The sequence below is a fragment of the Amia ocellicauda genome, chromosome 14 (assembly GCF_036373705.1).
Source record: "Amia ocellicauda isolate fAmiCal2 chromosome 14, fAmiCal2.hap1, whole genome shotgun sequence".
Lineage (NCBI taxonomy): Eukaryota > Metazoa > Chordata > Actinopteri > Amiiformes > Amiidae > Amia > Amia ocellicauda.
The window spans coordinates 23798173-23867207 of NC_089863.1; the positions used below are offsets into that span (position 1 = coordinate 23798173).

A 69035-nucleotide genomic window follows, 5' to 3' on the forward strand; every position below is an offset into this window, starting at 1 on the left:
CGCCCGGGCGGGTCGGGTGGTCAATCGGCCGTGTTGCGGTGACGATGATGGGACCCGACAGGACGGTCTGTGGGAGCGTATCGGCGTTTGCCTCCTGTCCCATTACCGGCCTGTCGATATGGGAAACGCACAGGCAGCGATGAGCCAGCCTGGGGGAGGTCACAGGGAAGGTTAACGATGTTAACGATGTTAAAAACTGCCCCCCATTGTCTCCCTCTGAGAGGACAGAAGCACGAGGGATGAAGGACACAGAGAGAGAGAGGGGCTGAGGAGAGAAAGAGGGAGGGAAGGAGGTACAGCACACCGCAGGTGTGTAATCACGTGACTAAAGGCTCACACATAGAAGGCAACCCAAAAGTTATTTTATATAATATTTTATTGATTCATAAGACATATCAGTTTTATAACATGTCTGTGTTTGTGTTTCTATGTTCCTGTCTGTCTGTGTATCTGTGTGTGACTGTGTGTGTCTGTGTGTCTTTCTGTGTGTCTGTGTGCCTGTCTGTCTGTCTGAATGTGAACATCCCTGTGCTTGTCCGTGTGTCTTCTTCGGGGGGCCTGGGAAGCAAACAAAGAGACAGCCACTTCAGTACCAGTCCACACAAAAAGAGAAGAGGGACGCACACACACATACTCACACATACATACACACACACACACACACTAAAACACACACAGACTCACACACACAAACTCACACTCACACACACAGACACACACAGACCCACACTGAGGGGGAGAGAGAGAGAGAGAGAGAGAGAGAGAGAGAGAGAGAGAGAGAGAGAGAGAGAGAGGGAGGGAGAAGGAGAGAGAAGGAGAGAGAAAAGGGGAGGAAGAGAGTGAGAGGGAGAGAGCGGGAGAGATAAGGAAAGAGAGAGAGGGGGAGGAGGGAGTTAACTAATTGTGGTGTCAGAATGTCCCCAAACCAGAAAAACAGGAAGAGCTTCATACACACTGAATAGCAGGAAGCTGGATCACACTCACTTACAGACACACACACACTCACAGACACAACATCATTTACACAGACCACTCACACATATAACGCATATTAACACATGTAGTCAGGCACAGACAGAAGCACAGCAACACACACAAACAGACACATCCAGCTCTGTGTCTCACCGGTGGGGGGGGGGTCACTGCTTGCCCTCCTGTTTTGGGGGCTCCTCTTGTTTTGAATTGGCTTTGGGGGGCTCTGCCTTGGGGGGCTCTTCCTTCTTGGGCTCTTCCTTTGGGGGCTCTGCCTTGGGGGGCTCTTCCTTCTTGGGCTCTTCCTTTGGGGGCTCTGCCTTGGGGGGCTCTTCCTTCTTGGGCTCCTCCTTCTTGGGCTCTTCCTTCGGGGGCTCTGCCTTCGGGGGTTCTACCTTGGGGGGCTCTGCTATGGGGGGCAGGCCGCACATCTTCCTGAAACAGACAGAGCAAAGAACAGAAGCCCATCAGCATGGGAGCAAAGACAGCGCAACGCAGCGCAGCACAACACAGCACAGCACAACACAGCACAACACAGCGCAGCACAGCGCAGCACAACACAGCACAGCACAGCGCAGCGCAGCACAACACAGCGCAGCGCAGCACAACACAGCACAACACAGCGCAGCACAACACAGCACAGCACAGCACAACACAGCACAGCACAGCGCAGCGCAGCACAACACAGCGCAGCGCAGCACAACACAGCACAACACAGCGCAGCACAACACAGCACAGCACAGCACAACACAGCACAGCACAGCACAGCGCAGCACAACACAGCACAGCGCAGCACAACACAGCACAACACAACACAGCACAGCACAACACAGCACAACACAGCACAACACAGCACAGCACAGCACAGCGCAGCGCAGCACAACACAGCACAACACAGCACAGCGCAGCACAACACAGCGCAGCACAGCGCAGCACAACACAGCACAACACAGCGCAGCACAGCACAACACAGCACAGCACAGCACAGCACAGCGCAGCACAACACAGCACAGCGCAGCACAACACAGCACAACACAGCGCAGCGCAGCGCAGCACAGCACAGCACAACACAGCACAACACAGCACAGCACAGCACAACACAGCACAGCACAGCACAGCACAGCGCAGCACAACACAGCACAGCGCAGCACAGCACAGCACAGCACAGCGCAGCACAACACAGCACAGCGCAGCACAGCACAGCACAGCACAACACAGCACAACACAGCACAGCGCAGCACAACACAGCACAACACAACACAGCACAGCGCAGCGCAGCACAGCACAGCACAGCACAACACAGCACAACACAGCACAACACAGCGCAGCGCAGCACAACACAGCACAACACAGCGCAGCGCAGCACAACACAGCACAACACAGCACAACACAACACAGCACAGCGCAGCGCAGCACAGCACAGCACAGCACAACACAGCACAACACAGCACAACACAGCACAACACAGCACAGCACATGTAGGGTCCTTACCTGCCCTCTGGTGAATTCTGGTCCACAAAGTCACACACTTTGCTCTTGAGCGCCACCTGCTGTTTCAGGTTATTGATGTCTACAGTCCAACGATCCCTCTCCTGGTCCATCTGACCTGGGGGTCCGAGCCAGGGGTCACAGGGGTCACTGAAGCTGCGTGTCTGACATCTACACTAGTACAGTGACTGACTGTCTGACTGACTTATACACTGACTGATTCACTGATACACTGATACACTGTGAGTGTGAGCGAGCTAGCAACTGAGTGTGACTGACTGTGTGAGTGTCTGAGAGTGAGCAGGTGAGTGAGTGTGTGACTGAGTGAGTGTCTGAGAGTGAGCAGGTGAGTGAGTCTAACCTTTGCTATTCTGCAGCTCTGTCTGTGCAGCTTTGAAGTTCTCATCCAGCTGGTTCTGTGAAGCAATGAGAGAGAGAGGGAGAGAGTGAGAATGAGAGAGGGAGACAGATAGTACCAGTGGCGTATGTTTGGTTTGGGGGGAGGGGGGTTGGTTGCATAGTTGTCAATCGGGGATTGCTGTCACTATTGGGGGGGCACTTCCCCTACACCTGTGAAGCCGGGCATACATTACTGGGGGGCCAATTCAACATTCTCTCAACATTGGAAACATGCATCCACTAAACCTGCGCCTGTGGCTAGTACGCTTGTCCCCTCTCCTCTCTCTCCCCCTTTCTCTCTCTCTTCTCCCCCACCTTTTAATTCACCCCCCCACTTTCTCAGCCACTTCCTGTGCCCCTGTACTTCCTACTCTCACCCCTCCACCCCCCTGCCAACTCATCCTGGCAGGCCTGTGACCACTTCCTGTGACCACTTCCTGTGTCCCTGTACTTCCTGCTCTCACCCCTCCACCCCCCCACCACCCACCTTCTCGGTCTCGCAGGCCTGTGAGCTTTCCCTGTGGCTCTGCAGCTGCTGCTCGGCCATGTCCAGCACCCCCTGCAGATCGGCCTGTTCCTGGTGGGCTTTGCCCTCCGCGGCGATGTACAGCGTCAGCTCATCCCGGAACTGGCCGGCCACCTCCTCCGTCATGCGCAGCTTTGTCTCCAGGAACTCCACCTTGATGCGCAGCTCCTTGGCCCGCTGTTCCCGCAGGTACAGCGACCCCAGCATTATGGCGGCGGACAGGCAGGACGAGGCCAGCATGATCCCAGTAACCTTCATGGTGTGTATGCGTGAGTCTCTGTCAGTGTGTGTGTCTCTGTCTGTCCTCCAGTGTGTGTCTGTGCACCTGACTCTACGTCTACCTGGCGTCCTGTCTTCCTGTCCCGTCCCCCAACTTCCTCCTCTGTACTGGTGTCACAAACTCCCTCTGTCAGTCTCACAGTCTCTCTGTCTCTGTCTCTGTCTCTGTCAGTCTCTAGTCGTTTGTCTGTAAGAAAGAAAAACAACGAAAAACGAACCCACGATCCTTGTGTCACTCCACTACCGCTCGCCTCCCTGCATGCCTGCCTCTGTGGTTCCTCTCTCTGTTACTACTGTCTGTCTGTCTGTCTCACGGTCTCTAGTGAGAGATAGTCAATATCGTTGGCACACCTCCGGCTGAAGAGGGAGGGAGCGAGGGAGGGAGGTGTATACTTGCAGTACTGGCAGCCCAGCCCAGCTCTTATTACCCCCCCCCTCTCTCTCTCTCTCTCTCGCACCTCCCTGCATTTGTATCCTTCTTTCTCTCTCTCCCTGGTAGAAATTGTGTCTTCACTTGGGGACAGCGGACAGCAAATATTGCGATATATTTCAGACAAGAACGTGAACTGGATGGTAGTGCCCAGCATTTGACTCAGCACAATGCAAAGTACTGCCACATACAGCGCAATGCAACACAACACATTGCAACACGGAGCTGGGGGTGGAGAACAATAGTCTTGGAATACCAAAGACGAGCACCAGCCTAGTGAGTCATGAACAAACCAAATCAAACCAAACCAATACCATACAGCACTCTCCCAGTTACCCAGCACTGCGTCGGCTCGCTGGCACACTGAAGTGGGCGCTGTGTGACACAAGATTGTGTGGCAGCAGCCCTTACACCCCCCCCAAGGAAACACACTCCAGGGCTCCAAACCACGCCTCAGTCGAGCTGGACACACACCCAGTACGGTTGTGCATCCTTCTTGCCAACAATGAAGGGAGAGCCGACACTTCAAATGCCTGCCATTGTTGACTGAGCCGCCTGGCTGAACTGGATAGTCCACTGCCTGTTGGACCGGCCTGCACCGCTCGGGGGGTTGGTGTTCCTGGAAAGGCCGGGGGCAGGCCAGTGAGGGACACAAAAAACAAACACACACACAACACAGTGGCTATACAAAATCACTATGCTGTCAGTTGCAGAAGAGGAAAATGCTCAGGGGGTCTGACAAACACTCTCAAACACACACATACACACCCAAACACACACTCATACACACAAACAGACACACACTGAAACACACACTCACACCTTCTCAAACACACACACACACTCACAAACACACACTCAAACGCACATTCACACACAAACACACACACTCAAACACACACTCACATACATTCTCAAATGCACACTGACACACACAAACGCACACACTCAAACGCACACGCATACACACAAACACTCCCACAGACAGACACTCTCGCAAACAATCTCACAAACACACACTCTCGCACACACCTTCCCAACCGTGATCTCACACACCCTGCCCTGCCTCCTGACACATTCACCTGGAGGTTCGCTCGCCCTGTTAGGCCTGTTCTGCGCACAATACTGTGACACCAGGGGCTCGCACACAAACACAGCAACACAGACACACGCTGGTGCACAAAACACACACGCAAAAAGACATTTCTCTCTCTGTCTCTACATCTATGGCAATCCTCGAACCCCCCCGTCTCCCACTGCCGGTGCATTGTATGATACACAACAGTAATTGCATTGATCTTCTAGCACGGCTTTGCCAAAATAAACAAAACAAACAAAAAAAACACACACAATGCGGCGTGTGTTTACTCAGTTAAGCCGGCTATGATGTCAATTGTCAAACAGAGAGAAACGAGAGAGGGGGAAGTGACAGAGAGAGAGGTGGAGACACTCGACAGGTGTTTTGCCCACAAGGCTTCGACATCTCTCCTCCTCCTCCTCTCCCCTCCCTCCCGCTCTCTTTCCCTGTCACACAGGAACTTCAAGCTCCCGGTCTCTTCCTCAAGCCCAAGAACTTGGAGAGAGAGAAACAGAGAAGGGCAGAGAGAGAGAGAGAGAGAGGGAGAGAAGGTAGGTGAATGCAACAGCGAGAGAGGAACAGATAGATGAAGAGAGGAGGACAGGGGAGGAGACCGTCAATAGCAGGTGAGAGAGAGAGAGAGCAGAGGGACAGAGGGGAGAGGCTGAGACACTTGCGAGAGACACTGAGAGACGAGAGTGAGAGAAAGAGCAAGAGAAACTGACAAAGACAGCCTGCTCACCACCAACCGTCCCTTGCCCTCTCTAGTCCCGTCTTCCTCCTCCTCCTCCTCTCCCTCTTCCCCCTGGCCATGAGGGCCCAGGGCGTGCTGCTGCTCGGGGTGGTGGGCATCTCCATGTGGCTGGTCTTCCTGCTCTACTCACAGGAGCTGGAGCTCCGGGAGAGGCGCAGCCGCGCGGACGAGCTGGACGAGAGGATGATCACGGCCGAGGACGAGATCGCGCAGAACAAGCAGAGGATCCAGGACACCCAGGCCAAGGAGCTCGGCGCTAAGGCCATGGCCGAAGAGCTGAGGGCCAGCCAGCAGAGCAGTATCGCCAACGGCCAGCAGGAGGTGGCCAAGCTGCAGGCCTGCCAGATACAGCAGGTACCAGTCCGATCGGTTCTGTCTGTCATCTGTCCCATCCTGTCTGTATGTGATGGTTTTGGGTGGTGATGTGAACCCCTGGAGTTCTGTTTACTATGGGTAATCAGTGCTATTGTTAAGCTCCATCGATAATCTGAATTGTCAGTCATCTTTGACCCCTTGGACATAATATTGTTGTAATTATACTGGGGCCCAGACTGAAGCCAGCCCTGTGTGGACTATAGTATTTTGTATAGTATAGTGTAGAATAGGAGCCCAAACCAGAGCTAGCACTGTATGGACTATAGTATAGTACAGTAATAATATAGGGCCCAAACTAGAGCCAGCGCTGTGTGGAATATAGTATAGTAGAGTATAGTACAGTATAGTACAGTATAGTATAGTATAGGGCCCAGACTGGAGCCAGCGCTGTGTGGACTATAGTATAGTATAGTATAGTATGGGGGATGGGGGGGCAGTGGGAGTGGAGTGTGATGCCTCTATATTCCTCTCCTAAAATTCCAGTTTTTCTAATTCCACTTTTTCAGAAAGATATAGAGGGGAAGAAGAAAGCGGCCCTGGAGGAGCTACAGAAGTTGAAGGGTGAGTGCCTATCGAGTTCATCAATCAATCAATCAATACATACATAAATCAATATAATACGTTCAAAGCTCAAGCGAGTGCAGTTTTGGGCGCGATGCTCTGTGACCAGGGCCGGGTCCCTCCCTGTGCGTCTCTCCCTGCGCAGTCCAACAAGAGCAGCAGTGGAAGACAGCGGAGCAAGCGATCAATGCACTGAAGCAGCAGGTGGAGGAGAAGAACAAGATCTGTCCATACGTGGACAAGACGAAAGAGGAGGCCAAGTAAGAGCTTGATTTCTCCCTCTCTCTCTCTGTCCCCCCATCTCGCTCTCTCCTTCTTTCTCTCTCCTCATCTCTATCTTTCCCCCCAGGACAGTCCTCTCTTCCCATCTCTCTTTCGCCCCCCATCTCTCTCCCTCTCCCCATCTCTCGCCCTCGTATCCCTCTGTTCCCCCATCTCTCTCCCTCTCTTCCCATCTCTCCCTCTTTCCCTCTCTCCCTCTCCCCATCTCTATCTTTTCCCCCAGGACAGCCCTCTCTCCCCATCTTGCTCCCTCTTTCTCTCTCCCCATCTCTCGCCCTCTCCTCATCTCTCTGTTGCCCCATCTGTCTCCCTCTCTTCCCATCTTTCTCTCTCCCTCTCCCCATCTCTCTCTGTTCCCCCATCTCTCTCTCTCCTTCTTTCTCTCTCCTCATCTCTATCTTTTCCCCCAGGACAGCCCTCTCTTCCCATCTTTCTCTCTCTCCCCCCATCTTTCTCTTTCCCCAATCTCTCTCCCTCTCCCCATCTCGGTCTTTTTCCCCAGGACAGCCCTCTCTTCCCATCTTTCTCTCTCTACCCATCTCTGTATCTGACCTTCTCTCCATCCCCCCCTCCTTTTCTATCTTTCACTCTCCCTCCCTCTCTATTTGTCTATATTCCCCACAGCGGATCTGGGACAACAATTCTGTTTCATTTATTTTTTAAGCTGAAATATTTCCATACTATTGCATAGCTAATGCATACAGCTAATTGGTGATGAACTCAAACCAATCCCAATGTCTACTACAGCTCTTAAAGGGCCAGTGCGCTTATTTGTGATTTTTCTTTTTGACCTTACAGGAAAATCTGTGGCTAGCCTGGAAGCCCCAGACAGGAGCAACGGAACAGCCCCCCCACCCCGAGAGGAGGCGTCTCCCCATCCAACTCAATGGACACATAAACACACTCACAACACGCCATACATGCGTACACAATATGCTGCCAGGAACACAAAGGACAAGACGGCTTGTCAATAATCAGTACGTTAAATTTTAAAGTGTTCACCGATACAATTTTTTTTTTGGGGGGGGGGGGTTACAAAGTGCAGTTAAGTTAAAAAATGTGTTAGAAAACACCCAATTCATATCAGGGCAACTGCAGTGCACAGTGAGATGGACTGTGTGAACGGAGCTCGACTGTCCTGTCCGTCCAGCCTGAGCTGTACTGACGCTGAGATGGCCACCATTTTTTAATGTCATGTTTATAACTTATTCGATGTTGGTTTGGGGTGTTAATGTGAAACCGCGCGTCTCTGTGGTCGTGTCAATCTCTGTAATGATTAATCGATATGTGGATACATAGATTAATAAATGATAACAGAAAGCTGCTACAGTATTGTTTGGTTATTGGTTTATTGTCTGCCCCTGGGGTTTGTGGGTAGTGAGCCCCAGGCAGCAAATCAGCCCGTACTGTCCTTTGATATTGACGTGAGTGGCTGCTCCTTTGAGGGTCATACTGGGGGGGTCAGGGTTAAGGTTAGAGTAAGAGAGATGATGTGGGAGAGAGTTGGAGAGAGAGAGAGAGAGAGAGAGTGTGAGTGTGTATGTGTGTCTAAGAAACCCTTCGATAATGTTGAGAAACTGGTTAATCTTTGGATCAGTGCCACGACCAGTGCAAAAGGATCAAGGATCTGTCTGCTGATTTGTCTGTTTGTTATTCACCGCGCCCAGCACCATGGACACCCACCCCGTCCGCCAGAGTCACACTGTGCGTTTACCTTTAAACACAGGGCGCCTGAGAGATAGATCCTGCTCTTCCAGCTGCTCGGGTCTGGGCACATTCACTGGGCTACGGCTTCTGCTCCTACAAACTGCGGCAGACTCTACAGGGACGCACATAGCTGACACACACGTGCCCGGCTGAGAGGCAGGGAGGGGGAGGCTGAGGGTGTGAAGGAGAGGAGGTCGGAAGGTGAGATGAAACAGTCTTTGTAGACGTGGCTTCTGTTCGGGCAGGCCAGCGCGAGGAGGCGGCGGTGGCGAGAGGCTGTCAGACCAGAGGCCCCCGTGTTCTGGGGCGGCACAGACACGGACAGCGCCCTCACAGGCCGGCACACTCCTGACGCTGGAGCGACCGGGCTCTTTCGCCCCTTTTTTAAACTGGATTTTTTATTTAAAAAAGTTATATAGAACAACAATTGTGATTAAAATAACACACTCTCGCACACAAACTGGTTTGCAGAGGAATGTGTATTCTTATTTCAGACGATTCTGAGCTTCTGTACACTGGAGAGTTCAACAGTAGCTATTGGTATTAGTAACAGTACAGTAGTAACAGCAGAGTCAGGAACAGTACAGTAGTAACAGTAGAGTACAGTCAGGAACAGTACAGTAGTCCGGTATAATACAGTAGTAACAGTAGAGTCAGGTACAGTACAGTAGTAACAGTACAGTAGAGTCAGGTACAGTACAGTCAGGTACAGTAGTAACAGTAGAGTCAGGAACAGTACAGTTGTAACAGTAGAGTAGAATCAGCAACAGTACAGTAGTAACAGTAGAGAGTCAGGAACAGTACAGTCAGGAACAGTACAGTCAGCAACAGTACAGTAGTAACAGTAGAGTCAGGAACAGTACAGTCAGGTACAGTACAGTAGTAACAATAGAGTCAGGAATAGTACAGTAGTAACAGTAGAGTCAGGAACAGTACAGTAGTAACAGTAGAGTCAGGTACAGTACAGTCAGGTACAGTACAGTAGTAACAGTAGAGTCAGGTACAGTACAGTAGTAACAGTAGTCAGGTACAGTACAGTCAGGTACAGTACAGTAGTAACAGTAGAGTCAAGTACAGTACAGTAGTAACAGTAGAGTCAGGAACAGTACAGTCAGGAACAGTACAGTAGTAACAGTAGAGTCAGGTACAGTACAGTAGTAACAGTAGAGTCAGGAATAGTACAGTTGTAACAGTAGAGTCAGGAACAGTACAGTTGTAACAGTAGAGTCAGGTACAGTACAGTCAGGTACAGTACAGTAGTAACAGTAGAGTCAGGAACAGTACAGTCAGGAACAGTACAGTAGTAACAGTAGAGTCAGGAACAGTACAGTCAGGAACAGTACAGTAGTAACAGTAGAGTCAGGTACAGTACAGTAGTAACAGTACAGTCAGGAACAGTACAGTAGTAACAGTAGAGTCAGGAACAGTACAGTCAGGAACAGTAGAGTCAGGAACAGTACAGTCAGGAACAGTACAGTAGTAACAGTAGAGTCAGGAATAGTACAGTAGTAACAGTAGAGTCAGGAACAGTACAGTCAGGAACAGTACAGTCAGGAATAGTACAGTAGTAACAGTAGAGTCAGGAACAGTACAGTCAGGAACAGTACAGTAGTAACAGTAGAGTCAGGTACAGTACAGTCAGGTACAGTACAGTAGTAACAGTAGAGTCAGGTACAGTACAGTAGTAACAGTAGAGTCAGGAACAGTACAGTCAGGAACAGTACAGTAGTAACAGTAGAGTCAGGAACAGTACAGTCAGGAACAGTACAGTAGTAACAGTAGAGTCAGGTACAGTACAGTCAGGTACAGTACAGTAGTAACAGTAGAGTCAGGAACAGTACAGTCAGGAACAGTACAGTAGTAACAGTAGAGTCAGGAACAGTACAGTCAGGAACAGTACAGTAGTAACAGTACAGTCAGGAACAGTAGAGTCAGGAACAGTACAGTAGTAACAGTAGAGTCAGGTACAGTACAGTAGTAACAGTAGAGTCAGGTACAGTACAGTCAGGTACAGTACAGTAGTAACAGTAGAGTCAGGTACAGTAAAGTAGTAACAGTAGAGTCAGGAACAGTACAGTAGTAACAGTAGAGTCAGGAATAGTACAGTTGTAACAGTAGAGTCAGGAACAGTACAGTTGTAACAGTAGAGTCAGGTACAGTACAGTAGTAACAGTAGAGTCAGGAACAGTACAGTAGTAACAGTAGAGTCAGGTACAGTACAGTAGTAACAGTAGAGTCAGGAATAGTACAGTAGTAACAGTAGAGTCAGGAATAGTACAGTTGTAACAGTAGAGTCAGGTACAGTACAGTAGTAACAGTAGAGTCAGGAACAGTACAGTAGTAACAGTAGAGTAGAGTCAGGAACAGTACAGTAGTAACAGTAGAGTCAGGAATAGTACAGTTGTAACAGTAGAGTCAGGAACAGTACAGTAGTAACAGTAGAGAGTCGGGAACAGTACAGTCAGGTACAGTACAGTAGTAACAGTAGAGTCAGGAACAGTACAGTAGTGTCAGTAACAGTACAGTATCAGGAACAGTACAGTAGTATTAGTACAGTACAGTGTCAGTAACAGTAGTCAGGAACAGTACAGTAGTGTCAGTAACAGTACAGTATCAGGAACAGTACAGTAGTATTAGTACAGTACAGTGTCAGTAACAGTAGTCAGGAACAGTACAGTAGTGTCAGTAACAGTACAGTATCAGGAACAGTACAGTAGTATTAGTAACAGTACAGTAGTCAGGAACAGTACAGTAGTATCAGTAACAGTACAGTGTCAGTAACAGTAGTCAGGAACAGTACAGTAGTATTAGTACAGTACAGTGTCAGTAACAGTAGTCAGGAACAGTACAGTAGTATCAGTAACAGTACAGTAGTCAGGAACAGTACAGTAGTATCAGTAACAGTACAGTGTCAGTAACAGTACAGTAGTATCAGTAACAGTACAGTGTCAGTAACAGTAGTCAGGAACAGTACAGTAGTATCAGTAACAGTACAGTAGTCAGGAACAGTACAGTAGTATTAGTACAGTACAGTGTCAGTAACAGTAGTCAGGAACAGTACAGTAGTATCAGTAACAATACAGTAGTCAGGAACAGTACAGTAGTATCAGTAACAGTACAGTACAGTGTCAGTAGTAGAGTGGCACAACCCATTTTGCAGTGTGGCTGTTATTGCAGGAACTGTAAACCGGACCTATCCCTGACCACAAGAACCCCTGCAGTGTTGTTCCAGGAACTGCTGCCGCACAGCCGGCTGCACCGGTGCGGTGTCGTGACCGCAGGAGAGTGGCGGCAGCAGCAGCGGGGCAGTGTCCACACTGGGGCACCGCTCACGTCTATATCCTCTGCAGGTAGAAGGCTTTTCCCAGGGTGTGCAGCTCCTGTGTGAACTGCTGCTGCTCCCGGGACAACAGCTCCTGCAGGGCAGCGCGCCGCACCTGGGGGAGGAGGGGACACACGATGACATCACCCTGCTTCCCTTCCTGCTCCATTGACAGTTTTCAAATGTTGTGCAAATGTCTCCCCCTGCTGCCCAGGCTCTGCACCACACTACAACACTACACTACACTACACCGGACTACAGCCCTGTCTGCCTGCAGCCTAATTCAGCCCTACTCAACAGAACATTTTACACGAACCCCCACCCTGCCACACTTAATTAACTACAACACAGTAAAAGGGGGGAGTCTCTTCTGCTGTAGAGCTGGCAGAAATTATTGACCAATCACAATTTAAAAAAAGAAAGCAAAATCCCAAAGAAGAAATACATTCCCTGGTTAGTGTTGATTAGGGGTGCACATGCAGGTCAGAACGACCCGACGGCTGCATTCGGGTTGTGTAGAGAGCAATATTACCAGCGATTCATTACAATTCTGTAAGGTATGTGAATGAGGGTTGCGTTGTGGTCCGGGGGGGTTAGGGTCAGAGGCTAGGGTTGGGGCTACGTTTCCAATGAAGAAACTGAACCGGGGCTGGGTTTGAGATTCTGGGATTGGCAGGGGTCGGGGTCCAGGCTGGCCTTACAAAGTAGGGCGGGTAACCAACTTCCTGCCCTTCCCTCTCTCCCTCTCCCTCACTCCCAAATCCCTCCCTCTCCCTCCCTCCCAAATCTCTCCCTCTCCCTCCCTCACTCCCAAATCCCTCCCTCTCTCTCTCTCCCTCTCACCTGGGTCAGGGCGCAGCGGGCCAGTCGAAGCTCGGTCTGCTCTGCACGCTGCAGGAGGCGCTGTGTCTGGGCTGAGCCCGCCTGAGTCGACCTATGGAACTCAGCCTGCCGAGACACTGCCTTCACACTGCACAGGGAGGGGGGGGAGAGCAACAACAAGATGTAAGAGAGACAGAAGACAGAAGGAAAATCCAGCCAACAAATCACAAAGAGCATTGTAAAGAAAGACAGAGAGAGAGAGGCAGACAGAGGACACAGGCAGGCAAGCAGACAGAGAGGAGGCTGTGAGTCAGAGGAAAGGAGGAAGAAAAGATGAGGAGGTGGAAGAACAAGAGGGTAGAAAGAGAGGGAGACAAAGACATACAGGTGGAGAGAAAGAGAGACAACAGCTACCTGTCCAGCTGTGCCTTTCGATCTTTCATATCCTCTTCTTTCTGCGCACAAAAAATAAACCAAAAATGCATCAAAACAAAAATGACAGAATTTTTAAGAAACTATTGTGTGAGTGTATGTGTGTGCATGCATGTGTGCGTCTGTGCGTGCGTGCGTGATTGTATGCGTGTCTGTGTGAGCGTGCGTGTGTCTGTGTGTGCGTGTGCGTGCGTGTGTGTGCGTGTGTGCTGGAGTGATGGCGGGATGGATTATTAAAATGACTGCTTATTAAAATGTCACTTGCTTTTCTGTGACAATCACATATTGTATAACATAACGTATATACTACTTTGACTATAACTACTATTATTATTACTACTACTATTACTATTATAACAAATATTGTTATTCTTTACTTGCTGCTTTGGTTACCTGTGTTGCTGTTTCTGCTTTATACCACTACTACTAGTAGTAGTGTTTAGGACTGCTCTCACTACTGGCACTACACTACAACTACTACTACTACTACTACTACTACTACTGGATACTTTTTTTACTTGCCCACTACTGAGTTACAAGCAGTTACTACTCTTGCTTAGCAGAATCATATATACTACAGCAATAGTAAACTAGTAGTAATAGTAAATACACTAGTGCCACTGCCCCGCATGCCTGCAGTGTATGGGAACTCACCTTCACCTTACTGCGCTCCTGACGCAGCCGGGTATTCGCGATGCCCCGTCTGGCCACTTCCTCTGCGGTTAAAAAGCTCATAATGAGATGTATAGTTAATTATAAGCAGTTATGGGTTAATTGTTCGTGTTTCGGCGCTTTAAGCGATGACGTCAGTGCTGACGGGTTTAAATGTAACCAGCTCCCGCGTTCGACGGGTTGCCGTAGCAACCGGACCACACTCGGCCGAGCGGGGATCGGCTTCTGTTGCATCCGGGCACTCGCACTCACAGCCCGCTCATAACCCGCGGCAGTGGGCTCGTCCAACCGCGCAGCCGCTGAGGATTCAGCTTTGAATTCGAATTAAAATGCACGCTTCTGATTGGACATCGGCTACATTAGTTGCTTTGCAATACCATTGATTGACCTTAATACCAGCCAACCAGTATTCCCCACTATTTTGTAGTTTGCATTTTGAACTCATCAGCCCACACAATTGGAAAGTTAGTTAGTGGTCAGTGGTCCCTTTGTGGTATATATAAAATTATATAATATATATAACTAAATTGAGAAATGAGAAATCGACCCCAAACGAAAAGATAAGAAGAAAAACAATACATTTATTTTTTTTAACTTGTATTGTATGGTTTAATGTCATATACTGCAAAGTTACTACGTTTGTGTTACTTTTTTATGTTATAATGTTATTGTGTTATATAGTTGACTAACATAATATTTCATCCAATATTGAATTTATTGTCCATGTGACCGTAAATTACACTCATGGGAGGCTGGCCTTGTTTTGGGCTTGTTTGTACATCTGAGGATGCTTCTTTCCTCCTACAAATCTGGCAGCCCTGCTCACAATACAGCACAGTACACACACAAGCGACTGGACTGTCACAACTTCCCAGGCTGACTGTATTTTTGTATGTGTCAGTAATATAGAGTGTAGGTTAGTCTGAGCAGTAGTGTTATTTAGTAGTGTAGTGGTTTTAGTAAATCCCAGGATACACCGATGACGAAGCAACAAGTTTATTCCATAAAACATAAATACAGGTTAACCCAGAGCTCTCCTCTCACAGGAAGTGAAGAAAAGAACTGAGGATGTGAGTTGGAGAAGCCTTTATGTATCTTCAGATAGACAATGGGTTGCAGTCGTATCTATCAGAAGTGATTGCATCTCATTCAAATACAGTTTTACAAAATCGTTTAGCACATACATAATAATGAACACATGCCTGAGTTTGTTGCTGATGTTGAAGTGTTTGATGAGCTGGTCTGCATTCTTCAGGCAGCAGATGTTTATCAAATACATTGTTTTAAGTCCTTAACCAAATACCTGTGGCCCAAAACACACAACCTTTATACTGTTTAACTGTTTCAGCTGATTGAATATCCTAGAACAGTGTTTCAAAAACCAGTCCTGGGGGACCCCCTACTCTGCAGTTTTTTTTCCAACCGAGATCTAAATTACATAATTGAACCCTTAATTAAACTAATAATTCCCTGAATCAAAGCCTTTTAATTATTTAAACAGTAGGGGTTTTAAGTTAAGTATAAAATTGTATTAGGAAAATATGAAGGAACCTACTTTTTACCAGTTTCACAATTGCAAGATTCAAATGTAATAAAATGAGTTAAATTGAGGGTTCAATGGAATAAACAATAGTAACAATTTTAGCAACAATGAAAAAAAAAATCCTTCTCAGTAACCCGATTAGATTCCCTGCCAAAATGGCGACTGTTTTGATCCAGCAGCTAAAGCTGCTGGGATTGTGACGTCATCTGAGTGGCACGAGACAAACGGCGGCGGGTCACCGGTGCGTGCAGCCAAGAAAAGGTATTTATTTATGTGTTTATTTACCACTGTATGTACCCTAACATTATTTATTTGGATATATTGTTAGATATTTTGCTGTGATTAGACCGAATATCATATAGTGTTTATGTATGGTAATTTATTTTAATCGCACTAAAAGATAGTAGAAATTTCGAAACCTGCAGGTAAGCAGTACTGTGAATCAGAGATTTGTGGATGTTTTTTCTGAAAAAAAAAAAATCCATTGCATTCAATGTAAGGTCTGAACTTTTTTTAAAAAAAACTTCATGGATTAATTTTTAGTATTGATTGAACACCGTATCGTTTGGGTTCGTTTCAAAAACGAACGCTTGTAAAATATGATTTCATACTATTTCATTGTGACTCAAAGTTATCCGCATAATTTCTGTTTTGTTTGTTTGTTTGTTTGTTTGTTTTTAGAGTTAAAAAGACTACAATGGTGACCTTTGACTCCTCACAGTCGAAACGAACGCGTAGAGTCACTGCGCCAGCTCTAGCCAATCAGAGGGCTGTGTTGGTCGAGTTGTCGCGTAGAGGGGCGTGGTCAGAGCAAAGATGGCTGCGCCCATGGGCGAGCGTGACTCTGCTATACAAAAACAAGAAACGCTCTGGTTATACGTGTATCATACATATCATCTCGCTGGTTAATGAAGGAGTACAGACTCTCACAGCAGTGCGGTGGAGTAAAGTAGTGGAAAGCGCCTGAAATGGATAGAATTGGATGGAGGTGGCCGGACATTAGCTGAAGTGGTATGTAAACACAATAATGCAATGAAGACCGCCTTGCTATGCTTGATTCTTCAGAAACTGAAGTGAATATCTCTGCGTGTGTTTTGAGTTGGGTGCTTACAAAGATCTAGAAAAGGTTTCTTGCTCTCCACTTGTGTGGTGTGGTGGATTGTGAGGATACTCTAGAGGAATTATCCCTCAATTCTGATGTTAACTGATTTAAATTGAGCACTATCCGTCTGAAACAGATTAAAGTAGCGCGTTATTAATATGTAGTTATTTGCAGACTTCCAGAACATAAGAGTATTATAATAGTGCAATACAGTATACAATTACGAGTTCAAAACTGCATACAAAACATACAGTTAATACAAGTCCTACATCCTAGATTGTGAGCTAATAATTGCAGACAAGATGTAAAGTCGTAGTCAAGAGTGAAAGGGATTAACGAATGTGTTTATTATAATGCTCACTGACTCAACCTTAACCGTGCTGATAGGATTGAAACATTTTGAATGGGATAAACTTAAGACCCATACACTGTAAACTTATTTGTATTAATATAGTTAATTATACAATTGATGACACTTTGAATTTGTTCAAAGTTGGACTTGTTTTCAGCAAGTTCTGCCATACACTTATTGCATTATACAGACATGCTCAAATGTCAAAAAACACAGAATGCACAATTTCATCTGAAATTACTTGAAACTGACAAACGTAATTGGCATCCACCATTGTTTATTACATATTTAATAGAAATCAGACTTTGCTTTTGTTTTTCAACATAATATTGTAAATAATAAAACCAATGAAAATGGCATGGACAAAAATGATGGGACCTTTAACCTAATATTTTTTTGCACAACCTTTAGAGGCAATCACTGCAATCAAACGTTTCCTGTAGCTCTCGATGAGACTTCTGCGCCTGTTAACAGGTAGTTTGGCCCACTATTCCTGAGCAAACTGCTCCAGCTGTCTCAGGTTTGATGGGTAGCTTCTCCAGACTGCGAGTTTCTGCTTTTTCCATAGATGTTCAATAGGATTCAGATCAGGACTCATAGAAGGCCACTTCAGAACAGTCCAATGTCTTGTTCTTATCCATTCTTGGGTGCTGTTAGCTGTGTGTTTTGGGTCATTATCCTGTTGGAGGACCCATGACCTGCGACAGAGAGCTTTCCGACACTGTGCAGTACGTTTCACTCCAGAATGCCTCGATAGTCTTGAGATTTCATTGTGCCCTGCACAAATTCAAGGCACCCTGTGCCACACGCAACAAAGCAGCCCCAAAACATAACCGAGCCTCCTCCATGTTTCACTGTAGGTATGGTGTTCTTTTCTTTGAAAGCTTCACTTTTTCATATGCGAACATAGAGCGGATGTGACTTGCCAAAAAGCTCCAGTTTTGACTCATCTGTCCAAGGGACATTCTCCCAGAGGGATTGTGGCTTGTCAATATGCACTTTAGCAAATTCCCATCTGGCTTCTTTGTTTTTCTTTGAAAAGTGGAGTCCTCCTGGGAGGCCACATTCAGTCAAAAAGCGACGGATGGTGCGATCAGGAATTGACATACCTTCACCTTGGAGTTCAGCTCTTTGGCAGTTTTTCTTGGTTCTTTTTCTGCCATTCACACTATCCTTCTGTTCAATCTGGGTTCAATTTTCCTCTTTCGGCCGCTTCAGGGAGGTTGGCTACAGCTCCGTGGACCTTGAACTTCTTAATATTTGCAGCTGTTGTCACAGGAACATCAAACTGCTTGGAGATGGTCTTGTAGCCTTTACCTTTACAATGCTTGTCTTATTTTCTTTCTGATCTTCTTCTTCTTCTTCTTCTTCTTCTTCTTCTTCTTCTTCTTCTTCTTCTTCTTCTTCTTCTTCTTCTTCTTCTTCTTCTTCTTCTTCTTCTTCTTCTTCTTCTTCTTCTTCTTCTTCTTCTTCTTCTTCTTCTTCTTCTTCTTCTTCTTCTTCTTCTTCTTCTTCTTCTTCTTCTTCTTCTTCTTCTTCTTCTTCTTCTTCTTCTTCTTCTTCTTCTTCTTCTTCTTCTTCTTCTTCTTCTTCTTCTTCTTCTTCTTCTTCTTCTTCTTCTTCTTCTTCTTCTTCTTCTTCTTCTTCTTCTTCTTCTTCTTCTTCTTCTTCTTCTTCTTCTTCTTCTTCTTCTTCTTCTTCTTCTTCTTCTTCTTCTTCTTCTTCTTCTTCTTCTTCTTCTTCTTCTTCTTCTTCTTCTTCTTCTTCTTCTTCTTCTTCTTCTTCTTCTTCTTCTTCTTCTTCTTCTTCTTCTTCTTCTTCTTCTTCTTCTTCTTCTTCTTCTTCTTCTTCTTCTTCTTCTTCTTCTTCTTCTTCTTCTTCTTCTTCTTCTTCTTCTTCTTCTTCTTCTTCTTCTTCTTCTTCTTCTTCTTCTTCTTCTTCTTCTTCTTCTTCTTCTTCTTCTTCTTCTTCTTCTTCTTCTTCTTCTTCTTCTTCTTCTTCTTCTTCTTCTTCTTCTTCTTCTTCTTCTTCTTCTCCTCCTCCTCCTCCTCCTCCTCCTCCTCCTCCTCCTCCTCCTCCTCCTCCTCCTCCGGTCCATGTTCAGTGTGGTGCACACAATGATACCAAACAGCACAGTGACTACTTTCCTCCATTTAAATAGGCTGAATGACTGATTACAAGATTGGAGACGTGTGATACTAATTAAATCTATTTAGTTTGGAATATCCCTTATAATCTAATTATTATCTTTTCTAAGGGCTACCAACAAATCTGCCCATTTTAGAATATCTTTGTAGAATGAGCAATAATTCATCTCTTTTCACAGCTTCTTCGCTTTATTCTATGACATACCAAAGGCATGCAAGAATAAATGATGCAATAGCTTTTCATTTCATCACTTTTTCAGGAGGAATGAAGCATTATTTCAATGAGCTGAAAAGTTACCAACAAATCTGTATTACAGAATTCTACACTTTATTGTACTCATGATTAAGATAAATTGCCTGCTAATCATTCTATTTAAAGCTTTAAACCTATAGATCAAAGACGGTGAAGTTTCAGTTTTGCCTTTGAGATATTGCACAAGGTGTACTTCTATGTACATTGTAACGCAAAACATAAAAGACAAGTCTCCCTGGCATTTAGGAATTTGATAGAAAGCACTAAGGTCTATAGCACCTTCAAAAATCAGCTTGTTAACTGAAGAGATAGTAAAGTTTTGAGTTCATGAAAAGCGATGAAACCCCCAAAATATATATATATTTAACAATGGTAAGAAGTTTGATGTTGTATTACTGAAATACTGTGAAGTTTCACTTGGGGAACTTTTATATACTGCTTAAGTAGATATTTGAGATCAAGAAACCATTGAGTGAAAGTAGTCCCCATGTTGGTGTAACGGGACCACATTTGTAGACACATTCTGAATAGCAGCATTCTGCGCAGTGAGGTGACATCTCTCCTCCTTTTCCATTTTTCAGACAGACGCCTGTCCGCTCAGCGACGCAAACTCTGATAATTCTCATTGTTTTTCTTTAGCACATTTTTTCCAATGTAAAATTCTGCTGTTGAGATCTTGAGACAGGAACTCTAAGAAAAATGTATGTAGATCTGTAATGTCAAACTTGGCTGTTAATAAAAAACTAAATGTCTCTTGGCTCTTTATAATCGGTAATAAATAAATGTTGAATTCAGAGCTGCTGCTTTAAGTCATGTGTTGTGAGCACCAGGACACTGCGCTGCATCCCATCCGTCTGGTCACACCAAAGGGCATTTTCCATCTAATGCTAATGTAACAGGCAATTATTAGGCCACCTGTGCAGAGCAGTGACATTGAGCACATTCTATAACAATTACATTTCTGTTGAGCTTGAGTTACACCAAGTGACACATGGTGATTTAATATGGTGTGTAACGAGCTGTGAATGTGCATTTTGTTTATATAATGGAGACATACTGGCCTTCCTACCCATGCGCTGGGTCCCTTTCAGACTTCCTCATATACTGGTTAGGTTACACAGTCTCAGGAAATATAGTCTAAAATGGCTGTTTGATGTTGTTTACACTGTAGGACATACATTATTCAGACAGAAGTGTTTGTAAATGTGATTAATCATACATCATTTCTCATTGTAACAAAATACCCTCACAAGTATGCCAGTGTATTTGTTATATACGGAGTTTTTTTTTTTTTTTTTTTTTTTATATATAACTGTCATGTATAAGGTTTCATATCGGCAACCATTAAGCAGAGGAATTGCATGTTTAGTAAAGCTGTGTCCCATTGGCAGCCAGTCTGCAGCTCCTGCCCAACTATTATGATTCAGTTTGTCTCTGAGCCTCTTACTTCTCAGTTCTCACACTTCAACCACTGTTCAGTGAAATCATTGAAAAAAAATAGAAATTGCACACCACTTTCTTACTTCTATTTTTTTTTTTTTTTATATGACCGTTTAACCAAAATTCTAATTTTACAATTGTCTAAAATATGACCCTCAGTTTTTCTACATTTTCATAACTTTCAGAAAATGTAATTGATAAGCATTACACAGACTCGGGAATCGGATTAAATACATTTTAATTGAATTGACACAGGATGACCGTATTTTGTATGGAATGACAGGCTTGGAATATCCGAAAATACACTGAGTTGCACAGAAACCTTAAACCATCCCCCCTCAATACAAGTTAGTAGCTGCATTACTTTGTTTTGAACAATTAATAAGTAATCCATGTGATAATTGATGTATTGTCTTGTTGACATTGTTTATCGAATGCAGAGTTTTCAGATTTTGGGCAGAATTCAGATATTTAGGCAAGAATCCTATCTGCCTTTTTTGAGAAGCACAAATACGATACAAAAATAAATGGAGTGGATGACGTCGCTCCTGACTGTTGTTGCTTGTGTGTCTACAGTACAGCTCAACACTGCAAGTCTGGAACACCGACTGTTTTCGATTCTGTCTCTCTCTGCTTTATTTTCTGGAGAAGTCAGAGTGATGTATGTTTAGGCTTAGATGGAATGTTCTACATTTCAATTCCATTAAAAAGTTTCTTCTATATTAGACTCTATCTAATGGAACATTTGCTAAATATGAATTTGCTTCAACCTTATTTATGTATTTATATTAACATTATATATTTTTAGCTGTCACATGCACATATTTGTCACTGAAATAACATGCATTTGATAGTTTTACGTTATTGTAACAAAGCGAGCACAATAGTTTTAGTATTTTAAATGCTGAATGCCACTTTCTTTGTCTGGATTATTCTTGTTTTTTTTGTTGTATAAAAACTATTCTGCTATTAAAGTACTAATACTATTGTCCATACTCCTGCTGTGTGCCTTTTCAGTGCCCATTGTCCTCATTTTGAGCTTTGTAATTTCTTCTGTAGTTTGTAATATGTTTTACACTGGCTTCTGTAATCGTTTCATTAAGTGGATGGGATGCGTTTTATTCTAGTACTGTTGGTAGTTGTGTAGGATGATTGTCCTTGTTCAGTTTATTCTGTATCATTGTTGTTACAGATACATCCATGAAATTGCCATCAGCGCTCCATTCCAACATTTCAGATCTCTCTCGTGTGTAGATGTTTGAAGGAGTTGTGAGTGCTTTCACATCACAGCCCTGCTGTTGCTGCACATCTGCACTGCGACGGCCTGCATCGCTTCTACACTGGTGACTTTTGCTTGTGGAGTTAGTTGTGGGACTTGGTTGTGTTTAGTACAGACACATTGTACACACTGCCTGGATGCTGTTCTGATCTGTGCTCCTGTCTTATCCTCCCCCAGGAGCTGCAGAGGCCAGCGCTCTCCCTGACTCTGGGGAAAGGGCTCCCATTGAGCAGCAGCCCTGTGAGCAGGACTGGCAGGACACCGAGCCCACAGCTACTGAAGACAGAGTCCGTCTGAGCAGCACGGGAGCAGACCGAGTGAATGGAGCTCAGTGGACTGGAATCTGGCCACATGGCAGAGCCACAGACGGAGGGTTTAACACAGGGACTCGGGGCACTGGGATCTGAGTGTGGACCCAGTGCAGCTGGTGCTGAGCCAGACTCTGCCAGTACACAGTGTGAGCCCAGTGTGTTGTCTGTCCACATTAAGACAGAGGACAGTGACCCGGAGTGGGAAATGCATACGGTTGTGAAAGATGAACCCTGTGATCTTAAAACAGAGAATATTACAGGAGGCCTCTGTAAACTGGAGCCGCAGCTTCCGGTAGATGGACTGTGTGACACTGACTCTGGTGCCTTGAGGACGGGGCTCAGTGGAGGCAGTGACAGTGCAGTGAGGGGTGAGAGCCCGTCTTCACAGGGCAGACAGCTGCATCCTGGACCCTCCAGCTCTGACTCTCCCCCCTCAAACACAACTAGGAAACATCAGGGCTGCCATCGCTGCCCCCACTGTGAGAAAACGTACAGGAACTCTGGAAGCTTAAAAAGACACCAATGCATTCTGACACAGAAAAGAGTGCACAGCTGCACCCTGTGTGAGAAGAGCTTCACTCGAGCAGCAAGTCTGACAACTCACCAGCGCATTCATACAGGAGAGAAACCGTACAGCTGCTCCCAGTGTGGGAAGAAGTTCACTCGGACACATCACCTTAAATCGCACCTGCGCATTCACACGGGGGAGAAACCATACTGCTGCACACATTGTGGGAAGAACTGTGATTGTGCATCAAGTCTGAGAATTCACGAGCGCATTCACACAGGAGAGAGACCATACTGCTGCTCCCAGTGTGGGAAGAGCTTCCATCAGGTAGCACACCTTAATTCTCACCAGCGCATTCACACAAAGGAGAAACCGCACAGCTGCACCCTGTGTGGGAAGAGTTTTGTACGGGCAAGCAACCTTAAAGCACACCAGAACAGTCACACAGGAGAGACGCCATACTTGTGCTCCCAGTGTGGAAAGAGTTTCAGTCGGGCAAGTAACCTTAAAACTCACCAGCGCATTCACACAGGAGAGAAGCCATACAGTTGTACACTGTGTGGGAAGAGCTTCATCCGGAAAGCACACTTTAATTGTCACCAACACATTCACACTGGGCAGAAGCCGTATTTTTGCTCCCAATGTGGGAAAAGCTTCAGTCAGTCGGAACACTTTAAGATGCACCAGCGCAGTCACACTGGAGAGATGCCTTACTGCTGCTCTTACTGTGGGAAGTGCTTCAGTCAGGGAGAACACCTTAAATCACACCTGCGCATTCACACCGGAGAGAAACCATACAGCTGCAGCCATTGTGGGAAAAGCTTCAGTCAGGCAAGCAACCTTAAATTACACCAGCGCATTCACACAGGAGAGAAACCATACTGCTGTTCCCAGTGTGGTAAGAGTTTCGCTCGGGCAGCACATGTTTATTCTCACCAGCGCGTTCACACAGAGGAGAAACTGTACAGCTGCTCCCAGTGTGGGAAGAGCTTCCGTCATGCAAACAGCCTTAATACTCACCAGCGCATTCACACGGGGGAGAAACCGTACTGTTGCCCCCTATGTGGGAAGAGATTCACTCAGACGGAACACCTTAAAATACATCAGCGCAGTCACACGGGAGAGACACCGTTCTTCTGTTCTCAGTGTGGGAAGAGCTTCCGTCATTCAACAAGCCTGAAAATACACCAGCGCATTCACACGGGCGAGAAACCGTATAGCTGCTCTCACTGTGGAAAAAGCTTCCGTCATGCAACAAGCTTTAAATTACACCAGCGTATTCATACTAGAGAGAATCTAGAGCTACATTGATAATACAGAGAGCAATCTCTAATTTACGTTTAGAGAGGAACCCATTTAAATGTTTAAGTTTAGGCTCAGTTAGGTTTTGTCCTGGAGGTTTGCGTTTTCTCCTTGGATTTTTCACTGTGTAAATAAAGTGCATGTATTTCCCTACAACCCTGCTGTTGTGTTCCTTAAACATGTCTGCGTCCGGACAGTGCTGGATTAACTACCCACACTTTCACGCATGCATAGATCTTTGTTTCTCTCTCTCCCCATCTCTATACACACAGTCTTTGCTTTATGATGCTGAGAGGAAGACATTGGATGGACAAGAGTACATTTTTTACTTCTGCATCAAATTATTTTTCTTTAATGATTTAGTGTGTATCGTGTATTTTATGTTGGATTAATATGGTTTAATTGGGTGCTGTGGATAATTATATAAGGGACTCTATAAATCTGAAGTTTCACCCTTTTAAACTGAATGTTTATTTATTTATTAGCAGACATCTTTTATCCAGAGTGATTTACAGCCTATAAGAACAATACAAAGTGCAATAATACAGTAAAAAAACTGCAGATTAATGCATAATACAATTATAGGTTTAAAATTAGATGTGCGTAGGTAAAATATACCGTTAACAAAACATACAAGTTTTACATCCTATATTGTAGTAGCTAATAAGTTCAGACAAGATGTGCAAAAGTCATGGTTAAGAGCCAAGGGGAAGTCTCAATGAACAAAGTAAAAAGTAAAAGCAAGTAGTATGATGGAAATGTTATCAAGTGAAAATGTACAGGAGAGCTGAGCCACACAGGAGAATAAGCGACTAAATTACAGTCTGAAAAGATGCGTCTTGAGTAAGCGCCGGAATGAGGTCAAGGACTCTGCTGTTTTGACTTCGGTGGGCAGGTCGTTCCACCACTTAGGGTTCAGGGATGAGAAGGAGCGGGTCTGGAGGAAGGAGAGTGGAGAGGAGGCAGAGTTAGTCTTCTAGTGGAGGAAGACCGGAGAGGGCAGAGTCTGAAGGTAGAGGTGCAGTCTGGTCAATTGGAGCAGTGTGCGCGAATCTAGGGCAGAGAGACACCAGACAAGCTGCAGAGTTCTGGATGAGCTGGAGGGGGCAGGAAGTAGTTGCAGAAAAGGGAAAAGATGGGAAGATCTGGGTGTAACCATGTGTTGCAATGAGATTCCAAGTTTAATTGCAACACCTGATTTGTATTCTGCTCATAAACGTTTGCATGTGCAGAGTTCATTTAGATAATTAGGAGCTAATGTATTTGTTTGGTTCTGCCTTATACAGGGTGTCCCATATGACTCAAATCATAGAAAAAATTATAAAAATGGCAATACAAATGCCTTTATTCTCAGAATGTGCTCAGTGGATACACAACTCCAGATCAGATACCCAGTCAGCAGCACACGGTAAATGATGTTGGGAGTAATGGTGTTAAATATGAATTCATTGTTTTCCAAATATGATTCCAGACTCATGGGACACCCTGTATATGCCGTATTGCAGAGAGTTACGTGTCGTGGACATTCATGGAACGGAAGAGATCATTGATTCTGTTTGTGAATTGCATGGTAACGGGGCTGGTGGTAGTGAGACATCAGTTTAATTGTTAATCTGCTCAAGGAATTAGTGGAAAAGGAAGTTTCTCATCCTGTTTCTTTTGTAAGGTGTTCTGATTAACCAATTCACGGCAGGGTGGCTGTTAATTTATTTTAATAAATTTGTTTGTGTGTCGTCTCATATGATTGCAGAGTGAAGCCGGCTGCTGCTGCTGTCCCTGTTGTTCCTCCCGCTGTCTTCCTGACAAATTATTGATTGTCTGTCTGGTGTTTTTTTTTATTACTAACTTGTGTTTTAGAGTTGATAGTATTTGATTTGGTTATTCTGTGACCTAATAGTTATATTTGTAGCCCCCTATATACATGATTACACCACCCTGTTGTTTGATGCAGGAGAAGAGGGGTTCCTGGGAATTGGGGTCTCAATCTCTGTACAAGTTCCTTTCAAAAGAATGACGGCCAGCAAGGTGGTGTGATTTTGTTATAATCAAAGCTTTTATTTTAGAATAATCCCAGAGTCACACTGGACACACATAGATAGCCCCAGGGGTGTCATGCACAGTACTGCTTACTGGCCATTCTTGATCTTTCTAATTTCTTTTTTTTTTTTTTTTTTGGGCTGACTAGTAAAAAAATTACCTGTGCTGCCGAGATTGTATCTGCTGAGACACCTATTTCAATATCATCTGCAAATTTGACAAGTTTGCTAACTATCCCAGAGTCCAGATCATCAATATAGATTAGATAAAGCAAAGGCCCTAATACTGATCCCTGTGGAACTCCACTAACAACCTCACTCCAGTTAGAAGCGACTCCTCTAATCGACACCCTCTGTTTTCTATACATCGACCAGTTCATAATCCATCTACTTACATTACCCTGAATGCCTACAGCTTCCAATCTGAGGATCAGTCTTTGATGAGGAACCTTATCAAAAGCTTTTTGGAAATCTAAGTATATCATATCATATGCTTTCACATGATCTACAGCTGCAGTTGCATGTTCAAAAAAGTCTAATAGATTAGTAAGACATGATCTGCCTCGTCTAAACCCATGTTGACTATCTCCAAGAATATGGTTTTCATTAAGATGCTCCTCTATTTTCTGTCTAATTGGTAATTGGTCTGTAATTTCCTGGCTCAGTTTTGTCCCTTTCTTGTGGATTGGTTTGACATTTGCTGTCTTCCAGTCAGTTGGCACATCCCCTGTTCTAAGTGTCATTTGGAATATTTGAGATAGCGGCCTATAAATCATTTCCCTCATTTCTTTAAGTACTGTTGGAAATATACCATCTGGCCCAGGTGATTTGTTTGTTTTTAATTCCCTTTAGTACCTCCTCCTCATTCATCCTGATCTCTCTTAGGGTTTGACTGGACTGATTGTTAACCTGTGGCATGTCATCTGTTTTTTCTTTTGTAAAAACCTCTGAAATACTCATTTAGAACATTTGCCACATCTTGTTAGTTTTCCAAGATACTTCAATTTTTGCCCTTTAGCTGTTTCACCTCCTCCTTTATTGACCTCTTGCTGTTGTAATATTGAAAAAAGCTCTTTGCATTAGTTTGAGCTCCAAGAGCTGTTTCTTTCTATTTCCCTCTTTGCTTTCCTGATCCCTTTCTTAAGATCTCTTTGCAGCTCAACATATTCTATGTATTTTGTTTAGTCTCTATCCCTTTTGTATGCGCTATATAATTTTCTTTCTCTTGATATTTTTTTGCATACTTCTATTAAACCATTTTGGCCAATGTTTTTTGGTCCTCAATTTGCTAAGTTTTGGTACAAACTTCTCCTGAGCCTCAAGTAATATATTCTTAAAATATACCCATCCATTTTCAACTGAATCTGTATCCAGTGTGCTCCAGTCTACCTCTTCTAAGTGCCGTCTCATACCTTCAAGGTTTGCTTTTCTAAAATTGTAGACCATTGTTTTAGACTTGGGCCTTGTTTTTTGAAGGAATGCCTCAAAGACAACCATATTGTGATCACAGTTTGCCATTGGTTCTCTAACTAGTGTCCCTCTGACTCTATCCTGGTCATTTGAAAAGCTCAAGTCGATGTATGCGCTCTCTCTGGTTGGTTCCCAGACAAACTGAGTTAGAAAGCAGTCATTTACCATCTCAACCATTTCCATTTCTGCTTGTGTAGTCCCCACTGGGCTTTCCCAGTCTATGTTTGGGAAATTGAAATCCCCCATTATAACAGCCACATCCTTGCTACATGCAGTCCTGATTACACTGTACAATGCAGCATCTTTCTGAATATCTGAGTTGGCTGGTCTGTAACACTCCTACCGCTAATCCTCCAGATCTCTTGTCCAAAAATTTCACCCACAAAGATTCTGTTTCATTAATAGGATCTAAATTAAGTTCTTCTGCCTCAATGTCATTTCTGACATATAATGCTACCCCACCCCCTCTTCGATTTTGCCTGTCTTTCCTAAACTGTGTGTATCCCTTCAACTTGTATTCATCCCCATCATTTTCTGTAAGCCACGTTTCTGTCACTCCTACAACATCATAGTCATCCGCCAGCACTGTGGCTTCTAGGTCTAACATCTTGTTCCTTATACTCCTGGCATTGAGGTACAAACATTTCAGGACTTTCCTACTAGCAGTTTCCCTTGGTTTTCTTTCATTAGTGGAACATCTCCCATTGTCAGAGCTCCCTGCCCCCCTGGTCCCTAGGAAACACCTGACTAAACAGTATATGATATTCGGTCTAATCACAGCAAAATATCTAATAATTGATCCAAACAAATAAGGATAGACTACATACAGTAGTAAATCGTAGTAAACAGGGTGTTCCCCTTGTCTCGGGCCACTATATTTTCTGTAATGAGCTCATGCACCCGCACATTTAGCTTTTCTACCAGGTTTGTTTTCCATCATTTTAACATTTAACCAAAATTAAAACTTACATATTATTGTACTTACTTTATGTAAGACATTAAAACTATAGTAGCTCAAATGCTAGTTTCCTTCTGTAGTGTATCCATCCAAGGTTATAGAGATTTTAAAGTGGGACTGGGGAAAACCCGGAACACCAGAACAGTCAAAAACTGAAAAATACTCATTCTGGGCTTTCAGAAACTTTAACAACAACAATAATAATAATGAATACACATGTTCTACAATTTGTTAAACTGAACAGAATTTGTAAAAGTAGACCCCCCAAACTAGTGACCCCCATGCGGCAATGTCATATTTGTAAGTGCATTGTGAGAGATCCAAGGCTTGCTTCCTCTCATTTAAAAGAATGGCCTCAAAATAATTGTAGGTCCAATTAATAGTAGAAAGGGTCCCCTTCATAATTACAGTAGTGTTATGCTGGGGCACTGTTTGTGGAACTGGGAATAGACGGCCAAACCAGTGTACCCTATGTCACAATGTCATATATTAAAGTGCATTGCGACTATTCCGAGGCTGGCTTTCTCTAATTTAAAAGAATTGCCCCCAAAATATTGTATGGCCCAATTGATAGTAGAAAGGGTCCCCTTTAAACCTACAGTAGTGTTATGCTGGGGCACTGTTTGTGGAACTGGGAATACCCAAAGTGGTTAACCCCCATGCCACAATTTACACTCTCTCTGTATATATATATATATATAATACATAAAGTATTATATACAGTACTGTGCAAATGTTTTAGGCAGGTGTGAAAAATACTGTAAAGTAAGAATGCTTTCAAAATATACATGATAATAGGTTATATTTATCAATTAACTAAATGCAAAGTGAGTGAACAGAAGAAAAATCTACATCTAATCCATATTTGGTGTGACCACCCTTTGCCTTCAAAAGAGCATCAATTCTTCTAGGTTCACTTGCACACAGTCAGGGATTTTGTAGGCATATAGTCAGGTATATGATTCAACTTACTCAAATTACTTCACAGCATTTTTTCACACCTGTCTAAAACTTTTGCACAGTACTGTATATAGAGAGAGTGTGTCAGTGTATGAGCTTGTAAACACTACAGTGTAGCAGGCCTATATATCAGGTATGAGCTTGTAATGTAAGTACAGCATATGTGTTTCAAAGCAGTATAGTGTATTCAAACAATAGAGATATAGTAGAGTTTTATAGTGTATATATTAGTAGTGTAAATGTGTCAGTACAGGCCTGCATCCAGGGATGGGCAAATACCTTACTTTTAAGTGTATAAATATATTTGAATTGTATTTTAAGTATAAAATACAGCAGCCACACCATGTATCAATTTCAATTAGGGTACAATCATTTAGCAATCAATTATTTATTTATCAATCATTGGACACCTATTTGGAAGTTGAAAACAAACATTTTAGCACTTTGTCAACAATTATTAAATGATCAATACGTTTTGATTTTAAATGTAGCCAGAAATGTAATCAGAAAGTAGCAACATAACTTGTCAAACTCCAACCACTGAATCTATTGAGAGCCTCAGAGTATAGGTTTAGAGGACACATACACATTAATATATAGTGTAGTAAGAACATTTACTTAAACCCCAATAGAGAATACTACAGACCAGGTATTCCAAAACAGTTCAAAAGTTCAACCAAAAACAGTCAAACTTGTGAGTGTGGGTGAGAGAGTAAGCCTGTGATTGAGTGAGTGTGTGGGTGTGTGTGAGAGGGAGTGTATTGAATGAGTGTGTGTGCCCTGTGGCCTACATTGCAGAGGTCTCTTTAGCTACTGTTGCCTTTAAGCAAAACGAACTTTTCAAAAAGTGTGGCATTTAGACGTCGTCGATGGGGCCGGTTGATCAGTCCAGCAAAGGAAAATAAACGCTCTACTGGAGCTGAGGATGGGATGATTGTGTTAAACCTCACAAAAAGGTGCTTGATTAGGGGATCCTGCTCCAAAGATGCCAAGTCCCTCCTTTGATCCTCAAAGTAGTGCAAAGACTCCAGCTCTATTTATGATGTCATCATGTAGACTTCTCACAAAGTATTTTACAGTATTTTTAAATTACAAAATACAAAACACTAAAGTATTTTGATACAAAATATGAAGCCATTTTCAACAAACCTATCAAATACAAATGAAAAAATCCTATTTTGTATTTGAAATACGTATTTTAAATACATGTATCATAAATACTGCCCATCCCTGCCTGCATCTCAGTGTGGTGTATGAGAGTGTATTCTCAGTGTATGTTCACTATGATCTACAGAAATACAATTAATGCATTAAATATCTTTTGTGGTGTTTTTTTATGCGTTTTAGTTAATATAATTAATAAATAAAGCAGCACAGATGTTTGCCGTACTAATTACTACAACCTACCAGGTTTTGCCGCCTTTTCGCAACTGGTTGCATAAAGGCTGGGTTGCAGAAACCTCCTTTGCCTGGTAAATTGTGAGTTTGCTGCAATGTTCCCTCCCTTAGCAGGTTGCAGCAATATTACTGATATATACCAAGAACAGGTTGCGGCAGGCCTATTGTTTTGGTAAGGGGCCTTGCTCAAGGGTATGACAGTGGAGTCTCTAGGTTGCAATCCGATAACAGTGGGTGAGTAGTAGTAGCAGTGCCTAGAACATAAGAAGAACATAAGAAAGTTTACAATCGAGAGGAGGCCATTCGACCCATCGTGCTCGTTTGGTGTCCATTAATAACTAAGTGATCCAAGGATCCTATCCAGTCTATTTTTAAATGTTCCCAAATTTTCAGCTTCTACCACATCGCTGGGGAGTTTGTTCAGATTGTGACGCCTCTGTGTCTCTGTGTGAGGAAGTGTCTCCTGTTTTCCGTTTTGAATGCCTTGAACCCCAATTTCCATTTGTGTCCCCGGGTGCGAGTGTCCCTGCTGATCTGGAAAAGCTCCTCTGGTTTGATGTGGTCGATGCCTTTCATGATTTTGAGGACTTGGGCTTATAGGTTATGCATCTTATGAAGGTATTTGAGTGGACAGTGTAATAATAATAATAATAATTTTCCCTAAGTCAAAAAACTGCTGAGTCCGAGTAACCATGTGGAACCATGAGGGCGGCCCTGCTGTCACATGACTCGCCCCACAGCAGCTCAGCCAAATGTCTGCCCAGTCACCACTTTCACAGGGAGGTGTCTCCAACGGCCTGGAACTCCATGGGTTTGGTTGATGGGGGGACAGGGGTGGGGTCACCTTGCTTGTTACCTGTGAAGGGGGGTGGAGTGGGCTTGGTCACCTTTCCTGTGAATGGGGGGTGGGGTTGGGTCTGCTTACCTGTTACCTGGGCCTGTGCAAGCCTGTATCACATGTACGTCTATGACACTTTACAGAATTATAAAAGTTAGGCTTCATACTGGACTGGACTGTGCCCCTGCAGGACCAGGGCTGAGACTCTGCTGGACAGGACTGTGTCTCTGCAGGACCAGGGCTGAGACTCTGCTGGATTGGACTGGACTTCAATTGAAATGCATTGTCCTGTTGAGCAAGCGAAGTGCTGACTGGGGAGAACGTCTGACAGGTGCCTGGGACTGTACACAGAGCCTGCATCTCCCAGCCCATGGAACAACAGGGTGGAGGGGTGGTGAGATGGAGCAGCTGATAAGGGAATGCAGAGGTGGCACTTTCACTTTGAATGATCTTTCTTCTAGACTCCGGAGTTGGCCTCCCCAACTCCGAATGTGGCCCAGCGTTCAACAGGCATTTATACACAACGTTGAGTGAGAATAACTCCACGTGAGCCTCATGCCGATTGTTCCCAAACCCATGACACCACATTACTGCTTGCAATCACTGGTCGTTCGGCACCTCGATAGGCAGACAGAGATAGCACATCCTTCTGTAGATGTGTGCGGTTCGGGCAGGGCCGTTTTAATACTTTCTGAGCCGTGAAAGCCTATGAGCTGCAATGATACTGTATCTTTAGTGGCATCAACCCTAGTCTAGTTCCACGGTAAAGACACACTAACAACACACAAGCAGCCAGAGAGAGTACAATGTGTGTGTGTGCGTTTGTGATATGTTCTTGGACTGGTTTTCCTCATGAGCTCCTCGGCTTTTTGTTTTCCCCCTCGTTTTCAAGATTTCTAATAGACATGGTGCTGTTTAACTTCCCTGTGTCTCCCGCTAAGATTTACTTGCTAGCTACTAACGTTAGTAGAGGGAAGAATAATTCAACCTGCATCCAATAGCTGACAAGCATTAACCACGGGGTGCACACTGAATAACACACTTGAGAAATGCCCAAAATATTTTGATTAGACAATGTGAAATTTCCATTATCTCACTGAGAGCTAATGATTCATGTGTCGGCGTCTTGGGCTTTGGGAGAGTGAGTGAGATGGGGCCTGCAGACAGAGCTCAAAGGTAGAAAGCTCAGTTAAAGATGTGTCTGACCGTGGTTTCTGTTTGTTTCACTTATTTTGTACTTTAGCCGTGCTTCACTGATCTCCTCAGGGCACAGAACACCCCCCCCCCCCACCACACACACACACACACACACACACACACACACACACACACACCTGGGCACATTCATGTCATACCTGCGCCAGACATCCTCATTCCAAATGTGTAGATCGGCCACTAATTGACAGGAGCTTTTTAACCCCTCAAGGCCAGCAGCGGCCCGGCCCTGGGGTGTAAGAGTGGAGAGAGAGAGAGAGAGGTTATCAGACCCAGCGAGGGAATGTGAGAGAGGGGGAGAGGGAGGAAGAGGGGTTATTAGACCTAGATAGAGTGTGTGATAGAGAGAGAGAGAGAGAGAGAGAGAGTAGCATCCAGACAGAGAGTGAGACAGGTAAATCCACCCAGAAAAAGAGAGTGAGGGAATTCGGAGGTCAGAAGAACTAAATAAATAAATAAATCAGAAGATTATGTAGTGTTTCTTTTCCGATCGCACTGCCAGCTCTTTCCACACTCTGTCCCGCCAGCACTGGGGTTAGAGGATATATTTTGTTTTGTTGGGGGAGGAGGGTTGAATTTTAACCACAGAGTGTCCACTAGCTCCCACGCCTCTGCAGTGAGGCTGTTGCCGAGGCCCTATTAACCATTCACCAACAGCACAGAGCCAGAGCACAGCGTGAGAGACACGGACCGACTGACACACTGACGGAATGAATGAATGAATGACTGCAAGTGTGTGTCTGTGAATGAGTTTATTAGTGCCTGTATAACTTAAATGTGTGTGTGTGGATGTGGATGTCTCTGAGTGTGAGTGTGTGTACGTATGTGTATCTCTCTGAGTGTGTGTGTGTGTGTGAGATTGTATCTCTCGGAGTGTGAGTGTGTGTACGTATGTGTATCTCTCTGAGTGTGTGTGTGTGTGTGAGATTGTATCTCTCGGAGTGTGAGTGTGTGTACATGTGTGTATCTCTCTGAGTGTGAGTGTGTGTGTACATGTATGTATCTCTGAGTGTGAGTGTGTGTACGTGTGTGTATCTCTCTGAGTGTGTGTGAGTGTGTGTGTACATGTATGTATCTCCGAGTGTTAGTGTGAGTGTGTGTACGTATGTGTATCTCTCTGAGTGTGAGTGTGTGTCTCTCTGAGTGTGAGTGTGTGTACGTGTGTGTATCTCACTGAGTGTGAGTGTGTGTGTACATGTATGTATCTCTGAGTGTTAGTGTGAGTGTGTGTACGTATGTGTATCTCTCTGAGTGTGAGTGTGTGTCTCTCTGAGTGTGAGTGTGTGTGTGTGTGTGTGTGTGTGTGAGATTGTATCTCTGAGTGTGAGTGTGTGTGTGTGTGAGATTGTATCTCTGAGTGTGAGTGTGTGTGTGTGTGTGTGTGTGTGTGTGAGATTGTATCTCTGAGTGTGAGTGTGTGTGTGAGTTAATATCTCTTAGTGTGAGTGTGTATCCAGGTGTACAATGTCACCTTGTCAACTACAGCTATCATGGGGAAAAAAGAACACAAAGCAGAAAAAGTAAATTATCTATTTTCCGCTGACCTCGGATATTCCAAGGGATAGGTAGAGTATAAAGCCAGAGAGAGGGAGAGCAGGGAGAGAGAGAGAGACCTGTCACTCCTGCCACTGCTGCTGCTGCTGCTGTCTTTTTTCAGGTGAGTCTGCATTGTGCCTCCTTCTGTTCTCTCCTTGTCTGTCTCTCTTGCCTCTCCTCTCCTACTCTCTCCCCCTTCTATCTCACTCCTCTCCTCTCTCCTCTTGTCTCTTTTGACCAGGTCTTGTTTGCTCTCCCTGTATCTCCTTCTCCCTCTCCTTCCTCAGTTCCCTCCTCCATCGCTCTCCCCGTCTCTTCTCTATTCCACTCTCTCTCACTTTCTCTCTCTGCTCTGTCTCCCTCTCTCTTCCCCAATTTCTCCTTCACCCATCACTTTCCCTCCTTTCTCCTCCTCCCTTGCTCTGCTTTTGTCATTTATTTCCCTCCCTCTCATTTCTCTTTTCAGTAGTCCTATATACACTTGTATGGCATTAAATCTGTTCATCTACTTATATCTGAAACTTTACTACTCTACTTGTTTGTACTTTACTAATCTTGTACTATGAGTGGCTACTACTTCTAGATACTGTAATAATAGTAATAAAAATCATTATAATAACACCAACCCCTGTGCTATGTACACAGTGCATGTTCTAACTTAAAGTAGTGTTGCTCGCAGTCTGTGGGATGCTCTCTCACACAGACCCTGCTGTTCATTTTAACCTGTTCCTGTGGAGTAACACTGGGGCGTATAGTACGGCCTGCATGCTTTTTCATTTTTCATGTTAGTCAGTCAGTGTATCAGTTAGTCTGTCAACCAGTCAACCATATTTCATTTCGTTTCTGTCTTCTGCATCACCAGGGCTCGGAACGCCAAACCACCACCACCACACAAACAACCACACAAGCCACCTCACCGCACCGCTATGGAGGCAGCTATAAACACACTGGTGGGCCAGTTCAAGACCTTCGCAGGGGGCGACGGGCGCGGCGACACGCTGAGCCGAGACGAGTTCCGCAGCCTGGTGTCCTCGCAGCTGCCCACCTTTGTCAAGGTAACGAGCAGAACGGGACCCAGTTACAGAGCATTATTATAAATAAATAAATCAATAAATAAATAAATAAACTCACCCTCAAGGCAGGGAACCGAGAACCAAGACATGTGTATCCAAAGAATGGATATACCAAGTTCATTCCAGAACAGGATTTGGAACACAGACTCTAGCTTGAAATGCAGCTCTAAAATTGGTGGGTTTTTTGCACTCTAGAAAGGAAACCGGGTCTGTTCTAGAATGTCATTTTGAATCCACACTCCAAAAGAGACGCATACATCTAGAACATGATTTTGTAATCCACACTGTATATACAAGCTATTATTATTATTTAGAAAGCAAATGTGCTCGTTTTTGTAAAATCATTTTACATTAAATAATAGTCCACCTTGATTTCATTGAAACTGGAGGGTGCTACAGAATGAGATCCTATACCTTCTGGATCATAACTCCATCTGAACACAAATTTAATCTAGAAGAGAGTTTGCCCATTACTTCCATTACACACTGACAGGGATTTCTGTTCTAGATAAAACCACTGCACTGTACCTCAGGACATTCAGTTCCAGATCACCCATAATTCCTTACACTGACACTCTGATTGGCTAATCTGTTTTTCTACTGTCTACTCTCAGTCTATTAATGATGTGACCATGGCTGTTATGGTCATTCTATTGCTCCAGAAACTGCGTGACATACCTGACACCGCCTCACGATGGCAGTAGTGCACTTCTCACAGGCTGAACTGTACTGTAATGTACAGCAGAGACACTGACTGGACTGAACTGGACTCTATAGCAGAGTCCCTGACTGGACTGGACTGGACTCTATAGCAGAGTCCCTGACTGGACTGGACTGGACTCTATAGCAGAGTCACTGACTGGACTGGACTGGACTGGACTCTATAGCAGAGTCACTGACTGGACTGGACTCTATAGCAGAGTCCCTGACTGGACTGGACTGGACTGGACTCTATAGCAGAGACACTGACTGGACTGGACATGCAGATCCTCCAGGTAGCAAGGCCTGGGCCCGACCAACTGTATCCACAGATTTTAAAGCAGGTTTTTGTTTACTTCTTGCAGAACTCCAGTGACCCGGCAGCGGTGGACCAGCTCATGAGCTCATTGGACGAGAACAATGACGGCGAGCTCACCTTCCTGGAATTCTGGCAGTTGATTGGCCGTCTGGCGAGCAAGCAGGCGGGCTTCAGCTAATTGTGCCTGGGAGCTGGCTGCCATGTGGGGAACTCACTCTGTCTCTCTCTCTCTGCCTGTTCCACTGAGATGGCTCTCTTGTGTCGTGGCTTTGTTTGGTTACTGAATAAATGACCACCTGGTCTACACTATGGGAAGATTTAAAGTGTCTCTGTGTTCCTCCTTGGGGTGGGTCCAACAGAACACACCAGACATAACTCAAGGCACAGAGCACAATGCATAGAACACACGAGACAAAACACAACGCCCAAAAGAACAGAGAGCACACAAAACACAACAGGCAAAAAGCAACGGCTGAAACACAGCTTACTAAACGCAATTCACTGAAAACACAACGGGCTAAACCGCACTACCTCCTCCACCCAGAACACAAGCAGGATTTCATCACACGGACTGCTTTTGCAACTCCTCAAGGTGTTGGTGTGCGTGCCAATGCGTGCACTGACCGCGGCACCTCTAGAGGCACCCTGACACAAAGTACAGCCCGTTCTCCTAGTGCACAGCTCCGCACTTTTCCTTGGCACGCAGGCAGTTGGCTCCATCTGTGCGCTACACGAACCGGAGCGCCGTTATAGTGATACCGGGGCAGTAAAAAGTGCACAGACAGCATCTCGGCCCATGACTCTTAACAGCCCGTGAGTGAGGCCCGTGCCCGACTGCGGCTGCGCAGGAACGCCATCCCCGGGCAGCCGCGCACGAACTCGTTCCACAGCTCGTGCAGCAACACGCCCTCGAGCCCGGCCTGCCGTGCGTCCCGCAGCCGGATCTCTCTCTCTCTCCCTCTCTCCTCCCCCTCTCTCTCTCCCTCTCTCCCTCTCTCCTCCCCCTCTCTCCCTACTCCCCCCCAGCACACACCCTTTTACTAAATACAAGGAAAAAGTTTGCCTGACGGAAGGGGATAAGGCAGATATAATAGGCACAGGCGAGTCACACACAGAGTCGAGGATCCATACTAAAAGAGTCGCCCCAAGAAACACCGTGCAAACAGAAGGACAGAAAACGAGACACCAGTCGCTGTTCAGTGAAGGTAAGTGTGCTTTGAAAACGGTTACCCTGAACTGTCCCCACGTTACTGGGACGGGCGGCAGCGCTGCTTTACACACGGCGAAACGTGCTCTGATACAATATAGTGACTTTGCAGCCATAGTTTCAATCTGTACGTACATAGGTGTGCGTTTGGGTTATGCCGCGGGACCGGTTAGCTCTCGATTGGCGAAACCGTGTCATGGTTGACATTCCTGTATCCGAGATGGTAATCTAAAGAAGCAGAAGAGAACAACACCTCCATGTGTCTTTTGCCGTTTTCGACGTTACCGTTGCACAGCCGCGCACATCTGTACATTGATACATACATAGGGACATGCGATACGTCCAGACACGCAGATCCTGTTACGTGCTGTACTGCAGCTGTGACGCAGAGTAGCGTGTCTCAGATGTGTCTTTTAGTTTGAAGGATCTAAGACTCCTTTAAGACCCACCCACCTGGGTAATGGACAAGATGGCTGGACTGTGTCTCTGCAGGACCAGGGCTGAGACCCTGCTGGACTGGACTGTGTCTCTGCAGGACCAGGGCTGAGACCCTGCTGGACTGGACTGTGTCTCTGCAGGACCAGGGCTGAGACCCTGCTGGACTGGACTGTGTCTCTGCAGGACCAGGGCTGAGACCCTGCTGGACTGGACCGTGTCTCTGCAGGACCAGGGCTGAGACCCTGCTGGACTGGACTGTGTCTCTGTAGGACCAGGGCTGAGACCCTGCTGGACTGGACTGTGTCTCTGCAGGACCAGGGCTGAGACCCTGCTGGACTGGACTGTGTCTCTGCAGGACCAGGGCTGAGACCCTGCTGGACTGGACCGTGTCTCTGCAGGACCAGAGCTGAGACCCTGCTGGACTGGACCGTGTCTCTGCAGGACCAGGGCTGAGACCCTGCTGGGCTGGACTGTGTCTCTGCAGGACCAGGGCTGAGACCCTGCTGGACTGGACTGTGTCTCTGTAGGACCAGGGCTGAGACCCTGCTGGACTGGACTGTGTCTCTGCAGGACCAGGGCTGAGACCCTGCTGGACTGGACTGTGTCTCTGTAGGACCAGGGCTGAGACCCTGCTGGACTGGACTGTGTCTCTGCAGGACCAGGGCTGAGACCCTGCTGGACTGGACTGTGTCTCTGTAGGACCAGGGCTGGAGATAAACAGGAAACTTAAGGTTCTGAGCATTTTTGTGTCAGTGCTGCTGTATGGCTTCGCTAATTAATGTAATTATTCTGCTGCCTTCATTGGATTCATATATAAAAAAGTGTGCTGGTTTCTCGTCCAAGTCACCCACCATCCCAGCCTGAAACACGGCAGACATGAACACACCACACGCCACCGTGTTGTGCAACAGGCCGGTGCCTGAGTCAGACACTGACACACAAAGCTGCTGTTTGTCTGTACAGGGTGCGGAGGTGTGCTGTGCTGCAATCATGTACCTGTATTTTGGTGTGGCTTACTCTTACTTATACCCTGGCACTGTGTGTGTGTGTGCGCGTATCTGTGAGTATGTATCTATGTGCGTGTGAGTGTGTGTGTATCTGTGTTCGTGTGTGCCCCCAGTTTATTTTCTGTTTATAGTGAAAGTGAGGCAGTGAGTGCGATAGTGAGGTAGTGAGAAAGGCACTGCTTGTGAGAGTGAGTCAGTGAGAGTAAGGCAGTGAAAGGGTGGGAGAGTGAGGTAGTGAGTGAGTCAGAGTGCGATAGTGAGAGAGTGAGTCTGTGAGAGTAAGGCAGTGAGTGAGAGAGAGTGAGGCAGTGAGAGAGTGAGTGAGTTAGGTAGTGAGTGAGAGTGAGTAAGGCAGTGAGAAAGTGAGTTAGGTAGTGAGCGATTGAGGCAGTGAGTGAGTTTCTGACTGTACCCTGTAACCCCCCCCACCATACAATTAAGTTATAATACTGGACATCATAATAATAATAATATTAAGCTTCTCTCCGCCCACTCTTTTTTCCTGTCTCTCTGTCCTACAGCTTGCCAGCCGTCCCTCTGTCCAGTCCGTCCGCCTGTCCGTCCCGCAGCAAGAGATGGAGTCTGCCATTATGACCATAGTGAAAGTGTTCCAGAGCGCCTCCAAGGGCCGTGACTCGATGGGGGGCAAAGACTTCCAGAAAATGGTGCATAGCCAGCTGGGCAACATCCTAACGGTACAGGAGACCCGCAGAGAGAGGACAGGGGGACACTGCACTACACTGCACCATACTACACTGCACTGCACTACTTTGCCTTACACTCTCTCTCTCTCTCTCTCAGGACACAGACAGTAAAAAGGCCGTGAATGAGATGAAGGAGGGTCTGGACGACAATAAGGACGGGAAAGTGAGTTTCCCCGAGTTCATGACGCTGATCGGCTACATCGCCAATACCCTGAGCGAGCAGCGCTCCGCGGCCACCCAGCAGCCCGAGACCCAGGGCTGACGCAGCCAAGACGCAGCCAAGACGCACCGGACACATGTCAAGACACCCGAGACAGGGCCGAAACAACTGATACACACCTGACACCCCTAACTCGCATCATACACCATTGACACACTGCACACTGTTACACACCTAACAACAATGTCCTCACTACGAGACTACAGCGAACACTGTCACTGCAGTAACGTGACAACACAACACTACAGCAAACACAGCACAACACTGTCCCCACTACAACACTACAGCAAACACAGCACAACACTGTCCCCACTACAACACTACAGCAAACACAGCACAACACTGTCCCCACTACAACACTACAGCAACACGGTGCAAAACAGTGTCACTGCAGTAAACATGACAACACAACACTACAACAACACTGTGCAAAACAGTGTCAACGCAGTAACAACACTACAGTGAAAACAACGCTTTTGACTTTTGTTGCTCTGAGAAATCTTAACTCTTCCCATCTGATCCTGCCGTTCTTGGCATAATGTTGTCTTTATATACCTTTGCCCAAACAAACAAACAAACCGAAGACATTGTTACAGACGAAATGTGTCGCCTACCTTGTACTCTATGCTTATGCCCTGTAATGCCCTCATGCCATTTCTGCTTCACCGGCAGCGGTGGACTGGTGCTCAGTTACTGCTGCCGGCTGCTGGCGAGAATGACGGCGGTAATAAAGAGAAACAAAAGCAATGGTCTCCAAAGTGGCTTGCTTTTTTTTTTTCTTCACACTTGGACAGATTAGACCCGCATGGCTGACGCTGCCTGACAGGTGCCTGTGTCACACCTGCAGGAGCTGGTCAACCCTGCAGCGGCCCGGCCCTGGGGTATGAGAGTGGAGAGAGAGGGGCTAATACACCCAGAGAGGGAGACGGGCGTTAATATTGATATACCCAGAGAAAGAAAGAGAAAGACAGGTTAATACACAGAAAGAGAGAGGGGTTAATATACTCAGAGAGAGAAAGAGGGGTTAATACACCCAGAGAGAGAGAGAGAGAGAGACAGGGGTTAATATACCCAGACAGAGACAATGTGACTAATCTCCATATTCTGGTAATGCATGTTTTAAATGTGTGTCAACCAAATAAACTTAAGCCGTGGGTTAGCTTAGTTCTCGTGTCAGTAGTGTAGAAAACTGCAAACGAATCCGGCTGGGCGATATTATCTTACTTACACACATGTTTTATTAATCGGCAACATCATTACAAAGGCTCAGCAATAACAGAAAACAAAGTAATATGCCAGTCTGCTATAAACTGCATAATAATACATATAAATCAAGTGGAAGCTCAGTAGAGATCGCTGTGCACTCCACAACACTGTAAAACCAATTAGCTTCATTATAACCATTCACAAAACTAACAGCATTTAATTATGTACTTTAATTGAGATTACCTTCCAATATATATCAATTCTACCCATACTATACATACTACATACCATACTTCAGTAATGTTTAATTGTTGGTATGTAGTACGTGTAGTATGGGTAGTATGTGATTTCAAATACAGCCTGGGTTTCATAATAACTCCCACCTTACAGTTCAGATCTGTGCCAGAGAGACAGAGAGAAAGAGAGAGAGAGTGTAATACACCCGAACAGAAAGAGGGATTAATATACCCAGAGAGAGAGAAGCACATACATAGAGAGAGGGCTTTAAGGAGTGTGACAGGGAGAAACACCAGGAGGAGTATGGAGGAAAGGAGGTATAGATGTTTATAAAGAGAGAGAGATCACATATGTGGTGAAGACTCTGTTCCCTTCTTGAGAAAGCAGTTGAAGTTCCAGCACAGTAAATAAATACTTGTACATTAAATACACAGACATAGAATTAGAAATGCAAAACTCCTTTACATCCACCAGGAGGAGCTGCTGCCCGTGTGTTTGCACTGTGGTGCCACACCCTAAACAGCCACAGAGACAGACACACCCAGTTACAGCTACTAGAGAGAGAGAGAGTGTGTGTGTCTGTGTGTGTGTGTGTGTGTGTGCAAAAACAGCCTCCATCGCTCCACCCATCTATCTGACTATAATACAAATCTGTCTATATACATGTGTGTGTGTCTGAGAGTGTGGGCATGTGTGTAGTTGTGTGCAGTATAGTGCAGTGCAGTGTGTTACAGTGTGTAGTGCAGTGTGTTGCAGTGTGTGCAGTGCAGTGTGTTACAGTGTGTGCAGTGTAGTGTGTTACAGTGTGTGCAGTGCAGTGTGTTACAGTGTGTAGTGCAGTGTGTGCAGTGTGTTACAGTGTGTGCAGTGTAGTATGTGCAGTGTGTTACAGTGCGTGCAGTGCAGTGTTGCAGTGTGTGCAGTCTGCAGTGCAGTGTGTTACAGTGTGTAGTGCAGTGTGTTGCAGTGTGTGCAGTGCAGTGTGTTACAGTGTGTACAGTGCAGTGTGTTACAGTGTGTAGTGCAGTGTGTGCAGTGCAGTGTGTTACAGTTTGCAGTGTGTTACAGTGTGTGCAGTGCATTGTGGCAGTGTGTGCAGTAGTGTGTGCAGTGCAGTGTGTTACAGTGTGTGCAGTGTGTTACAGTGTGTGAAGTCCAGTGTGTGCAGTGTAGTGTGTGCAGTGTGTTACAGTATGTGCTATAATGTGTTATAATGTGTGCAGTGTGTGCAGTATGTTACAGTATGTGCAGTTTGCTAAAGTGTGTTATAATGTGTGCAGTGCAGTGTGTGCAGTGTGTGCAGTGCAGTGTGTTGCAGTGTGTTACAGTATGTGCTATAATGTGTTATAATGTGTGAAGTGCAGTGTGTTGCAGTGTTACAGTATGTGCTATAATGTGTGCAGTGCAGTGTGTTGCAGTGTGTTACAGTATGTGCTATAATGTGTTATAATGTGTGCAGTGCAGTGTGTTGTAGTGTTACAGTATGTGCTATAATGTGTTATAATGTGTGCAGTGCAGTGTGTTGCAGTGTGTTACAGTATGTGCTATAATGTGTTATAATGTGTGCAGTGTGTTGCAGTGTGTTACAGTATGTGCTATAATGTGTTATAATGTGTGCAGTGCAATGTGTGCAGTGTGTGCAGTGTGTTACAGTATGTGCAGTTTGCTACAGTGTGTTATAATGTGTGCAGTGCAGTGTATTACAGTGTGTGCAGTGCAGTGTGTTGCAGTGTGTTACAGTATGTGCTATAATGTGTTATAATGTGTGCAGTGCAGTGTGTACAGTGTGTGCAGTGTGTTACAGTATGTGCAGTTTGCTACAGTGTGTTATAATGTGTGCAGTGCAGTGTATTACAGTGTGTGCAGTGCAGTGTGTTACAGTGTATTTTGTCATCCCTCCTGAAGCAGCGCAGCGGGACACACAGAAGTGAGTCAAACAAACAAACAAAATGGAGACAGAAATAGCTGAAGATGCTAAATGACAAACACATAGCAACACATTACTGAGAGAGAGAGACGGCAAGGGGGGAAAAAAACTAAAGTTTCCTGCCAACAATTTTTATGACTTAGGAAAAGAGGGGGCACAATGGGATGGGCTCCTCGCTGCTGCCCCCCCCCCCCCATGCACAGCTGGGGTTGCGTGCCTCTCTCACACACCAGTGTGCAGTGGGCAGAGACCGCATTGCGAGGCACACAATCGCTGGCAGCCACTGACTCACAGGAAGTGGTGAGCGGTGTGTTCACAGTCTCTCGGTGCCCCTAGCAACAGGATCACAAGACCTCCGGTTTCAGACTCGCGCTGTGCAGGAAGGGGGGGTGGGGGGGGAGTTTTTGGCATCCCGATGAAGTCCTTGGCCACATCAATTGCCTGGAATCCTGTTTCTCCAGCAGACAATCTCTCTCTCTATCAAATTCAACTTAGAGCTCTCTCTCTCTCTCTCTCTCTCTCTCTCTCTCTCGTTATTGGAGTCATGCTCTTTCAAAGGAATGTCTGAGTCTCTAAGTTTGAAACTAGTTGCTTGAGTTTTGGGGGATGAAGAATAGCTAAGAAATCACACCCTTTCTAGGAGAAGAGGAGGAATCGAAGACTTCATGGAGAAAAACTACTTTTCACAAGAGTTTCCAGAAAAGCACAGAGAGAGAGGGAGAGAGGGAACAGTGAAATGGAAAAGGGAAGTAGAAAGAGGTGGGGTACAGGGAGGGAGATGTTGAGATGTTGTGTGTGTGTGTGTGTGTGTGTGAGAGAGAGAGGTTGTGTGTGCAGAAGTGTGTGTGTGCGACTGTGTGTGTGTCCGTATGACCACTTGTTGATTTCTCTGTTGTTTCTTGTTTTCTTTCTGTGTCACAGGATACTGTTGCTAATGGGGCGGACACAACCCCCTACTCATGCTCTCTCTCTCTCTCTCTCTCTCTCTCTCTCTCTCTCTCTCTCTCTCTGTGTCCCCTCTCTAACTGTCCCTCTCTCATTTAAACACCCCCCTGTCTCTCTCTCTCTCTTTCTCACATGCTCTCTCTGTCCCTCCCTGTCTCTCTCCCTCCCACGCTGTTTTATGGGCCCTGCTTTATCAGACAACACACAGAGCTGTCCAGTCAAAGGAGGAAGTTAACACCTCACTGTACCGGCAGTAAGAAAAATATGGAGAGACACAGTCCAATCCAGTCCAGCAGGTTCTCCAGCTCTGGTAACCAATACAGCATGGTATAGTACAGCACAGTATACTGTATTCAGTATGTAGTATACTGCAGCACAGTACAGTACAGTGTATAGTATAGGGTGTCCCATGAGTCTGGAATAACAGAAAAAAATATTACAATGGCAATACAAATGCCTTTATTGACAGAACGTGCCCAATGTGTCCCCATTGTTCCTGATACACAGCTCCAGATCAGATACCCAGTCAGCAGCACACAGTGAATATTCTTGCTTGCTTAAATATTAATTAATATGTTTTCCCTATGATTCCAGATTTATGGGACACCCTGCAGCACAGTACAGTATAGTACAGTACAGTGTCATATACTGCAGCACAGTACAGTGTATAGTAAACAGCAGCACAGTACAGTATAGTGTATAGTATACTGCAGCACTGTACAGTACAGTGTATAGTAAACAGCAGCACAGTACAATATAGTGTATAGTATACTGCAGCACTGTACAGTATAGTGTATAGTAAACAGCAGCACAGTACAATATAGTGTATAGTATACTGCAGCACTGTACAGTATAGTGTATAGTAAACAGCAGCACAGTACAATATAGTGTATAGTATACTGCAGCACTGTACAGTATAGTGTATAGTAAACAGCAGCACAGTACAGTATAGTGTATATTATACTGCAGCACTGTACAGTGTAGTGTATAGTATACTGCAGCACAGTACAGTATAGTGTATATTATACTGCAGCACTGTACAGTATAGTGTATAGTAAACAGCAGCACAGTACAATATAGTGTATAGTATACTGCAGCACTGTACAGTATAGTGTATAGTAAACAGCAGCACAGTACAATATAGTGTATAGTATACTGCAGCACTGTACAGTATAGTGTATAGTAAACAGCAGCACAGTACAATATAGTGTATAGTATACTGCAGCACTGTACAGTATAGTGTATAGTAAACAGCAGCACAGTACAGTATAGTGTATATTATACTGCAGCACTGTACAGTGTAGTGTATAGTATACTGCAGCACTGTACAGTATAGTGTATAGTATACTGCAGCACTGTACAGTATAGTGTATAGTAAACAGCAGCACAGTACAATATAGTGTATAGTATACTGCAGCACTGTACAGTATAGTGTATAGTAAACAGCAGCACAGTACAATATAGTGTATAGTAAACTACAGTACAGTACAGTGTATCGTAAACTGCAGCACAGTACAGTAGAATGTACAGTATATAGCATCACAGTACAGTGTACAGTATATTGCAGCACAGTACAATACATTGTTTAGTATACTGCAGCACAGCACAGTACAGTGTATAGTATAGTGCAACACAATACAGTACAGTGTATAGTAAAATGCAGTACATATTTAGTAAATACATATATATATATATATATATATATATATATATATATATATATATATATTCAGTATATTATAGTACACTATAGAATAAGGACAAATAAAAAAGGGCAGAATTTAAAAAAACAAACCAAAAGAATCAACTGACAGTAGTCATGTGTCTGACTCCACCTTCTCCCAATGAAGCTGACACCCCCCAATGACACGATCAGGGTGCTCTCGGGGACGCAGAATAGAGAGACGCCTTGCAGGAGAGAAAAAGAAAAGTTTTGTACAGAGCAAAGAGCAACAAAACAGAGACAACACACACAAGCACACAAAAGCTCACTTCCCCTGCGAACTGGGTGGAAAAGAACCAACGTACAAATTAGAAAAAATAGATCAAAAGGAAATCAAACCCACAGAAAGCCCTCATCCGCTGGTGTCTCTCTCTCTGTTCTTCCTGTCTCCATTAACCCTCCGTCTGCCAACTTGGTTAAGCTGCCACACCCAGTTGACAGCAACTAATCGATTGACTGACAGAAACGTTGATCAGTGGAGTTTCTCAGTGCTGAATATCGACTCCTGTAAACGTCTATTTCATTTTTCCCAATACAACCATTGAGTACTTCAAAGAACAGAACCAGGGCTGAGACCCTGCTGGACTGGACTGTGTCTCTGCAGGACCAGGGCTGAGACCCTGCTGGACTGGACTGTGTCTCTGCAGGACCAGGGCTGAGACCCTGCTGGACTGGACTGTGTCTCTATTTGACCAGGGCCGAGACCCTGCTGGACTGGACTGTGTCTCTGTAGGACCAGGGCTGAGACCCTGCTGGACTGGACTGTGTACCATTAGTTCCTCTTCACCAGGACATAAAAATTCAGGGGATTGAAAAGTCAACACTGGGCTGCACCTGAGGACACGGCTGAACCAGAACACACAGAGAGAACCGGTTGCTACACAAACAGAACCCGTAGGCAAGAGAGAGAGAGAGAGAGAGAGAGAAAGAGAGAGAGGAACAGACAGAATTAAAGTTGCACACAGCCTGTCCACACACTGTCCACACACTGTCCACACACTGTCTACACACTGTCCACACAATCAGAGTGCGAAATATACAATGACAATTGGGGGGGTCAGCAGGGTAAAGCAGATGAGGGCAACCAGAGGTGCAGAAAGAGTGTTGTTTTTTGCAGTGCTACGGGGGGCACTAGCGCTTATGTTATATACATGTTTAGACCCCCCCAACCTGTTGATTTTACCTCTTTCCGGGGGGGTGCAAGTCTTAATCCCCCCATAACTCGAACCCTGCTCACACTGTCCACACACTGTCCTCACACTGTCCACACACTGTCCTCACTGAGCTAAAAACGCAACTTTTACAGACAGCAGGTTAGATACCAGTCCAACCCCAATCCCCACTTCCTGAGAGCAGTTCTGTCCCCTACATACTTGTGTCACATGTGTGTGTGTGTGTGTGTGTGTGTGTGTGTGTGTGTGTGTGTGTGTGTGTGTGTGTGTGTGTGTGTGTGTGTGTGTGTGTGTGTGCACTCATCACAGCCACACTTTTGTGAACAGTTGATGTCGTTTGGGAAGAGAAGGCTATTTTCAAATGCAGTGAATGCGTCCGTGATATAAACCTGTCTGGATACGCAGTAAATTCTGTTCCTAAAGTTTCGTTTCTGTAACAGTAGCACAGTGTGTGTGTGTTTTTCTGTTTTTTTTTTGTATTGGTTTTCCCTGGGGGGGCAGAGCAATGCGTGTCTGCTCGCTGACGATGGGAGTGTCTGTGTTTAATGCCAGCGCTGAAAAGTATCAATAAGTAGAGGCGGAGGTTGGGGGGGGTCAGGGGGACGAGGGGTGGAGGGTCAGGAGATGGGGAGAAAGAAGAAGAGAAAGGGGAGAGAGGAGAGGAGAGGAAAGAGGAAGGTGAGAAGAGAGGAGACGAGAGGAGAGGGGAGGAGAGGGGAGGGAGGGGAGAGAGTGGAGAGGGGAGGGAAGGGGAGGGGGAGGGGAGCTATTTAAACGCCAGACAGCTTTCTGTTCTCCGTCATCTCTCCATCTCTTCGGACGACAAGAGCTCTACGCCTTCGCTGCACAGGTAAGAGAGAGAGCGAGAGAGAGAGAGAGAGAGAGAGAGAGAGAGAGGGTGTGGCGGCTGGCATCCTTCATGGTGTCGTCTGGCATTAGAAAGACAACTTGAAAAGGGACACTTGTTTGCTTTGCATTCCTGAACGAAACATGACTCATTTCTTCCCCCTTCTGAGTGCCAGCTGCTGGCACAAAACTGTCTCCAAGTGCAGGAGAGAGACAGAGAGCGAGCGAGAGAGAGCGAGCGAGACACAAAGAGAGAGAGAGAGAGAAAAGACAGACAGGTTGCTGGACATATTGAGACTGCTGGAAGTGGTTTAAAGCCAGCCGAGCAGATCTTGTCTTCTGTGTCAAGGCTGGGCTTGCCTGTGTGTTTTGCGTGTCTGTGAAGTAGCGGACACTGAACTTATCCTGCAGCCACCGCCCTCCCACCAAGCTCTTGTCTAGGAAAGGAGCATGCGGGGAAACTCCCTGTATGTACACAATGATGTGTGTGTATACTGATACACGTCACACTGTTATCTTCATGTTCGTGCTGATAGCTCTGCACACTGGGGAACCAGGTGTAGTGTGGCAGAAAGAAAGACAGAAAGAATATAGTACAAATCATTCAAAAAAGTATTACAATGTACAATTTCCTGGCCCCTGGTCACTGGCTTCATTCTCATGTTGTCAAACTTTTCTTGTTTTGCAAAGGATCAGGGGTACAATTCTCTGGCAGTGCAGTGCTTTGATCTGGGGAGATAAATGCCAGGTTGGATGGGCTGGAGGGGGGACATCACTGCGCTCCGTGTCTCCCGGAGGGCGGGTGGGAAATGCTGTGGCCGTGCAGGGCTGCGGTGCGCCGGGCAGCAGGCCGAGATGAGGGAGTGGGGCGGGGGGGCAGGGAGGAATGCCGAGCAGGGCCTGACTAAGCCTGCAAGAATCCCTGCAAACACCCAGGGGGGGTCTCATGACTTCCAGACACCAGAGGAATCTGTTCGTGGGGGGGGTGGGGGTGCAATGTAGGGTATCGCGGTGTGAGATAGTGAGCTGTAGTGCCATATAGTGCAGTATGGGGAAGATCATAATGATATGTATGATTATAGTAATAGTAACAATAAACCCGTTTAATTCCTCTGCTCTCGCCTCACTCTGAACGGTGACAGGCTGACATCTTGTGGCCGCTGGTGGAAATGACATCAACTCCAAACCCCAGTGAACGACAGCGCTCACTGCAGTCTGAAAACGATTAGATTGGGACTCCTGATTGGACAATAACTGACACGTGTCTGTCTCTCTCTCTCTCTCTCTCTCTCTCTCTCTCTCTCTCTCTCTCTCTCTCTCACTCGCTTTGTCTCTGTTTGCCCCCCACACTCTTCATTTGCCTTCCCCCTGTTCCTAAACGGATACATTTTAATGAATGAATCTCTCTGACTTCTCTTACAAACTTTGTTCCTCGCCAGTGTCAGCTAGGACGTGTGTGCTGTTATTTATTTATGTATTTATTGATCTGATTGTCTTATTCCTCCCCTGGGCAGTTTTCGTTCTCTCGTCCTCTTCCTCCTGTCTGCCAACATGTCCAAACTGGAGAGTGCCATGGCCCTGATGATCGAGACCTTCCACAGTTACTCTGGCCGCGAGGGGAACAAATTCACGCTAAGCAAGGGCGAGCTGAAGGACCTGCTGACCAACGAACTGGGCAGCTACCTGGGGGTGAGGGACACAGCCTGGACACTCACTGGACACTCACTGGACACTCACTGACACACACTGGACACACACACACATACACTGGACACTCACACACACACTGGACACACACACTGGACACTCACACACACACACTGGACACTCACACACACACTGGACACACACACTGGACACTCACTGACAAACACTGGACACACACACTGGACACTCACACACACACTGGACATACACACTTACACTGGACACTACTGTACACAGCGTCTCTGTCTATGTCCTGTGTACATTATATCAAAAAGGTTAATAGATGAATTGATCCCCCCCCCCCAACAGGACCCAAAGGACAAGGCCACAGTGGACAGGGTGATGAATGACCTAGACAGCAACAAGGACGGAGAGGTGGACTTCACCGAGTTCATCATCCTGGTGGGGGCTCTCACTGTAGCCTGCAACGACTTCTTCAGGGAGTACAAACAGAAACAGAAACACTGAGAGACAGAGAGATAGAGGGGTGGGAGAGAGTGAGAGGGAAAGAGAGAGGGGGAGGGAGAGAGATAGGGAGGGAGAGAAAAGCCCCCAGACAGATGCAGACCACCTCCCCCAACTCCACCACCACAACAGCATAAGCCCCCTTAATGCCCCCCCACTTTAAAAGCCACATGAACAGAAGTGTGAATTAAAGGCAGGGGATCAGAGCAGCAACGCACCTCACACCCGCTCCATCTCTCCCACGGTGATCGATTGCTTTGGGCTTTCTTTGCTTCATTGTAACTTTCTTTGTTTTTAAATAAAAAAATACATAATTAGATAAGATACAATTTGATGTGTTTTTATTATATATATACACTCACCTAAAGGATTATTAGGAACACCTGTTCAATTTCTCATTAATGCAATTATATAACCAACCAATCACATGGCAGTTGCTTCAATGCATTTAGGGGTGTGGTCCTGGTCAAGACAATCTCCTGAACTCCAAACTGAATGTCTGAATGGGAAAGAAAGGTGATTTAAGCAATTTTGAGCGTGGCATGGTTGTTGGTGCCAGACGGGCCGGTCTGAGTATTTCACAATCTGCTCAGTTACTGGGATTTTCACGCACAACCATTTCTAGGGTTTACAAAGAATGGTGTGAAAAGGGAAAAACATCCAGTATGCGGCAGTCCTGTGGGCGAAAATGCCTTGTTGATGCTAGAGGTCAGAGGAGAATGGGCCGACTGATTGAAGCTGATAGAAGAGCAACTTTGACTGAAATAACCACTCGTTACAACCGAGGTATGCAGCAAAGCATTTGTGAAGCCACAACACGTACAACCTTGAGGCGGATGGGCTACAACAGCAGAAGACCCCACCGGGTACCACTCATCTCCACTACAAATAGGAAAAAGAGGCTACAATTTGCACAAGCTCACCAAAATTGGACAGTTGAAGACTGGAAAAATGTTGCCTGGTCTGATGAGTCTCGATTTCTGTTGAGACATTCAGATGGTAGAGTCAGAATTTGGCATAAACAGAATGAGAACATGGATCCATCATGCCTTGTTACCACTGTGCAGGCTGGTGGTGGTGGTGTAATGGTGTGGGGGATGTTTTCTTGGCACACTTTAGGCCCCTTAGTGCCAATTGGGCATCGTTTAAATGCCACGGCCTACCTGAGCATTGTTTCTGACCATGTCCATCCCTTTATGACCACCATGTACCCATCCTCTGATGGCGACTTCCAGCAGGATAATGCACCATGTCACAAAGGTCGAATCATTTCAAATTGGTTTCTTGAACATGACAATGAGTTCACTGTACTAAACTGGCCCCCACAGTCACCAGATCTCAACCCAATAGAGCATCTTTGGGATGTGGTGGAACGGGAGCTTCGTGCCCTGGATGTGCATCCCACAAATCTCCATCAACTGCAAGATGCTATCCTATCAATATGGGCCAACATTTCTAAAGAATGCTTTCAGCACCTTGTTGAATCAATGCCACGTAGAATTAAGGCAGTTCTGAAGGCGAAAGGGGGTCAAACACAGTATTAGTATGGTGTTCCTAATAATCCTTTAGGTGAGTGTATATATATATATATATTTTTTTTTTAAGTTTACTTCTCCGTCTTCAAAAATACCAGCACCTGTCCAGACTCACAGACACACACTCTCACTCGCACACAATCACACACACACTCACACACACTCACTGACACACTCACACACACTCACTCACTGACACACACACACTCTCACAGACTCACACTCACTGACACACACACACTCTCACTCACACACACTCACACTCACTGACACACACACACTCACAGACACACACACACACACTCACAGACACACTCACACACACTCACTCACTGACACACACACACTCTCACAGACTCACACTCACTGACACACACACACTCTCACTCACACACACTCACACTCACTGACACACACACACTCACAGACACACACACACACACTCACAGACACACACACTCTCACTCACACACACTCACACTCACTGACACACTCACTCACTGACACACACACACACACACACACAGACACACACAAAGACACACTCACAGACACACACAGACTCACTCACACACACTTTCACTGACACACACACACTCTCACTCACACACACTCACACTCACTGACACACTCACTCACTGACACACACACAGACTCACTCACACACACACACACACTCACTCACACACACACACAGACACACACAAAGACACACTCACAGACACACACAGACTCACTCACACACACTTTCACTGACACACACACACTCTCACTCACACACACTCACACTCACTGACACACACACACTCACAGACACACACACACACACACTCACAGACACACACACACACACTCACTCACTCACACACACACACTCACTCACAGACACACACTCTCACTCACACACACTCACACTCACTGACACACTCACTCACTGACACACACACACACACACACTCACTCACTGACACACACACACTCACTCACACACACACACACACAGACACACACAGACTCACTCACACACACACACACACTCACTCACACACACACACAGACACACACAAAGACACACTCACAGACACACACAGACTCACTCACGCACACACACATATACACAGACTCACTCACTGACACACACACACTCACTCACACACACACACACACAGACACACACACACTCACTCACACACACACACACACAGACACACACAGACTCACTCACACACACACACACACACACACACTCACTCACACACACACACAGACACACACAAAGACACACTCACAGACACACACAGACTCACTCACGCACACACACATATACACAGACTCACTCACTGACACACACACACAAACACACACACACACGCACACTCACTCACACTCACACACACACAGGCACACACATACACACACGCAGAGACACAAACACATAGACAGACAGACACACACACACACAGACACACACACACAAACAGACAAAGCTGTTTCTAGCCTTTTGGGGGCCCTAAGCAGGAAACTAACACAGAAACATAGAAACTAACATAGGAACTAAATAACTTCCTGCCTTGTAAACATTTGTATGAGCACACATACGATGTACAAAGATACTTGTAAAGACTGAAGAGAGACCTGTCAGCAGCAACATCATCTTATTAAGCATCTCCTCTCCCATCCCACCCAAGTCTCCCACTGGCCGACCTTCCTTTTCTTCATTCTCACCTCTCTCGGACTCTCTGCTCTCCTCCTAAGTCACAAACCTACAATGTGTGCCCTGGACCCTCTCCCCACTCGCCTCCTCCAAGCGACCGCTCCTGATCTTGTCCCCTTCATCTCCTCCCTCCTCAACTCCTCCCTCCTCTCTGGCTGTTTTTCCTCTGCCTTTAAACAAGCTGCTGTTATCCCACTGCTCAAGAAACCAACCCTTGACGCCACCTCTCCTCAGAACTACCGCCCTGTCTCCCTACTCCCCTTCCTCTCCAAGACTCTCGAGTGGGTGGTCCACCGTCAGCTCTCTGACTTTCTGTCCCAACACTCACTCCTTGATCCTCTGCAATCCGGCTTCCGCAACAGCTCACTGCACTGAGACGGCTCTCCTGGCAGTGATTCAACGTAAGGTTTTGACATACCCCTTGCTTTGCATTACTACTACTCGTATTGTTTATTCTCACTGCCCCTATGCCTCCTTCCCCTTAGCTCTTAATGATGCCTGGACTTACTAGCTTTAACTATCTAAAAAAAGTTATAAATTGATTTGCATGTTAATGAGGGAAATAACCCCTTCGACTTAGTACTTGGTGGCAAAACCCTTGTTGGCAATCACAGAGGTCAGACGTTTCTTGTAGTTGGCCACCAGGTTTGCACACATCTCAGGAGGGATTTTGTCCCACTCCTCTTTGCAGATCCTCTCCAAGTCATTAAGGTTTTGAGGCTGATGTTTGGCAACATGTTTGACGGTGGGGATGGTGTTCTTGGGGTCATTCCTCCTCCTCCAAACACGGCGAGTTGAGTTGATGCCAAAGAGCTCGATTTTGGTCTCATCTGACCACAACACTTTCACCCAGTTCTCCTCTGAATCATTCAGATGTTCATTGGCAAACTTCAGACGGGCCTGTACATGTGCTTTCTTGAGCAGGGGGGCCTTGCGGGCGCTGCAGGATTTCAGTCCTTCACGGCGTAGTGTTACCAATTGTTTTCTTTGTGACTATGGTCCCAGCTGCCTTGAGATCATTAACAAGATCCTCCCGTGTAGTTCTGGGCTGATTCCTCACTGTGCTCATGATCATTGAAACTCCACGAGGTGAGAACTTGCATGGAGCCCCAGACTGAGGGAGACTGACAGTTATTTTGCGTTTCTTTCATTTGCAAATAATCGCACCAACTGTTGTCACCTTCTCACCAAGCTGCTTGGCGATGCTCTTGTAGCCCATTCCAGCCTTGTGTAGGTCTACAATCTTGTCCCTGACATCCTTGGACAGCTCTTTGGTCTTGGCCATGGTGGAGAGTTTGGAATCTGATTGATTGATTGCTTCTGTGGACAGGTGTCTTTTATACAGGTAACAAGCTGAGATTAGGAGCGCTCCCTTTAACCCTCCTGTTATGTTCAACTGTAAGGAACAGCAATAATGTTCCCTGGTCAAATTGACCTGGTGCATGTTTAACCATCCGAAAGTAGATACAAAAATATTTTTCTCCATAAACATTATCTTTAGCTCAATTAATATCAATTTAATCAATATTTAGTGTAATCAAGTTTTCACCCCTTACAGATCATGGTTTACTTATGATAAGTCACTCGTTTTTCATTAAAAAAACATTTTCAAACAGTTTTTTCTGTACATTGTCAAAAACTAGACATTCAACACATTTGTTTTATTTATTATTTTATTTTGACTTGGACATGGCTTTTAAGGCATGTATTGCCTAAAGGGGCAGCAACCAGCGTTTCATCCACGGTGATATTAGGACCTGGTTGTAGAGTAGTGGCAGCCGCTCTACCCACTTGTCCACACTGTCCTAATAGCTGCCAGCTTATCTCTTTACTTTCTGCCAGCTCTTGTCTCCTGATTATCAAACCCGATGACCCTTGATTAAATATGAAAGGTCTCCAAAGACATGGTGGCTCGGAATACGGCCCTGCCTGTCTCTGCATCCCACAGGCTGGCTGTCAATTCGTCTTTGGACTTATAAACCCCAGCCAGGATGAGAAGCCCCAAATAAGCATGTAAATGGGTTTCGTCCAGTTCTCTCCACTCCTGCCTCAAAATACGCCTCCCTTCTAAATTAGTCATTTCTACAACGATTTTTTGAAATGAATCAGGAATGAGCAGCTCAAAAGCAGACTTTATATCTGTGACAGGAGTCACTGGCATCCTAGTGGGCCCTGGCACTGCCTTTATTATGTTTGCAGATGATATTGTTCCCCGACGCATATTCGAGGATAAGGACCATTCTATTTGGCAATTTTTTTATATGAATGTCTCTCTTGGAGTTGATGGCTGTGGGACAATACCCTCATCATCTGACAATTTATCATCATGATCAGAATTGATCTCAAGATCTTCTTCAATGTCAGACACTTCCTCCTCTACTTCACTATCTTGATCAAGGATGTGTTCCAGAGCATCCTGGACCGTCATTATTCTGCTCATATTGCTCATCTTTTCAGAGAGTACAGATGCATTATGTTGGTAGGACTACATGCAAGGACCCTTTTATATTTGTTGCCCATCCTCCCTGAGTGTGGGAAGAGTTTTCCCGTGCGAAATAAAAGGTTCCTGTCTTAGGTAGAATTATATTTGATACTTCTCTGACTTTTCCCGCAGAAAGTGAGGGAAGGGGTATAGTTGGGGTCCAGGAACAAATTCTCTGCGCGTGTGCGTGTGTGTGGCGTTGGGGTTGGGAGGGATTAGGCAATCACATTGTGTCTCATATTTGGTCTGATATTTGATATTTTTACCCTTTGTAGGCTCCATTCTCACTGCCGGGTCAAATTGACCCCAACAGTATGTGTGTATTATAAACATGCAGGGGGGGGTTCCAAACACATTAAATTTGTCATTTTCCATTTACATGTTCATTACACTAATTAAGCCACGCAGAAAAGGTTTCATGCTCAAAAAATGTTTAAAATGATTTTTTCTTTATTTTTAAACTTTGAAATGGGTCAATTTGACCTGCAACATAACAGGAGGGTTAAGAGAGTGCTCCTAATCTCAGCTCGTTACCGTATAAAAGATACCTGGGAGCCAGAAATCTTGCTGATTGATAGGGGATCAAATACTTATTTCCCTCATTAACATGCAAATCAATGTATAACTTTTTTGAAATGCGTTTTTCTGGATTTTTTTGTTGTTATTCTATCTCTCACTGTTAAAATACACCTACCATTAAAATTATAGACGGATCATTTCTTTGTCAGTGGGCAAACGTACAAAATCAGCAGAGGATCAAATACTTTTTTCCCTCACTGTACATGCGTGACACATGTCAACCTTCCAGTAAAAGCACTTTACTCATAATGAACTGTTCAATACTGAAAAAGTGTGGGAAATAGCAAACTGGTGTAAAACCCTTGAGGAATATACCCCGGTGTTCAGGAACATTTAAAAATCACAGCTATACTCTTATGCACTTATGTCATTTTGAACTGTACTATGCTTTGATCTGTAATTCTAGACTATTACACTTTCATAATGCTCTTAGATTTTGTAAGTCTCCTTGGATAAGGGCGTCTGCTAAGAAATAAATAATAATCATAATTGACAACGGATAATGCTGTCACTTGGAACAGCACAATTGCATTATGATTCTTGGCCCCTAGATGACACTGTATGGAAGCGTAACACAACACAAACACTGAACATATATAAAGGTGGTCTGGGTTGAGCTGCAGATTCTCCACCACAAAAGAACTTTATGGACACAGCATGTTGTGAATTAGAAATCTTTTTGACCTATGAAGTATTATACACACACAATTGCTCACATACTAGGTCTATCTGTAGTTCTCACAATACAGTAATAATCTACCTGTTTGTTTTGCTAAATTAATTATTTTGTGAAATAATCAAGCAGACCTGCATTTCCCTATCATGTGTCTGAAGTCTGTCAGTCAATAAAGGTCCTGACTGACATTTATTATTTACTTTGCAGGTATCTATCTAGACCAGTGGTGGGCAAAGTGCTTTCACTTGCAGCCCAGGACCACCCCTCAAAATGTTTTGAAAATTAAGAATAAAGTAGTATTTTTGATGACAACTGCTTATTTTGTATCAATGTGTAACTCCCTTAATACATTGCTGATATGTATTTATTGCATTATATTGCTTTTTTAAATTAAAATGTAGCATTTGTGGTTTGTAATTGTGGTAAGGGCAGATATTTGACACCTGGGCTTGTGGTCAACTGATTAATTTAGGTTGCCCACCACTGTTCTAGACCAAGCTACTATTGCCAAATCCCATTTGCTGATATTAACTTACTAGCTAATGAGCTGACTTGATCATTGATGCTGCAGAACTAGGTAGCAGTGTAATAGCATAGATTAATACTGAGCCAAAAAACATTGCTTATGCCTAGAAACATCTCTTCACACACACATATATATACACACTGTAGCAGAGTGCTAGGAGGGGCACAAATTGGCACCCAAGAAGCCAGAACCACGGTGTGGAAGCACATGACCAGCAGGACTCTCCTGATTGGACAGTATAAAGACAGGAACCCGGCACGCCTTTGTTGTCGGGGGTGTGGGAGCTGTAGCTGTGGAGGAGGGAGCAGAGAGAGAGAGAGAGAGAGAGAGAGAGAGAGAGAGAGAGAGAGAGAGAACTGCTCAAGAACTATTGTCTTTGGGACTTGGACCGCTCTTTTGTGATATGGACAGCTTGCTGTTTGTCTTCATCTGTCTGTTTAACTAGCTGTATGTTTAGAGAGGAACCTGTTTCATGGTGTAGTTAGGCTGAACAAAGAGCTCGGGTCTTGTTTTCAGATTTCCTTTGTTTTCCCTCCGGCACTATGAATAAATCTACCGTTTAGCCCCTGTTCCTGTGTCTGTTTCCTGAGGCCCAGCCTATTTGAGGAGCCCAACACTGTGGCAACCGCCCAAGGTGTCGCAATGCACACACACACACTGGTAGTGGATAAAAAAATACAAATCGCCATCAAAATGTCGCTCAGCAGGGTGTTTTGCACCGCAGGACAGCATGGGCACAATGAGTCAACAAGGGCCTGGAGCAGGGGTTCCCAACTGGCAGACCATGGTCCTGATGCAGACCCCAAAGGCATTTCCTCCGCACCCAGGGCCGGCTCGCCTATTGGGCAAGTGTGTGCAAATGTACAGGAAGGCAAGATGTGGGGGGCGGTGCCATCTCCAAGTTTACTAACCTCTCAAAACTTGCCTCCTAAAGGCAAGTAATCAATGAAACGCATAATTTACGTTTTGGTTTCCAAAACCAGCTTCACTGATTGGGTGATTTCCTTCTGCTTGAAGGCAGGACTAAGCAGAGTCACAGTCCAGAGAGCCTATGACATGTTAGAATTATGTTAAAGAAAAACCCGGGAGGAAGTAATACAGCAGTGTGGAAATGGATCTTCATCATGAAACCTTGAAATATTAGTGAAATACACCGTTTTATATATTTACATATTGCACTGAATAAATACTGTAGAATTAACAACTGTACATTTCCATTGTGTTTTCGTTGTTCCAATAGTGATCATCAACATGTACAGTACAGGCTCACACATGTATTGCATACATTGTGTTCAAGTAATCTGTGTTGGTAGGACTACAGAAAACAGTATTTAACATTTCTCTAATCCAACAAAAATGCAGTCCAATAAACTATTCAGGTAGAGAGATGGGAAAATAAATAAATCATAATACTATATATCAGAGTAAAACAAGAAAAAACACCAAGAAATCACTGAAAATTTAAAAGTAATAATGAAATCACAATAATAAATGGTTTCAAAAATATTAGTGCACACATTTGTATAATACAGTGCATATAAACCGATCAGCCATAACATTATGAGCACTGACAGGTGAAGTGAATAACACTGATAGTCTCGTTATCATGGCACCTGTCAGTGGGTGGGATATATTAGGCAGCAAGTGAACATGTTGTCCTCAAAGTTGATGTGTTAGAAGCAGGAAAAATGGGCAGCGTAAGGATCTGAGCGACTTTGACAAGGGCCAAATTGTGATGGCTAGACGACTGGGTCAGAGCATCTCCAAAACTGCAGCTCTTGTGGGGTGTTCCTGGTCTGCAGTGGTCAGTACTATCAAAAGTGGTCCGAGGAAGGAAAAGCGCTGAACCGGCGACAGGGTCGTGGGCGGCCAAGGCTCATTGATGCACGTGGGGAACGAAGGCTGGCCCGTGAGGTCCGATCCAACAGATGAGCTACTGTATCTCAAATTGCTGAAAAAGTGAATGCTGGTTCTGATAGAAAGGTGTCAGAACACACAGTGCATCGCAGTTTGTTGTGTATGGGGCTGCGTAGCCGCAGACCAGTCAGGGTGCCCATGCTGACCCCTGTCCACTGCCGAAAGCGCCTACAATGGGCACGTGAGCATCAGAACTGGACCACGGAGCAATGGAAGAAGGTGGCCTGGTCTGATCACGTGGATGGCCGGGTGCGTGTGTGTTGCTTACCTAGAGAACACATGGCACCATGATGCACTATGGGAAGAAGGCAAGCCGGTGGAGGCAGTGTGATGCTTTGGACAATGTTCTGCTGGGAAACCTTGGGTCCTGCCATTCATGTGGATGTTACTTTGACATGTACCACCTACCTAAGCATTGTTGCAGACCATGAACACCCTTTCATGGAAACGGTATTCCCTGATGACATTGGCCTCTTTCAGCAGGATAATGCGCCCTGCCACAAAGCAAAAATGGTTCAGGAATAGTTTGAGGAACACAACAATGAGTTCAAGGTGTTGACTTGGCCTCCAAATTCCCCAGATCTCAATCCAATCGAGCATCTGTGGGATGTGCTGGACAAACAAGTCCAATCCATGGAGTCCCCACCTCGCAACTTACAGGACTTAAAGGATCTGCTGCTAACGTCTTGGTGCCAGATACCACAGCACACCTTCAGGGGTTTAGTGGAGTCCATGCCTCGACGGGTCAGGGCTGTTTTGGCGGCAAAAGGGGGACCTACACAATATTAGGCAGGCGGTCATAATGTTATGGCTGATCAGTGTATATATAAAGATCAAGTACAGTGTGACTGCTGAGAACACCATTCAATGCATTCATAATCCCCAAACCGACCCCACCTGTGGTTTGTGGGGGACCAAACCGCACCATTCCAGCTGGCTGATTGTGTCGCCCATTTATGACTGAGCAACAACTGAATGGACTGGCGACAATATCTAGATTTAATGGAGTCTGTATGTGCCTCTTACAACTTCCATTAGTGGTAAGAATTAAGGATGGGAATTTCAAATAATTTGCTATTCAAATTGTCATGATCCAAACTTTTCATGTAATCGATTAACCTAATTAGAGTCCAGCTGCTCTTACTTTGCAAAAATAAAAGGCACATACAGGCCTACTTTAAATGTACACATCATGATAGTTTAACCTTACTAGCATACCATATACATTAATCACTGGCATCAGATTAATTTAAATCAAAACTATGTATTTATTCCATAGTATTTTAATTAAAAATAAAATAATACAGTGAGGGAAAAAAGTATTTGATCCCCTGCTGATTTTGTACGTTTGCCCACTGATAAAGAAATGATCAGTCTATAATTTTAATGGTAGGTGTATCTTAGCAGTGAGAGACAGAATAACAACAAAAAAATCCAGAAAAATGCATTTCAAAAAAGTTATAAATTGATTTGCATGTTAATGAGGGAAATAAGTATTTGATCCCCTATCAATCAGCAAGATTTCTGGCTCCCAGGTGTCTTTTATACAGGTAACGAGCTGAGATTAGGAGCACTCTCTTAAAGGGACTCTCCTAATCTCAGCTCGTTACCTGTATAAAAGACACCTGTCCACAGAAGCAATCAATCAATCACATTCCAAACTCTCCACCATGGCCAAGACCAAAGAGCTGTCCAAGGATGTCAGGGACAAGATTGTAGACCTACACAAGGCTGGAATGGGCTACAAGACCATCGTCAAGCAGCTTGGTGAGAAGGTGACAACAGTTGGTGCGATTATTCGCAAATGGAAGAAACACAAAATAACTGTCAGTCTCCCTCGGTCTGGGGCTCCATGCAAGATCTCACCTCGTGGAGTTTCGATAATCATGAGAACGGTGAGGAATCAGCCCAGAACTACACGGGAGGATCTTGTTAATGACAGTTCCTCAGTCTCTCAGTAGGACTTTCCCTTCAGACCTGGAATAAGTCTGGTTGCTCTCCTCTGAACTGCCTCTAGAGCAGCGATATCTTTCTTGAAGTGTGGAGCCCAGAACTGTCCACAGTATCCAGATGAGCTCTAACTAGTGCATTGTACAGTCTGAACATTACTGCCCTTGTTCTCAATTCTACACTTTTGACAAATATACCCTAACATCCTGTTTGCCTTTTCTATTGCTCCCCCACACTGTTTGGATGGAGAAAGTGAGGAGTCCACATCTCTGTCTCTATTGTGTGTCTTAATTAGTTATATTTATAGCTAATTCAGATTCTGTTCCGTCTGCGCACCAGAGGTCCGTCTGTGCTTTCGGTTTCAGTTTCGGTTCACAAATAGAGCATTTAAAAATAATAGTCATGTTAATATAGTGCATTATATTATATATATAGTGCTTTTTCCTCCACAGCAGGAGCATTAGCAGCGGCAGTAAAATATGAGGCTCGGCCGCCCGGACTAAACCTTGTTGCACTTGTTGCGGCGGCATCCCAGTTGTTATGTGCCCTCTGGTGCAAACACTGACTGGTGCCCCTGCTGCATGCTCGGCAAGGATGGAGAGACCCTCCTCCCCCTCCCACTGCTTGCTGCTTGCGACCAACACACCTTGCCTGCATGGTGTGCAGAGATCCTATGCCCCGTTTGTCTGGGCACCGACAACGGGCGCAATCAGACCAGGCCTGGTCCAGCACGGGACTTCACCGCAACTGCCGCTGTGTCCAGCGATCCCCCACTCCGGCGAGTGACCTGGACCTGGACCGTCTATCTCCAGATGTATCCTTGCCGTAATCACGCATGCCGAGTCACAGTAACTCCAGCGAGTTGGAAGGCACTCCGTTGAAGGTGAAGCCCTCACAATTTAACCCTCGGTGTGCCCCTGGGGCCGGTCTGCCACCAAGTGTTGATGATGACAGATGCCTCCATTATTATTATTATTATTATTATTATTATTTTTATTTCTTGGCAGACGGCCTTATCCAGTGCGACTTACAACATAAGTGCAAAAATACAGAGAAGTGCAAGCCATCAATCATTACAAATTCAACTAAAACATAGCAATTCAAAATAATACATTTTACAAATTACAATTACAATTTACACAAGTACAGTAAGTGACTTCCTACATCCTGGACTGTGAAAGCTAAGTGCTGTCAAGATGTAGGGTTACAGACGAGGGCTACGGGAAACGGAGCAAGGAGGAAAACAATCAAGAACGCGAGGAGCATAATCAACTGAAGTGCTATCTAGCAGGGATAGAGGACTAATATTACAGGTGCTGTCGGAAGAGATGCGTCTTGAGTAAGCGCCGGAATGAGGTCAAGGACTCTGCTGTTTTGACTTCGGTGGGCAGGTCGTTCCACCACTTAGGGGCCAGGGATGAGAAGGAGCGGGTCTGGAGGAAAGAGAGTGGTTGGGTGAGCAGTCTGCAATGGACGTGGAGTCACCCATGCGGGCCCTCCACATCAACGTCCAGGAGTTACAAGCAGTGCTCCTCGGACTGTGTCAGTTTCTGCCAGTCCTATGGGACAGACGTGCAGCAGTGGTTGTCTCAACAGGCAAGAAGGTCGCCGGTCACTCAAACTGTACTGTCTAGCATTGCCGCTCCGGCAGAGCAGTTCACCTCCCTGGCCTATCCAACACGGCGGCGGACCTCTTCTTTCGGAGAGCCGGTTCGGCAGAGCGGAAGTGGATCACTTAGCCTCAGCAGAGTCCTGAGTGCCTCAGCCTGTGTCCGTTTTGCAGGAGATGGCTTCAGGGTCATGCTACTGCCTAACCATTCCTTTCCATTCCTTCTGAAAGTGCTGTCTCCATTTCATGTTAAAAGGCAACAATAGCGGTATACCTCAGGGCAGGCACCCTTATCAGCTCGCTGCCTCCTACCTTGCGACAGTTTTGTTACACAGTAACCCCTCCCCCTTGGGCGACCCCGGTTATCTGAAAAAGGAAGCACTGCCCAAGGGTTGCAAGGTAACGTGGGAGTCCTGGCTCCCGGTAAAAGAGGAAGAACCTGTGCAGACATCATTTATACAAACAGGAAATGGGAAGGGACCTGTTTGAGTGACGAGTGCAGGGGCCAACAACAGTTTTGATAGAGTGATGTTTCGATTGGGGTCCTTCGGAAGTGTGCATAAACCCCTCCCCCTGGGCAGTGCTTCCTTTTTCAGATAACCGGGGTTGCATTTGCAACCTATCAATACAGGAAGCTGACGACGCGTGTTGAACTCCGCCCATGGTCATCCCACCCTCACTCTTGTGCTCCGGCCCTCAGACCCCTGTGTTTCAGTTTCAGAGTGTGCGCTCCCCCTTGCTGCTGCTCCTCCTCGATGGCATGGTCTTTCCTTCAGTTTCCCAGGCCAACATCAATTTAGAGACGGTTCCTCATGACATGTTAGCAGTTTCTGACCCCTTCGACCCCTCGAGAAACTGGCCAAACACTCCCTAACAATACCCCCTGAAGAGTTGAATATGAACCAGAGAGAGATATACGGTCAATCATAAATAATTTATTACAAGCAGCTGCAAGGAAGAGGTTCAAGAGGTGATCTCAAGAACAGTCTTAGAGACGTTACAAACTACAGGCACTTTTATGCAGACCGGACAGGAGAGACAGATAAGAGACCCAGATGTCTGTCATGAGATGAGTGGAAGTTCTGTTTCTGCCTGACAACTCATCAGGAAGACCCATATATGTTTATTGTATAATGGTAATACAATATGGAGAAACAGGATACAGCGATACAGAAGATCCCCAGACAAATATTACTGTTTTAATCAATTTAAGCAACAAATGCTGAATGTACATTTGCATTTATTTTGCTAAAACCCATTGTAGTCTATGAAGGGTGTGAATAATTCCATAGGCAACTATAAAAGTATATATTAAATGTCTGGTGCTTCACAGGCACATTTTGTTTGATTTTAAAACAAATTAAAAGCTAATAGGTAACTTTTCACAACTTTATGAATCACACCAAGGTTTTACCAGCTGTAATCATTCCATGTCCACTGGACATGAAATCCAGATTTCTCAGATGTCAAATTATCCAAAAGTTGTCTTCCTTCTTCAGAAAATATAGTGTCTAATCTGAAAAAAGAAAAACAATCAATCTATACTGAATATAAACATTAAGTGCATTACATTTATGACTGGTATTTCAATTAAGGCCTGAGAAATCAATTAAATAAGACGCAAAGCAGGACTTGGTACTTACACAACTGCTTCCAGTGTTGGACACTTCAGTGCCATGTGTTTAATGTGTGGAATTGATTTGTCTGTGATTTTATTTGAGAACAAATCCAGTTCTTGAAGTGACTTGTTTTGAGCTATTGCAGCTGCTAGTCCTGGCATGGCCTCATCGGTTATTCCTGTATTCATGAGGCTGAAAATATTACAAATTGTATTATAATCACGCAGTTTCTCCAGTATATGCAAATGATGATATACATAGAAATACAATTACTTTGCAAAACAATTACAATATTTTAACAATTATTTCAACAATTCAGATAACATGCAGCCAGTGGTAAAGATCAAAATGGCAACATTTACCTATTAATCGATCTTTTAATGATGTGTTGTGTGTACATTCCCATACAGAAAGAACATCAGTATATTTCACATAATAAAATCAATATATGCAAGACGTATATCCCCGCCGTTTTTTTAATTCAAAGAATGTGTGTTAGTATATAGAATACATGAACATCAACATATAGATGTGTGACATAGAGATAATGTATAAAACAGCTGTATATTTATAATATATGTTCTTTCCATATAAGGAAATGCATTGCTGCATAGGATTTTGTTTAGAAATAGAATCTAGCCATACTAATTCAAATGACCCAATTCAGATAATGTGTCCATGTTTAACTGTCTATTAGATATGAATTAAGGAAAGGCAGATAATTAACGAATACAGGGGTGTCAAACACAGTTCCTGGAGGGCCGTGTGTTGCTGTTGTTCATTCCACCCAAGTCCTCAATTGCTAATTGATCTAATTATTTGATGTAACACAAAAATGCAAGGTATTTAAAATTGCTGGTTTAAGGTGAATTTGACTGAAGGGCAGGTGTTTCAATGTATCTAAATAATTAGACCAATTAAGCTATTGAAATTTTGGTGGAACTCAAAGCAACAGACACATGGCCCTGCATGGATTGAGTCTGACAGTCCTGAACTAATGTGTCCGGCAACTGACAATACTGGCAGAATACTGCAGCTACATGCGTATTCGAATCCCTGTAACTGTGACAAAACCATGACTTTCTTCTTCCAGATGCAGTTTTGTGTACCACTGCGAATAAGAAAAACAGTGTTGATCTTTAAAAAATAAAAGCAGCAAGCTCATCATAATTGAAAATATACTGCAACAGCATTTTAAAAAGGGTTTTCTATTCATCATAGTTTGCAACACACAGTACTTACTCCAAAAATGTGATCCGACAGTCAGCCCGCTGTAGTGCAGGACAGAGAAGGACGACCCCCTCGTCTCCGAGTTGAGTATCATGTAAACTAAAATAAAGCAAATAAACAGACAGTGACCTACAGTACACATTGATTATACTAAATTGCACTGTAGTCGTGTGAATTTAGGGGTAAAACTTAAAATAGTGACTCTTATAAATACAGAATCCTTTATTGCAAAATACAACTTACAGTATAAACAGTTGCAACAAAAACTGTTATAGTTCTTTTATATGCAGATATGTACTATACAAATTCCCCCGCAGCACGGCCCCAGTAGGTCTGTCCTCTTTTCCTTCTCCGCCTTAGTGCAGAGCTTCACCCTTTTATTGGAAGTGGCTGAATCTCAATCTTAAATGAACCAATTGAGATCTAGCCACACTGTCACATGGACGTCAGCAGGAATGTAATTACCTCCATGCCTTGCCTGCTGAGTAGAGCACTATTTTCGGTGAGACTTTAAAGACTCGAGGGCAAAGGCAACACACAAAGTCATGTGCCATTTTGGGCAGATAGAGCACCAGTCATGATCCAAATGTGATGCTATATCTGTGCCGTTGACATATCGGTGACATTCCCTTTAAATGGGAACTCAAGTTGGTTTCCTTCTGTGTGTGTTACATGTTCTGCTTAAATAAGGTGTGTGTGCATTGTGTTTATTTTTAAAATGTATACATATATATATATATATTGTTCGTTTAAAGTGATCATTGCTTTGATTTGGCCTTTCATGTCCCAGTGCATTTATTTGTTCTTTTAAAAGATTAAAATCAAGACTAATTGTTGAACTCTCTAAGACTTAGAGTCTAAGTCATTTTAAGTTTGAAAATAATGAAAAGTACTTACAAAATTCTTCCAAAAGTGTGTAAAACTGGAAATAAGACATGCAATCCATCCGAAACATCTACATTTTCCAAATTTAATAGCAAATTAGATGGCAGATCCCCTTGTTGAAATACTTTCCTAATAATGAGGCAGTCCACTTTGCTCAAGGTTATGTTGGGAAGCCCAACATTGTCTGCTGGGGCTAAAACCTCTTTCGTCACTTCTGGATCATTTTTCTCAAAAAGAGCATACAAAAGGTTCAGGAAGGTAGATCCATTCCAGGAATGAGTGGTATAATCTCCAATCTTTTTTTGTAGCCATTGATTTGCTCTTGCTGTGGCTGCTGGGCTAAGGGTTCCTATGTGGCGTGCTAGTAGTTTTTGAGATGAGGGATTGGTAAGTCCAAAGAGAAAACGGAAAGTAACACTGAGGTTCCCAAGACTCGACGTTGGTCTATTCCAGAAGTAATCTTCTCGAGTAAAAATGGAATAGGAATCATCTTCACAAATAAAATGAGACAGGGCAGCAAGAAACTCCTGGACCGTAAGATGGATGAAGGAATAAACAGTGCAAGTCCCCACTACTTCCTTCACAAAGATCTCTTGGCAAAAGAGGGAGGTCACGTCTCGCAGTTCCAGGCCGGCCTCTTTGAACTCGTCAGGGTAAAAGATAATGCGGTTTTCCTGGACTCCACGAGCGGCCATTTTACAAAGCTTTTGGAGACATGCCATCAGATCGGTTTGTCCTGAAGAGTGATGATACTTCATTGAAATGATCAAGAAATGGACAAATATCTCCGTTGCAGTCTGTGGGTAATCATTTCCAAACTTCCCTTGTTCCTTCAGCACAGTGCAAACAATCCAGCAAAAGACTGGGATGTAGCACATGGTGTACACCACCTCATTTTCCTGGATGTGCTGGAAAGCCTGGGCCGCCACCGTCTCATCAGTAAAGAAACGCTGGAAGTATTCTTCACGGTGCTCTTCCGGGAAGCCCATGATCTCAAAGCAGCCATCTGGCTTCATGTCCTTCAGATGTTCCAAGGCAGAGGGGCGAGTGGTGAGGATCAAGCACGCCTCTGGCAGCAGCCTCCTTCTCAGCAAACTAGCAAGCAAGTTGTCAACAGCGCTGGGTTCGTCCGTCTTCCTGCACAGCTCGTGTAGAGGTTGACCGATGGAAAATCTGAACTCATCAAATCCGTCGACAACAAAGAGGATTTTGTCCGGGCGCTTCAGTATCTCCCCTATCGAAGAGTCAAGATGACTGTAATTCAACAAAAGAAGATCAACAAGGCTTTGCTTTCCGGGCAGGAGGTTCAACTCCCTACACTTCACACAGAAGACAAAATCAAAGTGCTCTGGGTACAGTCTGCCCCGGGCCCAGTCCACCATGAGTTTTTGCACGAGAGTTGTCTTTCCTACACCCGCTACTCCGAGCAGTATGAGGGACTTGGGTTGGTGAAGATCCTGATCGGGGTGAAAAAAATCATCTAGGCTCACTTCAGACCTGTTTGTGACCACGGCTGTCTTTTGACGGCTGCCTCTTCGCATCAACTCGTGTACTTGGTCTTCGAAAGGCTGTTGGGATCGAACCATCAGCAGGGGCGTATAGCGCTCAGAAATCGGGACACTCTCCCACGGCAGGCTGTTATACTCAACCAGCTTTTCATTGTCTGCAATA

The 69035-nt window shown here is 45.0% G+C and overlaps 8 protein-coding genes across 13 annotated transcripts in view; 5 read left to right on the top strand and 3 right to left on the bottom strand.

Annotated features, from left to right (window-relative positions):
* Window positions 1-358: 358 nt before the first annotated feature.
* Window positions 359-4035, bottom strand: LOC136767447 (uncharacterized). The gene is made up of 5 exons (XM_066721234.1): window positions 3347-4035; window positions 2822-2876; window positions 2464-2578; window positions 1126-1407; window positions 359-558 (listed from the first exon to the last, which is right to left on the bottom strand). Exons 1-4 carry the CDS (start codon window positions 3641-3643, stop codon window positions 1140-1142), a joined length of 735 nt encoding a protein of 244 aa, XP_066577331.1. The 5' UTR covers window positions 3644-4035; the 3' UTR covers window positions 359-558; window positions 1126-1139.
* A 1556-nt stretch (window positions 4036-5591) lies between these two features.
* Window positions 5592-8471, top strand: LOC136767448 (outer membrane protein 26). The gene is made up of 4 exons (XM_066721236.1): window positions 5592-6280; window positions 6808-6862; window positions 7008-7122; window positions 7943-8471. The coding sequence occupies exons 1-4, from the start codon at window positions 5984-5986 to the stop codon at window positions 7956-7958; spliced, it is 483 nt and encodes a 160-aa protein (XP_066577333.1). The 5' UTR covers window positions 5592-5983; the 3' UTR covers window positions 7959-8471.
* An 840-nt stretch (window positions 8472-9311) lies between these two features.
* LOC136767451 (cilia- and flagella-associated protein 141) lies at window positions 9312-14331 on the bottom strand. The gene is made up of 4 exons (XM_066721237.1): window positions 14082-14331; window positions 13410-13450; window positions 13017-13143; window positions 9312-12288 (listed from the first exon to the last, which is right to left on the bottom strand). Exons 1-4 carry the CDS (start codon window positions 14160-14162, stop codon window positions 12187-12189), a joined length of 351 nt encoding a protein of 116 aa, XP_066577334.1. The 5' UTR covers window positions 14163-14331; the 3' UTR covers window positions 9312-12186.
* Window positions 14332-15848: 1517 nt separating this feature from the next.
* Window positions 15849-24492, top strand: LOC136767454 (zinc finger protein 271). 3 transcript variants are annotated; one of them, XM_066721245.1, is made up of 3 exons: window positions 16391-16653; window positions 22129-22279; window positions 22393-24492. In XM_066721245.1, exon 3 carries the CDS (start codon window positions 22537-22539, stop codon window positions 24343-24345), a length of 1809 nt encoding a protein of 602 aa, XP_066577342.1. In that variant the 5' UTR covers window positions 16391-16653; window positions 22129-22279; window positions 22393-22536; the 3' UTR covers window positions 24346-24492. The 3 variants fall into 3 exon arrangements, with proteins under 3 accessions (XP_066577343.1, XP_066577342.1, XP_066577341.1); XM_066721246.1 differs by lacking the exons at window positions 16391-16653; window positions 22129-22279 and adding an exon at window positions 15849-15903; XM_066721244.1 differs by lacking the exon at window positions 22129-22279.
* Window positions 24493-34730: 10238 nt separating this feature from the next.
* s100a11 (S100 calcium binding protein A11) lies at window positions 34731-37161 on the top strand. Its single transcript, XM_066721258.1, has 3 exons — window positions 34731-34868; window positions 35610-35802; window positions 36885-37161. The coding sequence occupies exons 2-3, from the start codon at window positions 35674-35676 to the stop codon at window positions 37014-37016; spliced, it is 261 nt and encodes an 86-aa protein (XP_066577355.1). The 5' UTR covers window positions 34731-34868; window positions 35610-35673; the 3' UTR covers window positions 37017-37161.
* A 625-nt stretch (window positions 37162-37786) lies between these two features.
* On the top strand, window positions 37787-41161 carry LOC136767463 (protein S100-A16). Its single transcript, XM_066721257.1, has 3 exons — window positions 37787-38043; window positions 40012-40185; window positions 40292-41161. The coding sequence occupies exons 2-3, from the start codon at window positions 40066-40068 to the stop codon at window positions 40454-40456; spliced, it is 285 nt and encodes a 94-aa protein (XP_066577354.1). The 5' UTR covers window positions 37787-38043; window positions 40012-40065; the 3' UTR covers window positions 40457-41161.
* A 7217-nt stretch (window positions 41162-48378) lies between these two features.
* Window positions 48379-50971, top strand: s100t (S100 calcium binding protein T). The gene is made up of 3 exons (XM_066721253.1): window positions 48379-48474; window positions 49985-50159; window positions 50487-50971. The coding sequence occupies exons 2-3, from the start codon at window positions 50022-50024 to the stop codon at window positions 50643-50645; spliced, it is 297 nt and encodes a 98-aa protein (XP_066577350.1). The 5' UTR covers window positions 48379-48474; window positions 49985-50021; the 3' UTR covers window positions 50646-50971.
* A 13574-nt stretch (window positions 50972-64545) lies between these two features.
* LOC136767452 (NACHT, LRR and PYD domains-containing protein 3) overlaps window positions 64546-69035 on the bottom strand; it is a 6508-nt gene continuing 2018 nt past the window's right edge. For 3 of the 4 annotated variants that reach the window (XM_066721240.1, XM_066721238.1, XM_066721242.1), the window contains 4 exons: window positions 67377-69035; window positions 66492-66578; window positions 65274-65441; window positions 64546-65146 (listed from right to left, as the gene is read on the bottom strand). The exon at window positions 67377-69035 is cut by the window's right edge and continues 28 nt beyond it. In XM_066721240.1, coding sequence (XP_066577337.1) covers window positions 65041-65146; window positions 65274-65441; window positions 66492-66578; window positions 67377-69035 — 2020 coding nt within the window. In that variant the 3' untranslated portion in view covers window positions 64546-65040. The remainder of the gene's footprint in view (window positions 65147-65273; window positions 65442-66491; window positions 66579-67376) is intronic. The other variant, XM_066721241.1, reaches the window with a different exon arrangement.

What these genes read in the sequence shown, in the direction of transcription:
- LOC136767447 (XM_066721234.1), bottom strand. Translation starts at nt 3,643, where the DNA reads ATGAAGGTTACTGGGATCATGCTGGCCTCGTCCTGCCTGTCCGCCGCC. An exon ending in AGAGCTGCAGAATAGCAAAG is followed by an intron (nt 2,579 to 2,821) that starts GTTAGACTCACT and finishes TCGGACCCCCAG; the next exon opens with GTCAGATGGACCAGGAGAGG. An exon ending in CAGAATTCACCAGAGGGCAG is followed by an intron (nt 1,408 to 2,463) that starts GTAAGGACCCTA and finishes TGTCTGTTTCAG; the next exon opens with GAAGATGTGCGGCCTGCCCC.
- LOC136767448 (XM_066721236.1), top strand. Translation starts at nt 5,984, where the DNA reads ATGAGGGCCCAGGGCGTGCTGCTGCTCGGGGTGGTGGGCATCTCCATG. An exon ending in AGGCCTGCCAGATACAGCAG is followed by an intron (nt 6,281 to 6,807) that starts GTACCAGTCCGA and finishes CCACTTTTTCAG; the next exon opens with AAAGATATAGAGGGGAAGAA. An exon ending in GGAGCTACAGAAGTTGAAGG is followed by an intron (nt 6,863 to 7,007) that starts GTGAGTGCCTAT and finishes CTCCCTGCGCAG; the next exon opens with TCCAACAAGAGCAGCAGTGG.
- LOC136767451 (XM_066721237.1), bottom strand. Translation starts at nt 14,162, where the DNA reads ATGAGCTTTTTAACCGCAGAGGAAGTGGCCAGACGGGGCATCGCGAAT. An exon ending in AGGAGCGCAGTAAGGTGAAG is followed by an intron (nt 13,451 to 14,081) that starts GTGAGTTCCCAT and finishes TTTTGTGCGCAG; the next exon opens with AAAGAAGAGGATATGAAAGA. An exon ending in CGAAAGGCACAGCTGGACAG is followed by an intron (nt 13,144 to 13,409) that starts GTAGCTGTTGTC and finishes CTCCCTGTGCAG; the next exon opens with TGTGAAGGCAGTGTCTCGGC.
- LOC136767454 (XM_066721246.1), top strand. Translation starts at nt 22,537, where the DNA reads ATGGAGCTCAGTGGACTGGAATCTGGCCACATGGCAGAGCCACAGACG.
- s100a11 (XM_066721258.1), top strand. Translation starts at nt 35,674, where the DNA reads ATGGAGGCAGCTATAAACACACTGGTGGGCCAGTTCAAGACCTTCGCA. An exon ending in AGCTGCCCACCTTTGTCAAG is followed by an intron (nt 35,803 to 36,884) that starts GTAACGAGCAGA and finishes TACTTCTTGCAG; the next exon opens with AACTCCAGTGACCCGGCAGC.
- LOC136767463 (XM_066721257.1), top strand. Translation starts at nt 40,066, where the DNA reads ATGGAGTCTGCCATTATGACCATAGTGAAAGTGTTCCAGAGCGCCTCC. An exon ending in AGCTGGGCAACATCCTAACG is followed by an intron (nt 40,186 to 40,291) that starts GTACAGGAGACC and finishes TCTCTCTCTCAG; the next exon opens with GACACAGACAGTAAAAAGGC.
- s100t (XM_066721253.1), top strand. Translation starts at nt 50,022, where the DNA reads ATGTCCAAACTGGAGAGTGCCATGGCCCTGATGATCGAGACCTTCCAC. An exon ending in AACTGGGCAGCTACCTGGGG is followed by an intron (nt 50,160 to 50,486) that starts GTGAGGGACACA and finishes CCCCCCCAACAG; the next exon opens with GACCCAAAGGACAAGGCCAC.